At 54.2% G+C, this 69,646-nt stretch overlaps 2 protein-coding genes across 2 annotated transcripts; one reads left to right on the top strand and one right to left on the bottom strand.

The window, feature by feature from the left end:
* Window positions 1–20,796: 20,796 nt before the first annotated feature.
* Window positions 20,797–24,398, bottom strand: LOC131399923 (uncharacterized). Its single transcript, XM_058534562.1, has 2 exons — window positions 23,953–24,398; window positions 20,797–21,098 (listed from the first exon to the last, which is right to left on the bottom strand). Exons 1-2 carry the CDS (start codon window positions 24,382–24,384, stop codon window positions 20,799–20,801), a joined length of 732 nt encoding a protein of 243 aa, XP_058390545.1. The 5' UTR covers window positions 24,385–24,398; the 3' UTR covers window positions 20,797–20,798.
* On the top strand, window positions 23,032–39,099 carry PROM2 (prominin 2). Its single transcript, XM_058534561.1, is given in 27 exon segments — window positions 23,032–23,104; window positions 23,107–23,209; window positions 23,211–23,254; window positions 23,257–23,514; window positions 24,150–24,199; window positions 24,589–24,791; window positions 24,887–25,007; window positions 25,294–25,357; window positions 25,646–25,735; window positions 26,061–26,260; window positions 26,646–26,720; window positions 27,510–27,573; window positions 27,819–27,978; window positions 28,329–28,481; window positions 29,477–29,600; window positions 30,143–30,234; window positions 30,362–30,446; window positions 32,611–32,757; window positions 33,242–33,313; window positions 34,117–34,209; window positions 34,349–34,402; window positions 34,729–34,809; window positions 35,035–35,103; window positions 35,903–35,992; window positions 36,236–36,342; window positions 36,689–36,763; window positions 36,958–39,099. Coding segments are annotated over 26 exon segments (2,736 nt in total). The 3' UTR covers window positions 36,753–36,763; window positions 36,958–39,099.
* The last annotated feature ends 30,547 nt before the right edge of the window (window positions 39,100–69,646 follow it).

Here is a 69,646-nt window from a genome sequence, read left to right as displayed (position 1 = left end):
AAGACCTCATAGATAAGATAGTCCATTTTCTGATAGCCTCTTATCTCTGTTAGCCTAAGCAGGTTCCATCCCTTTCCTCTTCCCCTTCTATGTTTTTGTTGTCACAAATTATTATTTTTTGTGTTGTAAGGTTGTGACTAAATTGTTTATAGTTATTTTTTATGCTTTCTTTCCCTTTATCTTTTATGTTATAATTAAGTGTTTGCTATTCTGATATTCTGATATAGACCTGCAATTCTCTGATATTGTTTGTCTATTTATCTCTTTGCTCAGAGTTTTGTAAACTTTTGCCTTTTTGTTTGAGGTAGGATGGCTCCCTTCATTATTTCTTGTAAGGCAGGTCTAGTGGCAGTGAACTCCCTCAGCTTTTTATTATCTGGGAAAGCTTTTATTTCTCCATCATATCTGAAGGATATTTTCTGGATAGAGTATTCCTGGCTGATAGTTTTTGTCTTTCAATATTTTGAATATATCATTCCATTCTCTCCTAACCTGGAAGATTTCTGCTGAGAAATCTGCTGAAAGCCTGAGTGGGGGGGTTAACCTCTGTAGGTTATTTTCTTCTCTCTTTCTGCCCTTAATATTTTCTGTGTCATTGACTTTTCACAGTTTTAATATTATATGCTTTGGAGAAGGTCTTTTTGCATTGATGTAATTAGGAGTCCTATTGGCTTCATACATTTGTATGTCCAGTTCCTTCCCCAGGTTTGGGAAGTTCTCAGCTATTATTTCTTTGAACAAGCTCTCTGGTCCTTTCTTCCTCTCTTCTCCCTCTGGGATACCTATAATCCTTATGTTACTTTTCCTAATTGAATCAGATGTTTCTTGAAGAATTTCTTCATTTTTTAAAAATCTTAATTGTCTCTCCTGCTCCACCTGAAGCATTTCTAGGTTTCTATCTTCGAGGTCACTAATTCTGTCCTCTATAAGGTCTGCTCTATTTTTCATGCTTCCTACATTATTTTTTAACTCATTAATTGTGTTCTTCATATCCAGAATTTCTGTCTGGTTTTTTTAGAGCTTCAATCACTTTGGTGAAGTAGTCCTTCTGTTCATTAATTTTATCCCTAAACTCATTGAACTGTCTTTCTGAGTTTTCTCGTAACTCCTTGAGTTTCTTTATGATGGCTATTTTGAATTCTCTGTCAGTTAGATTGTAATCTTCTGTGTTTTCAGTTTTGGTTTCTGGAGAGTTGTCATTTTCCTTCTGCTCTGCAGTGTTACTGTAGTTCTTCATGGTGTTTGATGAATTGATCCTCTGTCAGCACATTTGTGGTCATAACCTCCTTTTCTTATTTGGGTACAGCTTTGGTTACTTTTGTTATGGTCACCTGGGTCTTGTGTTCCTCCACTGGCTCTCCCTGAGCTCAGATGCTGCTATCCTGTGTGTTGCTGTGTTGCTGTTTCCAGGTTCTCCTGGGGTGCTGGTTGCACTGCTGCCAGGGGTTCTGGGTTCACAGATGTCATTGTTGCTGACAGGGGGCTGGTGACCCACAGACTTGTATACAGCCCCCGCTGCTGGTGGAGCTGGTATTACGGTTGCCACCACTGGGAGCTTGGTCACTGGTTCTGCTGTGGTTCCTGTTGTTTTTGGTTGCAGATTCCACCTGCCACTGCTGGGTAGGGCGTAGGGGCTGTTTTTTCTGTTTCAACCCTGTCTGCTCATAGTTATGTCAATTGGGCTTCTCTGTATTCACACAGGCTGGGCTGCAACCACTCAGCAGGGAGCATTTGCACACACAAGTCTGCCACAGTACGGTGGGCACTTCTGCAGGCCAGGCTACTGCTGCTGCACAAGCATTAGCATGTGGGCCAGGCTGCCCCCACCTCCACTCGCAGTCACGCTGGCCACTGTGTGAGGACCTGTGACCTGGGTTACTGCTGCCGTGGAGGGGAAAACGGCCACTCTCCTAGTTCTACTGCTTCCCGGAGGTCCTGTCCACCCACCTTCAGATGTATAGCTGCATGGATCTCTTAGGCATCCTGTTGTGCTGTATAAGGAATCTTCTGTTGGTTAATGGAAGTCCGTTTAGCTGTAACTTAGAGGGCAAAGACAAAGGGAACAACTCACTCTGCCATGATGCTGACGTCATTCACAATAATGATATTTATTATCAGGAATTGGTTCATGCATTTATGGAGGCTGAGAAGTCCCATGACCTGTTGTCTGCAAGCTGGGGAACCAGGAAAGCTGGTAGTGTAAATTCCAGTCCAAGTTTAAAGGCCTGAGAACCAAGAGTGCTGAGGGCAGGAGAAGATCAATGTCTCGGGGCAGGGAGAGCTAATTCAACCTTCCTCTGCCTTTTTGTTCTATTCAGGCCCTCAATGGTTTGGATGATGCCAACATACACTGTGGAAGGCCATCTGCTTTACTCAGTCCACCAATTCAAATGCTAATCTCTTCTGGAAGCACAGACACACCCAGAGTCAGATATCTGGGCATCTCCTGGCCCTGCAAAATTGATACATAAAATTAACCATCACACTAACACATTTTTACCATTTAGTCTTGCACTTTTTATTTGCCTTTTTCCCCTTCTTTCTTGTTTCCTTTTGGATTGATTAATAAATTATATTAAATTTCTTTTTTTACTTTATGAGTTTGCAATATATGTACTCTATTTCTATTCTTTTGTGTTTGTGTGTGAGGAAGATCAGCCCTGAGCTAACATCCATGTGAATCCTCCTCTTTTTGCTGAGGAAGACTGGCCCTGGTCTAACATCTGTGCCCACCTTCTTCCACTTTATATGAGATGGCGCCACAGCATGGCCTGACAACTGGTACAACGGTGCATGCCCGGGATCCAAACCAGGGCCGCCAGCATAGAGTGTGTGCACTTAACCACTATGCCACAGGGTCGGCCCCTATTTCTATTCTTTTTAATGGTTATTGTTAAGTTAACTTAAAGCATGTTTAACTGAAACTCTAAAGTTAATCAATTTCATTATCATTCCTAGAAAGAAATTAAGGACCTTGGAATTCTTTAACTTCAATCACTCCTGTATCAGTTAGCTATTGCTGCATAGCAAACCATTCTAAAATGTAGTGATTTAAAACTATAACTATGTATTAGTCCTCATGAATCTATGGGTCAACTGGATGGTGCTGCTGATCTGATCTCAGCTGGGCTTAGTCATGCGTCTACAGTCAGGTGATGGATCAGCTGTCACTGGCTGGCTGAGGATGGCCTTGGATGGGATGGCTCTGCTCTCCTCCATCCTCTTCCAGCAGACTAGCTCGGGTATGCTCTTTTGGTGGCAGGGATCCAAGAAAGCGGAAGCATGCAGGGCTGTTTGAAGCCTCAGCTCAAAACTAGCGCACTATAACTTTCATCACATTCCATTGGCCAAAGCAAGTCACAAGGGCAGCCTGGATTCAAGAGGTGGGGAAATAGACTCCACCTCTGCATAAAAGGAGCTGCCAAATCACTTTACAAAGAGTGTAGACACAGGGAGGGGTGAAGAATTGGGTGAGTCTTTGCTATTACTATATCACACTCATCCTCCATCTTAAGTATTGGTTTTATAAGTATTGACACTGTCATTGTTTTATATAGTCAATGTTTGTTTAGATTTGCCCACATGTCTAACTCTATTCCTTCTTGCATTCCAGAAGAGCTTCCTTCTGGACTCATTTCCTTTCTTCCATTTTTCAGAGGTTACACTGGTGAGGATCTGTTGAAGGTAAATTGTCAGTTTTTATTGACCAATGTCTTTGTTTTTGCCCCAGTTCTTGATGTATATTTTCACTGGGTAAAGAGTTCTAGGCTGACTGTTATCTTTCTCTCAGCACTTTAAAGATACTGTCTACTTTAATCTGTCTTAGTTTCTCATGGTTTCATAATCACGAGGTGCGAGCTTAAATTTTGCTGATCTTAATATGTGGGAATTCTGAAAAGCCTATGTTGTAGGGTGTATCTCCAGAGAAGAATTGAATAAATTCAATTTTTGGACTGAGATTTCCTGGATCACGTAGGAAATATTACCTCAAATGCCAAACTCTCTTGAGGACAGGTCTGTGATGGTGATTTACTAGGGCAAAAACACACTATCCCCAACTTTCATCACCAAGTATAGGGTGGGTACTTACACAGGTAAGTGTTCCTGTGGACTCCCATTTTCAGTGGTTAGATTTATTTTCTACCTCTTTTTCACTAAGGGTCTCAATCATATGTGGTGTCCTAGATCTAACTCACCACCCTGCTCTGGCCCAAGTCCTGGTCTCCTGGCCTCGAGTGGCTCTCAAATCCCAAAGTTCCAGGTTGTTAAAATTGGCATGCAAGGCAGGAAGGTAGTATTTATTATTTGTAAAATTTATGACATTTATTAAAAGTAGTATTTTATTAACCTAATTGATTTTACAATGAAACTACTGCTGCCCCAGTAATTGATATAGCAGGAAGGGAGCTGAGGGTCCTCCTTCCCTTTCCCACCATCCCCCTTCCTTCCTCCCTCTCCCTTCCTTTCCTCTTTCCCTTCCTCCCTCCCTTCCTCGCTTCTTTCTCCTTCTTTTTCTTTTCCTTCTACAACATTTGCTTTATCTTTGTCTATGTATGTTTTTCCTTTGCTGAACTATTTGAAACTAATTGCTGATATCATGGCATTTCACCCCTAATGTCATATATTATAAAAATATGTATCATCATGTATCTTTTATGAGCAAGTATATTCTCCAGCATAACCACAACACCATTATTAAACCCAAGAAATCTAACCTTTATACAAAATATTATCTAACATATAGTCAGTTTTAATTTATCCACAGTTATCCCAAAATGTCATTTACAGTGCTGCTGTCCAATTTCCAATCGATGATGACACATTGCATTTTTTTGTCCTGCCTCTTTAGTCGCCTTCAGTCTAGAATGGTCATTCCACCTCCGTTTGCCTCTCATGACATTAACATTTTGAGGAGTCCAGGCTAGTTGTTTTTTAGAATGTCCCACAATATGTATTTTCTGATTATTTTCTCATGTTTAGGTTCTGATTAAGCAGTTTTAGCAAGAAATCTACATAGATGTTGTGTAATTCTCAAGTCACATCAAGAGACTCAAATGCCAATTTGTTCTATTATTCCTGATACTGTTTGATTAGTTTGTTCACATGTTGTCCAATTCCCCTCAATGCAATTAATAATCCCTCCTTTTGAACTTAATAAGTAATCTATGAATATCTTGTTTCTCAACAACATTTTACCTAGTGTTTTTGGACTCCATTGATGATTCTTGCCTCAATCAATCATTACATTAGTGCTTACAAAGCACTGTTTTTCTAAATCTGTTATTTCTTCTACCCTTAGTAGCTGGCATGCTTAAAAAAGAAGAGCTGTCTGTCTCCTCCTTTCACCTGGTTTTTTCAGTATCACCTTGGGTTCATGGATTTCTTTTTTTAATTTTATTTTAATTGAGGTTTAACATCTTCCTAACATGTATAAATCTTCAGTAAACAGCTTGATGATTTTTTACATATGCGTGAACACATGTAACCACCAACCAGCTTTAGGTCAAGATACAGAATATTTCCATTATTCCTGAAGGCTCCTCAATGCCCCCTCCCTGTCAATTTGCCCCCTCCACCTCATCTTCCAACATCTCACCTCCCTGCCCTCCTAGGTAATCATGTTTTGGTTTCTATTATCCTCGACTAGTTTTATCTGTTCTTGATCATCATTTAAATAAAATCATATAGTAAGTACTCTTTTGTATCTGGCTTCCTCTCTCCACACTTTGTGTGATTCAACCATCTTGCGTGTATCAGTAATTTGTTCTTTTTCACTGATGGTATGGTTTTCCACTATATGAATATACTACAGTTCGCTTATCCGTTTTACTGTTGATAGATATTCGAGTTGTTTCCAGTTTTTGACTATTATGAATATAACTGCTATGAACATTCCTGGTAGGCGTATGCTTTTCTCTTGGGTATATGTACCTAGGAGTAGAATTCCTGGGTCATGGAGCACGCATATATTCAGCTTTAGAAGATAATGTCAAAAGATTTTCCAAATGATTTTACCAATTTACAACACCTCTATCAGCAAAGCGTGAGAGTTTCAGTTTTTCAACACTTTGTAATTTTAGTCTTTTAAATTTTAACCATCTTGTTCACGTGTAGTGGTCTCTTATGTGGTTTTAATTTTCATTTTTCTTTTTGTTTTAAATAGATTGTCTTACATTTACTTTTTTTTTTTTTGAGGAAGAGTGGCCCTGCGCTAACATCTGTTGCCAATCTTCCTCTTTTTCGTTTTTTCTCCCCAAAGTCCCAGTACATAGTTGTGTATCACAGTTGCAGAGCTGTAGCTCTTCTATATGGGACACCGCCTCAGCACGGCTTGATGAGCGGTAAGTCCACACCCAGGATCTGAACTGGCGAACCCCGGGCCGCCAAAGCAGAATGGCGAACTTAACCGCTATGCCAGTGGGCCAGCCCTCATTTTTCTAATAACTAACGATATCGATCACTTTTCAAATGTTAATCGAACATTTGGATATCCATTTTTTAAAAAGTAACTATGCAAGTCTTTTGTCCATTTAAAAAAATTCTGTCTTTTCTGTTCATTGTGGAAGTTCTTTATATATTCTTGACACAAGTCCTTTGTTAGATACCTGTATTGGGAATTTTATCTCCCATCATTTGTTATGATGAAATGTGGGAAGTGGGAGCCCTTCCCGCTGGCTCCCCCATCCTTTCCTTTGAGCACGTCCTTGTCTTCTGACACGGCTGGAGGTTCCAGGCTCACTTTGTTCTTTCCTTGCAGCAAATCTGGAGTCAGCCATCCTCCAAGGATCCTTGGTTCCTTTCAGCAAGGAAGGATTTTTTTTTTCTTTTTTTTTTGGTTTTCACGTCTGGAGGCAGTTCTTATGTTTTTATGAGCAGATTTATTAAGTTTTAATCCAGCATTTCCATTTTAAAGTGTGGGGAGTTTTGTAGAACATCTGCCTCACCTAATGCTGACGTCATAGTTTACATGAAGGTTTCTTCTGCTCGTTTTGTTGCTCGTGTAGAATTGGACTCTTCCCAATCTTAGAAATAAAAGGAAACTCATACGCTGCTGGTGGGAAGGCAAAAATGCTACTGCCACTTTTGAAAATGGTTTGGCAGTTTCTTATAAAGATAAACATGTACCTACCCATTGACTCAGAAATCTGACTCCTGAATATTTACCCAAGAGATATGAAAACAGTTGTTCACAAACACTTATACAAGAATGTCCCTGGTAATGCAATTCTTAGTATCCAAAACTGGAAACAGCCCAAATGTCCATCAACAGTATAGTAGAAAAACAAATTATGACATGTTCACACAATGGACTACTACCCAACACGAAAAAGAATGAGCTACTGATGCGTGGATGAATTTCAAAAACATCATGCGGAGTGAGAGAAGTCAGAACACTACAGTATGTGCTGTATGATTCCATTAAACGAAACTCTAGAAAAGACAAAACTGATCTATAGTGACAGAAGTAGAGTCATTGCTTCTGAGAGGACTGCCTGGGTAGGGGTACAAGGGAACTTTCTAGGGTCATGAAAATGTTCCTTGTCTTGATTGGGGCATGGATTACACAAGCGTATGTCTGTTTGTCAAAACTGTGCAGTTAAGATTTATGCATACAGTATATAAATGTGTATAAATGTAAGTGAGTGTGTGTATATGATTTATGTCTTTGAGTTTAAAAGGAAATAAAAAGAGGAAGGAAATATTAACTGCCAGGCCAAAGCTCAGAGTTAGCTGAGTAGATCGCATTAATTTAACTTCAGGGGAACACTTTGCCGAAAGGGAAAAACACGAGATCTCTCTGGGGTTGCTGGACTCCAGGACGCCGCTGTACCCCAGCTCACCTTTGGTTTTGCATTTTTAAGGATTTCTTGGCCTTTTAAGAACTGCCCTGTAGTTCCTGTAGGCTTCACCAGGTGGCAGTGTTGTACCAGTCAGCAGGGGCCTAGGAGGGGTCAGACCACAGGACACGCCCGTGCTCTCTGGAGCCACTCAAGAGAACTGGTTTCCTTGTGTCATCATCATAATCCACTTTTGAGCAGACAATATTACTTATCTCGATTACCTATTTAATTCACCAGCCTTAGCTGAAAACGACTTATCTTTTTCCAAAAATTATATCTAGGGTGCAAATGTGTCACCATTGCAGGTACTCAAAAGAATGTGCTTAAGGCCTGTTGAAAGGTGGGCCAAAGACAACTTCCCAAAATACCGAAATGTAATCTCCCAGAATGGCTGACTTGTGGCACGGTCCCCAGTGGAGGGGTTTGGAAAAGTCTAAATGATTTACCTTCCACGCTTCCTCCTTCACGGAGCCACGCCCTCATGATTTTCAGTTTATTAAAGAGCCCCAGGCTTTATTGATTGTTAGTACCATTTGCTGAGCCCTTGCCACGTGGCAGGAACAGTTTTAAGTGCTCAACATATATAATATCATTTCTGCTTTAGGAGGGAGGGACTATCAATAAACCAAATTCTCAGGTGAAGAAAGAGATAAAAAGGGGCTCTGTGATGTGCCAGGGCTAGGAAGAGGGGACCCGGGCCTGACCCTGGCAGTCAGGCTCCAGGGCCACGGTCAAGGCAAGTGGACCAAGGACTCGCCCAGTCCAGAGGCTGAGCAAAGCGATAGGAGACACGTTTCGGCTGACATTTCCATTACAGCATTTTGCTTTTTATCCCTTCAAAACTCTGGGGTAGCTTCACCAGTTCAGCGTTTGTCATTCTGAGCACAACCCATGTGCTTGCTGACATCTGATCCAGGCCTTTGGGTCTGTCTGCTTCAAAAGAGGGTAAGGCAGGTGGTCTCTTTAGAAGCCTCGTCTAGGGAGAAACAAGAACAAGAAAGTGATTCCATTTTCTTGTCATTACTTAGCACACCGTTGTACCCGATCCCTTCAATGGCTCCTTCTAATTCAGGCTGCTCCTTTTTGATTTCTAAGGGGATAGAGTTGCAGAAATATTCCTCCACTCGCCCGTGCTTCCAGCGTGTGGTGGATACACGATGGGTGCTCACTGAAGCTTCGTGGACTGAATGGCCTTCCGAATTCTTGGCAAAATGCACCTGAAATTATTTTTAGCTAATTCTAGTTTGCCTCGTTATGAGGGATGTTCTGTTCTCTGTTGGACTTACTGTTTTTGTAAGATGTACTTTCTCCAGGGATGACTTCAAGTCACGTTCAGGCCCTTTGGTTTTAGGTTTTGGAAGCAAACCTTTGCTCATGGTTTCTTATAAAGACTCCAAATTATGGCCCTCTGTTTTAGCTTTAAACACACACACACACGTTTTAAATATTTCTCTTTCTTCCTTTTCTTTTTTTTTTTTAGGGCCCCAATTTTTTCATTTCACTATTTTAATTGAGATATAATTGACATATAACATTACATTAGTTTCAAGAGTACAACATGAGTCAATATTTGTATATATTCCAAAATGATCACCACAATGAGTCTAGTTAACATCCATCCCCTCACATAGTTACAAATTTCTTTTTCTTCTGATGAGAAATTTTAAGATCTACTCTCTTAGCAACTCTCAAATATACAGTTCGGTATTGTGAACTCTAGTCACCATGCTGTACATTAGATCCCCAGGACTTATTTATTTTATAACTGGAAGTTTGTACATTGTAACCCCTTCACCCATTTCATCCACCCCTCACCACCCCCCCGCCTCTGGCAACCACCAGTCTGTTCTCTGTATCTATGAGTTCAGGTTTTTGTTTGTTTGCTTGTTTTTTAAATTCCATGTGTAAGTGAGATCATATGGTATCTGTCTTTCTCTGTCTGAGTTATTGCACTTAGGATCATGCCCTCAAGGTCCATCCATGTTGTCACAAATGGCAAGATTTCCTTCTTTTTAATGACTGAATAATATTCTACTGTATGTACATATATACCACAATTTCTTTATCCATTCATTCATCGAGGGACACTTAGGTTGCTTCCATATCTTGGCTATTGTAAATAATGCTGCAATGAACATAGGGGTGCGTAGATCTTTTCTAGTTAACGTTTTCATTTTCTTCAGATAAATACCCTGAAATGGAATTGCTAGATCATATGGTAGTTCTATTTTTTTTTTTTTCTGAGGAAGATTCGCCCTCAGCTAACATCTGTTGCCAATCTTCCTCTATTTTTCATGCGGGACGCCACCACAGCATGGCCGCTGATGAGTGGTATAGGTCCACGCCCAGGAACTGAACCCAGACCACTGAAGTGGAACATACTGAACTTAACCACTAGGCCACCGGGCCGGCCTCTGGTAGTTCTATTTTTAATTTTTCAAGGAACTTCCATACTGTTTTCCAAATTACATTCCCACCAAAAGTGCACAAGGGTTACCTTTTCTCCACATCCTCACCAACACTTATTTCTTGTTTTTTGATAATAACCAGTCTAACAGGTGTATTATCAGATAATAGCCAATCTAACAGCAATATCTCATGGTAGTTTTGGTTTGCATTTCCCTGATGATCGGTGATGTTGGGCAGCTTTTTCCCTTCCTTTGCAACACACACAATTGCTCAGCTTGGGGCAGGCTGCTCCTAGCTGGCGCCTGCTGCTGCCTTGTGCCCCTTGCAGCCTGCACAGGACCAGCAGCCAGCACCTGGCTTGTCACCCAGTTTCCCATGGAGTCAGGGCTGTAAAGTTGTTGCCATAGAAACAACCAGAATGGGGGGAGCAGGTCATGACCTGTGGTGGAGGGGTAGCTCTGACCCTGGCTTCTCAGATGGGAAGGAGAGCCTCAAGGAAGGTGCCCTTGGGAAGGGGCTGAGAGAATCAATTGGACTCCCAAAAGGAGAGGCTTTGAATTGAGGATCCTTCTGGCTGCACGTGGAGGTGAGACCTCAGAACTCATGCCTAGAAATGTGCCCTCCGGGTGGTTCTGTCTTAAGCAAGGCCATCACACAGAAAACCTGTTCTGAGCCAAGTCCTGCCCTGAGTTCTTCCGGGGACGTAGACACATTTCTCAGAAGCTCACAGCCAGGTGGTGAGATGAACAGAAACATAGTTACTCAATCAGAGGAGAGGGGTGGCCATGGAGCCAGGTACTGGGAACTCAGACCCCGGGCCCAGCCCAGGGTGCTGGGGAAGACCTCCCTGGGTGATGCAGTTGGAGGCTTAGCTGTGGAGAACTACCGGAGGCACTTGGGTCAGGACACAGCAAGGTCAACGGCAGAGAGATAGAGGCATGAAAGCCTGGCACGTTGGGGGCAGAGACAACTTCAGTGTGGCTGTGTCATGGAGACAGAGGAGCGTGGCAGGTGTCGCTGGAGATGACAGTTGATTGTGAGAGGTTTGACAGCATGGTCCTGACAGTGCCTAGTCCACACAGTGGCTATATTTAGTTAGGATAGTGTAGTTTATGCTTCAGTAACAGATTAACTGCAGATTGCAGTGCCTAATCCAACAAGGATTTCTTTTCCACTCTGGTCAATGTCTGATGCTGGCCGGCGTTGGTGTGTGTGTCCGGGGGGTGGGAGGTGGGGAGCGTCGGATTTGGCAGCTCTGCCAAGGCTCAGGAATCCAGGCTGTTGGAGGTGCCACCATCCTGTAACATCGCCATCTCTACCTGCGGCTTCAGGGGCCCCACGGCAGAGAGAAGAGTGTGGGACCTCACACCTGCTTTGCTGTGCTTTAGCCAAGAAAGAAGTCACTTTACTTCTACTTATGGCCTGTTCCCCAGAAGCAGTCACATAGCCCAACCCAACTATGAGGGAGGCTGGGAAACACAATCTTCCTCAGCATCCGGAGAAGGAGCTGAAACAGGGCTTGGTGAACGTGGAGCAGTCTTTGCCCATAGTGGTCAACAAACGCTGGGGACAGAACTCTATTAGGGGACACGAGTAGCCCTGAAGTATTTTAAGTAGGGGAGTGTTATGATCAGCTGGGGTCACCAGGGGGCCGTTCTTCGTGATGGCATGGCTCCGGGCCAGGCAGTGCGCTGTCTTCAGCCAACTTGGAGGGGCGGAGGCCCAGGGCTGCTCCGCAGAGCGGCAGGTGCTGCTGAATCTCAAAGATTTTCTACCAGAGAGAGACAGAAGGGAGGGATTCCAGCTGTGCCCCCACTCTGACCCAAAGCAAAGGCCATCTCTCTCTGAAGGTTTCCGGGACACTCCTGGTTGCCCGACATCCACCCAGGAGGAGCTACGTTTCACCCTGAGGCTTCATGTCAGAGCTTCGCTTCGGTGGAACCCGGAGGCCCTGAGCTCACTCTGGAGCTTCTGCCTCCAGGGTTCATGCCCAGACCTGCTGCTTTGGGCTCCCGGCGGGCTGCAGAGCCGAGGCCTCCTTCTTCCTGCTGCCCCGCGTCTGCGTCCCTGCCCTTGGCTGCCTGCTGAGACTTGCCTTCGGCCCGCCGTCTGCTGTCGTCTCTGCCCTCCCCTGGGTCTCACCTGAGGATCTGGTTCCTGCTGTGCTCACCCTGCTGCCAGCCTTTGACGCCAAACTTCCATCCACCTGCCGTTTTGCCACTTGATGCTTCACCTGACGTTGAAATAAGTATGCATCTGGCCTCCCTATTTCCTGCCTGGTCCCTGACTTAGCTCAGATCCTTGGTTCCAGCTTATTCCCTTAGCTCTCCCCTCCTGGCTCCATCCTGCTGACACCCATAACCCCCATTTTGTCACTCCCTGCTTTGAAGGGCCCAATCTTCATTTGGGCCCGCTGCCTCCCTCACTATAGTGTACTCTTGGCCTGGCCATCCCCGAGCAGAATGCTTCCCCAGATTGCAGTAGTTTATCCCGTGGGTCACCCCACTGGGGCATCAGCATTCATCCCCGTTGCCCCTCCATCAAAGCCTTGCTAGTCTCAGAATCTTAGGTTTTCATCCTCTCTCCCTCTGGGACCAGGGAGACCCTGGCTGCAAGAGGAAAGAGCCCAACTGGATCTCCTTCAGTCCTGGAACCTGGTGCCTTTGCCTCCGTCCTCCCAGGCCCTGCCTCATCCTTGAGATGGATGCTCTCTGGGCCAGAACTTCTCCTCCTGGCAATCAGCAGTCAATTTGTGGGGGTGAGGGGTCAATCTCAGAGGTCAGCAAAGCCAAACCCCCATTTTGCACTTGAGGAGATGGACATCCTTAAAGGTTAATGAGTCTGAAGTGTGAGGCCGGCCTGGAACCCGGAGTGGTTCTCTGAGCGTAATGTGTCCTCCAAGCATGGCCTGCAAAGGCTGTGCTGCGGGGGGTGCTCACACCCCGCCCAAACGGAACCCCACACGACAGCACCGTCAGCTTACAAGTCTGGGTGTTCAGTACCAGGATCTGAGACAGGAGGACGATGTAAGATAACACGGAGGAGGGAGTCCTGCAGACAGACGGAGCCCAGGAGAAATTCCCGGTGGCCAGAACTGTGAGATGGCTGTTAGTTACATGATGAGCGACATTCAGTTTGAAGGTTTTCCTTCCTCTGTGCAATTACCTTCCGTTACCCGCTAACCGTAACAAAGATCCTTACATAAATCTCTCAGTGGTGACGCAAGGACAAAGAAATAGGGTTCAGCTCCCCAGATTCTGGGTTGTGACCAGCAGCCAGGTGAGCAGGGGGACAGAAGAGTATCTGCCTTTGGCCCAAGGTCTCTGACAGAGGAAGTGACCTGGAAAGGAAGTGACCTTGAGAGGGATGATGTCAGGTGGGAGCTGACCACTTGGTTTGGACATGAGGGGAGAGGAGGACCTGGGGACCTCCAGGCAGAAGTCCCTGGGGTTATTCATTTGTGCCTGCTCGTGCGCCCAGCCCCAGGGTACAGCTGGTGGGAACGGGCCCCAGGGCAGGGCCTCACAGCTCCCCTGCTCCCTGAGAGCTACAGGGAGCCGTAACATGCGTGCCATACCACGTCCGGGTACAGCAGAGTGAAATATGAGTGAAAGGCAAAAGGAAGACATGAATTATGTAGTTTAGGTTTGACAAGCACAGGATTCTGTTTTGATACAATTTATGGATGAATGTTTATATTTTCCTCAGTACTATATAACTTAGCCTTAAAATACTTTCACTGCTTGGGGACTAGGAGAGTAGAACATACATGTATTGGGCAGCTAGAACGTTATACATTATTCCACAGATTAGAGGAAAACAGATACACTTTCTGAACTGTGCTCTGAGAACAAAGGCATCTGCAGTCAGATATGCCTGGGACACCCAGGTTGGCAGTGAAGGCTGGATCTACCCAATGTCCACACTCACCTTTTCCTGAGCCACAGAACCCTGGCTTTGTTCCAGGCAGCAGAGCACCCAGCCCATGTTTTCCAGCCTCCTTGTAGCTACGTGTGGTCTCACGCTCAAGCTCTGGCCAATGAAATGTAAATTCAAGGTCTGGGAAGGCTGCTTAAAGAAAGTTGCCTCAGCCAGGAGGACTAACAGTCCCTCCCAGCAATCCCCCAGCTTGGAATGTGAACGTGATGACTGGACCTCCAGCCCCTATCTTGTTCTGTGAAGCAATCACGAGGTTAGAAACTGCTTTAGCATGACGGAGTAAACAAAAGAGAGAAGGAGCCTTGGTCATTGTCGCTTCATGACAATGCCAGGTTAGCCATGGATGGCCAACCTCCAGTCTCATTTTATGTGAAAGGAAATACATTTCTGTTTTGGTTTACCCACTGTTATTTTGGGTATTCTGACATGGTCAACCCAATCTAATCCTAACAGATACACCTGACACGGAAATCTCCCTTCGAGGAGAGTCAGGGTTCATATGAGCAAAAAGACAGCGAGAAGCTCTACAAATAAAGAAACCTGTCACAGGCAGAATTCTAAAGATGTCCCTTGAGGATTCTTGTCCCTTGGCCACTATTCAATCAAATACTATTTTGGTACTACTGTGATGGGACTTTGCAGATGTAATTAAGGTTACTAATCAGCTGACTTTAAGATAGGGAGCCAATCATGGAACATCCATGTGGCCCAGTGTGAGTCCCTAATCACAGACGAGCAAGCAGAAGTCATCCAGAGAGACGGGGTGGAACAGGCAAGAGAAACACCACAGCTGGGGAAGTCAGGGATTCCAAGTGCGAAAAGGAGTCGATGCACCACTGCTGGCTGTGGGCTATCAGGGTGCACGTGCAGGGAGCAGAGAGCAGCTTCTGGAAGCTGAGGGTGGCCCACGGCTGACAGCCAGCAAGGAAACGGAGACCCCAGTCATGTGACCACAAGGAACTGGATACTTTCAACAACCTGAAGGAACCTGGAAGTTGACTCTCTACCCTGAGTGTCCAGATCAGAGCCCAGATAATCAACCCGCACCTTGATTTCAGCCTTGAGAGACCTGGAGCCGAGGAAGAGCAGAGCCCGCCCAGACTTCTGACCTACTGACCTGGGAGATAATAGGTTTGTGCTGTTTTAAGCCACTAAGCTTGTGGTAACTTGTTTCAGCAACAACAGAAAACAAATATAGGGACCTGATTACCTTTATTTAAAATATTAAACTTTTGGCAAAATAACACATGCACATGGTTAAAAAATAAACAGTGTAAAAAGTGATCATATTGAAAATCAGCAAAACCCTACCTACCCTTCTAGGCCATCCTTCTGCCACTTAAAGGATAGTTTGGCTAGTTATAGAATTCGGGTGGTATGTCATGTGCCCTCTGCATTTGCAAGTCATTGACCCACTGCCCCATGTATTAGCAAGGCACTGCTCTGCTGTCCTCTGAATTTGAAAAGCACTGCCCCCCTGCCCAGTGCACTGGGACCTCACCGCTCACCGTAATCTTCATCTGGAGACACTGCTCCAGCATCCTCTGCATTTGGAAGGAAGAGTTGCAATGTTCTCTGTGCTTGGAAGACGCTGATCCATTATTCGGGGGGCCTGGGAGGCACTGCTCTGCTGGCCTGTGTATTTGGAAGGCACCACTCCACCCTCCTCTTCATTCACAGGCCCTGACCCCCCCGTCTTCTGCTGTGGAATCACTGCTGCCCTGGCCTTTGCAGTTTGAGGCCCTGCTCCGCTACCCTCCCAATTTGGAAGTCCATGCTCCCCTGTCGTCTACACTGAGACAGCCCCGCTCTACAGTCTGTTGAAGGCCCTGCTCCACTGCCAACTGTTTTGCACGTCACTGCTCCAACATCCTGTGCATTTGGAGGCAGCATTCCTCTTTCCCCTGCATGGGAAGACTGTTGCCTCTGGAGGCAGTGCTCCACTATCTGCTGTGTTTGGACACCACTGCTGCTCCCATAGCTTCATTGGGAGTTCCCGCTCCACTGTCCAGTGCATTCCGAAGGCACAGCTGCAATGCCTTCTGCATTTGGAGGCACTGCTCCACTACCTTTGCATTTCGATGGCACCGCCCCACTGTGCTCTGCTTGTGGGAGGCACGGCTCTGCCTGTGGGAGGCACGGCTCTGCATGTGGGAGGCACGGCTCTGCTGTCCACTGCACTGCATTGCTCTGCAATCTTCTGCATTTGGAAGGCGCAGCTCCGCTCACTTCTGTGGCAGGGGTGCTGCCCTGCCACCCTCCACATCAAGAGGCGCTAGAGCATTTTACTCTGCATGTGGAGGCCCTGCTCCTCTCACCTCTGCATTTGGAGTCACTGCTCCAGTGTCCTCTGCTTTGGGAGTCACTGCTCCACAGTGCAATGCTTTTGAAAGGAATTGCTCCAATGTTCTCTGTATTTCGAGCTCACTGTTCCGCTCTCCTCTACCTCTAGAAGGGACTCCTTCACGCCCCTCTGCATTCAGAGGAACTCTTCTGCTCTCCTTGGCATTTCAGAGGCGCTGCCCCTGTCTTCTGCATTTGGAAATCACTGTTCTATTGTCCACTGCACATGGATGTCACTGTCCCAGCGTCATCTTGATTTCAAAGTCCTTCCCCCACTGTCCTCTGCATTTGGAAGGACCAGCTGGAGCGAGGTGGAGACCCTCCCTGTGGCAGAACTGCTCTGGTCACTGATCTCATCTGTTTCCCTGCCTGCACATTAGTCCATCCCTAAGAGCACCATTGTGGCCTTGCTGGCCCCCAGCAGTCCCCCAGGGCACTCCACGGGCTGCACAGACCTTGGCAGGGAGTTCTCTGCAGCTCCAAACATTCGGGGAGAGTGTTACTCCCCAAATCCCAGCTGGTCCACAACTAACTGAAGGGTTCCCCAAAGGTGCTTCTGGGGCCCCTCTGCAGCCTGGGCTCCTCCCTGTCACCTGGCTGCTTCCTGCCCCCCACCCTGAGAGCAGCTGAAGGACCCAGCCCTCTCCCCACACCCCTTCTCACGTACACTCCCCAGATCTGTATTGATCTGGTCCCCAAAGCCTGGTGCAGTGGCGCCTCCCTACCATAGATAGGGAAGGTGGGGATGCAGATGGCCGCAGTCAGGTGTGGAATCCTGACAGCTCCTCCCTGTGCCCCCACAAGAACCTTTAGGAGTGTGTGAGGTGGGGGGCGCCCCTGCCCTCCAGAATAAGGGCTGCTCTCCTGTGAAGGGGGCCGGGACTGCCCATGGCAGTCTACCTGGCCCATCAGAACCCCTACGGAGCTCACAAAACCCTGTGAGGGGTTGAGCAGGAGACAGGCAGGCGACACGCTGAATCTTCCCTGTAGACTCTGGGTATCGTTTTTTCAACCCTCTGTGGCATCACCCATCTCAGTCTTCTGGTTATGGTTGGGTGGGCTCATCTTTCAGGTCTAAGCCCTCTCTTCCAGGCCTCTACTCACAAGGATCCTCTGCTCCCACATCCTTTGTCCTCCTAGAGCTATCTCAAGGGGACAGAAGGTGGAACCACTTTTTCCTAGCTGCAATAGAAGATCCATCTATTGAAGACTTCTGGCATGGAGCTCCTGGGCATCTGGGTAGGACATGCCCACGAGGAGACTCAGGGGTCAGCCAGAACTCCTGAGAGTCTGATCCGTGGTGCTGCCATGAGCCCCCAAGAGGAAGAAATGGACACATGGCACCTCCAAAGAGGGAACATCAACAATCTTCCCTCGCACTTAGTGTGATGGAAAGAGACTGGACTGAAGATGTTACACTAGGGCCAGTGGCTCATCTCCAGCGTGTGGCTGTTTCCCTTCTAAGTCAGGCTCTAGAGGGGGCATAGCCTGCTCCCGTGATGCTCCTGGACAACATGAGGCCCCACACTGCCCTAAGGTTCATCAAACCAGACTTCCGTCTGTCTTCTCCCTCAGGAACCACGACTACAAGTGCCACGGGGTGAGGAGGCATGCGGAGGCATGAGCTGACATCATGTCAGATGTGGCCTGAGCCCTGACCTTGAGACAAGCTCTTGCCCCTGATTAGGAGAGAGAGGGCAGCTGAGGAGGCAGTGGGAAACAAGGAAGAGGATGCTGGGTAGCTGTGAGGAGGTCTGGCTCAGGCCAGAAGCTGCTGTCCTCTCAGTTGACACAGAGACCAACAAGTCTTGAGGACATGGTGACCTTCTGGTCTCAAAGGGATTCACCTGGTCGTGCGGGAGGTGCAGAGCCTACCCAGGGGGCTCGGGTAGCTTGCAAATACTGGAGTCTTTGGCTGACCTGAAGCCTTCCTACAGTAAGTCTCTCTGGAGGATCTATTCACTACTGGGCTGCTTCTTCTAGAAGCTCAACCTGCCACAGCAAACCAGAGCACAGCCATCTCTGTCTGTCTGGGCCCCTGCCCTCCTGACTCTGACCACTTCTGACAAAGCTGCCTGCTTGAGGTCCTGACGCACCTGCTGCCTTCCAGGCTGTGCCCAGGCGGCCATGTAGAAAGCCGCACCTGTCCTGCACTGGCTGTCACCGGGATTCTGGAGCACTTTGCTGAAACCCACACGCACTTCCTGTGGCCTCTCTGGGCTGCGCCCGTCCTTATTGCTTGGCAAGGCTCATCAAGATGGTCCCAGGGACATGTCCCTCACCAAAGAGCCTCCTCCCTTTCCCGTCCCATCCCACCCCACCCTTGCCTCTCCAGCTTCACTCGCCACCACCTGCCACAGGCACAGAATTTCCGTTCGGGGACTCTCTCATCTATTCTTGAATTACATTCACTTTCAGACTCTATGGCTGCAAGAAAATGTCTTACCTTTAAATGTTTTGAAATCCGCTTTCCTCAAGTCTACAGAAACATTTTCCGAGAATACTCTGTTTGCTGGGTTCTGTGCTTGAGGCTGAGGAGGGTGTGAGGATGAATAAAATACAACCTGTTTATGTGGGGTAGACAGACTCTTGAACAGGTAATATGGAAGCAGCCTGAAGGTTCCTCCAACTCAGCCTGGGGGAGGAGAAGATGACCACCAAGCCATGTCGGAAAAGATGAACAGAAATGGGTGAAAGAGGGGGATGCAGGTAGTGAAGGGTGATCAGACAGAAGGGAGTGTAGCAGTGAGAGGGGAGCACCACAGGAAATTGCCAGGGGCACTGAGAGGGCTCCAGTGGCCAAGGGCCTGGTGAGACAAATTAAGGCATTCACTTTTATCCCGAGGCTGGTGCAGGAGCCATTGGAGAGTTTGAAGCCAAGGAGTCACATGGTCTGATCTGCATTTTCAATGGTCCATTCTGGAGAAACACTCAGGAGGTGGCACCGGAAGGACACAGTTGAGTGGCTGATGCAGGAATGAGGGATGGAAGAAGTCAGGGATGGTTTAGTGGTCTGGGGTGTGGTGGTGGAAATTCTCCAAAATACTCCCACTAAGTTACCCCGTCTTCCTCTCTTATTGAATTCTCACCCAAAAGCTTTTCAGAATGGTATACACTGGGTGGCCTTCATGTCTGGTGCTTCTTTGGAACAAGAGTTCTACTCCCATGACTGGGACCAACATCTTTCGGATGTTACCTCCTGCTCAGAGGACTGTCCCCACACACCCACGACCCACCATGGTGGGCCCAGCAGCCATGACTGTACCTCGTAACGCTGTCACCAAGGGCTGGACTGTGGTGGCCTGAGGGATGCTGCCTCAGGTTGGCACTTTCAGTCCCTTCCTGCTAGGATTCAGGTGCTGTGGGCTCTGGTGACAGTAGACCTGGGAGAACAGGATGATTCAGATTGGCAGGATGGCCTTCTCTACCCTGTCGGACACACAGAGGCCAGTCTACAGAGGATCCTGGCCAACATGCAGTGCAGAAAGGAGACCTCAGCCCAGAGAGATCGTCTGAGACAGAGCAGTGGCACTCGATGGGTTTCCTGTTCTGGGCTCCGAGCTCTCCTGAGGCCCAGCTCCACCTCCCATGCTTGGACTCCTCAAATGCCCCATAGCCCTACTATAAATTCTCACTTTTCAAATCCTTCATCGGCCTAAGTGGGTCTTTGATTCTTGCCATCAAGAGAGTGTTGACAGACAATGCTGTGCTCTCACCTCGGGGAGGGGAGCTGTCTCCTTGGGTTGGTTTACAACCCGTTCCCAGGACCCAGCGTGGATGCCTGAGGCCAGAAAGAAGAGGAACCAGCCCTCCCCCCATGTTTTCTTGAGAACTGCTGGGTCTCTCCTCCTCTCTGTTCCCAGTGGGGTGGCCCACGAGGCAGTCAGAGGGCGACAGCTGCTGCCCTCGGCCCGACTGCTTTCTGAAGGTCAGAGTTCCCCTCTTGCCCAGGTCTCCACCTCCACACTTCCTTCCCCAACCTCAGGGCTGTGGGGTTTGGGGACCATCAAACTTCCGAGGATGTGTGAGACAGGGGTGGGAAAGTGGCCCCAAGAAGTGTTCCCAAGGTACCAGAGGCAGATTATCCCAGGTCAACCAAAGAATTTCAATGGAGGACAGAGGGTCCCAGAGGGTTGCAGGAGGAAGGGACGTGCAGTGTGCCCAGAAAGGTGTGAACACAAGGAGAGGGCAGGACAGGACCACCCTTGGACCCCCTTCCCCACTTCCAGAAGCCCTCCAGGCCTGCTGCCTGCCAGCCCCACACCCTTAGAGGCTGCTGCAAGAGCCTCTCTGCTGCTGAGCAGGCCCAGCCCCCACACAGCCCGCTTGGTCTGCCCCTCCAAGAATCCAATTATAGCAGCAGTTTCTTCTCCTCCTCTGCCCAGCGCCCAGGGCTGGCTCCTGAGCCCCGCCTGCTCTCCAGGTGGGGCTGGGGAGGGGAGGAGGCTGGGGCTGACTGGCCAGTCTGAAGATAGATTGTTCCGTCAGGATCCTGCTTGGGAAGGAGACTCCTGGCTTGGCCACTGACTCTGGAAAGTCCCTTCTTCCGTGCCTCACTTCGTCCACCTGTCAAATAGGCAGTTTCAGTGTCCTCATCCACCCTCCCACCTCCAGGCTAAGAAAGAGGCTTGGTATGTTTTGTTTTTTTTTCTTGTGGAAATGTTACCTTCAAAGTACAGTGTTTTTATCATAGACACTTATGCAAACAACGGCAGTAGCAACTGATTGGCTTAGTTACAATAGTTGAAAAGAGAGAAAGAGTGGGAGACAGGACCTAGGGGCCTGGGCTGCTTATTTCCCAAAGTCCCAGGGATTTCTAGTCCTCCCTGGGAAGCTGGGACCTAAACCCCCCTTGCCAGCCGTGCACCCGAGTCAGAAAGCACAAAAAAGCCTAAATGGCAATTACTAATTGCACCACATGTGGATCATATCAAGCCGGGAAAGGGCTATTTCCATCCCGCTCATGGCAGGACTACAGTGTGACAGTGACAGATCGCCAGGTGAGAAATTCTTTCTAACAGTGCACAGTGGTGGAAGAGAGACAGAGGAGGAGCAGGCCCCTGGGGAGACCTGCCTTCCTGATGCCAGCCTCCAGGGAGCCAAGGTGCCCCCAGCACAGGGGCCGGGCTCGGTGAGTCAGATGGGAAGGGTGAAAGGTGGACACAGTCACAGAGCAGAATGGTCAGGGGCCTCCCTCCACATACCACACACCCCCAGCCCATTCCTCTCTACAGCCCTGATCCTCATCTCTGAGTCACCCTTTGATGAGGTTCTGTTTCCTGTCTGCACCCCGTTATTAACTGGACTCTTCCTTCTACGACTGTGTACTCTTGTGCCCTGGCTCTGCACAGGGCACAGACAACTGCAGGGGCAGCGATGGGAAGGGTAAGGACTCTGCCAAAGGCCCAGCCCTAACTCAAACTAACATGACTTCTTTACTGCTGACCCCCCCCCCCCCCGCGACCCCATCCATGAGCAGCCCCAAATCCCTGTGCCCCTCACCCACCCTGCAAACCACAGCTGAGCCTGGGGGTCACAGGGGCCACAGACCCAGTCCCTCCTTCCAGGGCTCCCACTAAGGGGGGACTGCTGTGAAAACTCACCAACTTCTATTCTTTGAACACAAGTAACACGTGTTTACTGCACAGAAATTAGGAAGTGCAGATGAGCAGAAGAGAATTAAAAATTGCCTTTGAGTCCACCCAGAGGTGATCACTGTTTCATGCCTTCACTCCATGTACTGTTTCACAACTAGCTATTTGCACTTGTTAATGCACTGTGAGTATCTTGCAGGTCAAAAGAGCCATTTCCACATCATTTTCTTTAATGACTGCCCAGTGTGTCGTCTGAGTTGCTCATTTTACCAACTCCTTCGTGGTGGTGGCCGTCGGGACTGTTTCTGGTATCATGAATAATGCTGCCAGGAACGTGCCCCACCCATTTACCAATTCTCCCCACCACCTGCTCAGCTACCCTTTGGGCACTGGGCACGCAGCCATTTACAAAACAGCGGCCTGTGCAGACACATCTGCGTGTCCATCTTTGATTCGTTCTTTCAGCTGAAGACTGGACAGGTCATTGCTGGGCCAGAGGGCAGTCCTCTGCTAGGATTCACCGTCTCAAAGGACTGTGCTTAAGTGGCCCCTCTGAGAGCCACTCTGGACAAAGCCTGGCGGCTTCTCTGCTCCAGATTGGGCTGGCAGCTGGCACCAGCGTGACCAGAGAGGCCAGAGCAGGCCCCAAAGGAAGCTGGGAGAGGAGCCTGGTTCTGGGGCCTGTGTGCGGGTCTTGCCACCCCTTCGGCCAGGGCTTCACTGGGTGGCTGTTTTCCCAGCCTCCAGATTGGGCGGCTGAGTCTGGGCAAACAAAGAGAATATTTGGAATTGGGCCACCTTAGAGAATCCAGAGCGACTGAGGTGCCACCCCTCCCCAGCCCGGAGGTAGCCCTCCCAGGAGGATCTGGGGAGGGGAGAGGGCGGCCAGGCTCCCACCCCAGGCCATGAGGGCGGGTCCGGACCAGGCCCTGCCCCCCTACCCCAGGCCTCCGCCCCTGCCCTTCCAGCGCTCCGGGCGGGCGGCGCCCAGGTAGATCGGGAGTCCAAACCTGTCGGGCCGGTTTTGAGCGCTGCAGGTCGAAGGCTGGCGAAGGATGCACGGCCTGCCCTGTGCTCCGCCCGCTCTCGGCCGTCTGAGTCCGGCTCCTGCCTGCCCTGCAGCCCACCGGCCGACCCCATGACGCGCGCGCCCGGCCTCCTGGCGCCCCTGCTGGGCCTGGGCCTGGGCCTGGGGCTGGCCCTGACCCTGCCGGGGCCGGGGGCGGCAGACTGCGGGACCCTAGGTCCGGTGGAGCGCCTGGCATTCGCGCCGGCGGCCAGGGCGCGGTGGCTGGCCCCGCGCGTCCGCGCGCCGGGGCCCCTGGACCCCCTCTACGGTACCGTGCGCAGCTTCCTCTCCGTGGTGCAGCTCAACCCCTTCCCCGCCGGTGAGTGCGCCTCCTCCGCCCTGGCAGACCTTGGGAGGTACTGGGTCCCCAGCCAACAACCTCAGCCCCCTCCACCGTGCGGCGCGCCCACCCTGTCGGCAGGCACTTGGAGGTTAGGGTCCCCATCATTCCCCACTCCCATCTTTTTTCCCAGAAGCCCCAGGGGCCCAGGGGCATCCCCAGGAGTTGCTTCCGGACCTCGCTGTGTCATCTCGGGCAAGCCCCTTTTCCTCTCTGAACCTCAGTTTGTGTTCGTAAAGTAGAGGAAATTACGTTAGAAGTTCCCGAAGACCTGGTTATTTTTCTCTGGGTCTAGTGGTGCCAGCGGTTGGAAGAATCAGGAGGCGCTGCAGGACCCTTCCCAGCCTGCCTCGTGCCTCTTGAGGGGACGAGTGCCAGGTCAGGCCCCTTCTCTGCTTTCCCTGCTGCAGGGCCTACCTGTAGGGTCCAGGAGGAGGGGTCGGCCGGGTGTCTCAGCCACTCCCTCTTGTAGCAGCACTGAGACACTGCCTCCTCGGAGGTGCTCTGATGGGGCGGAGCCCCTCTGGAGAGCCCACCTTTGCCTGGCAGTGGGGGTGGACACAGGGGCAGGGCAGTCGCTGCCCCCAAACCCCCAGCGTGACTCTTTCCCCTAGAGCTGGTAAAGGCCCTGCTGAATGAGCCGGCCTCGGTGAAGGTGGATGAGGTGAGCCCTGGGGGAGGTGCGGCGGGAGGGGGTTGGGGGGTGAGCAGGAGGGGCAGAAGTAGAAAGGCCTTGCTCAGCTCAGCCCACCTTGCGGGGTGTCCCCAGGGTGGGGTCTCGGGCATCCCTTCCCCCCTTGCATGAGCGCTGCAGTCGGCAGACCTCGGTTCAAACCACAGCTCTGCCATTAACTGGCTGTGGGGTTTGCAGTGAGCCCCAACCTCCCTGACATTTTGTCAGACGGTAAATAACAATAAGGACACCCCGCGCCTCGTCTGGGTTCAACAAGACACGTGCACAGTGCCCGCCCCTTCGGTTTCCCTCGAGTCAGGCAGGGGCGGGCTGGGAGGTGGGGGTCAGGGCAGCCCCTCATGCCCAGCCTCCCTGTCCAGGTGGTGCGGTACGAGGCGGGCTACCTGGTGTGCGCTGTGGTCGCGGGCCTCTACCTCCTGGTGCTGCCCACCGCAGGCCTCTGTTTCTGTTGCTGCCGCTGCCGCCGGCGCTGTGGGGGCCGCGTGAAGACGGAGCACAAGGCGATGGCCTGTGAGCGCGGCACCCTTGTGGCCTTCCTGCTGCTGACCACCGTCGTGCTGCTGTGAGGGGCGCCCGGGTCCGGCGGGAGGCGTGGGCCGAGGCCCGAGGCGCCCACGGGCACCCAGCAAGCCCCCTCCGCCTCCCCTGTCCCCTCAGGATTGGTGTGGTCTCCGCCTTTGTCACCAACCAGCTCATGCATGAGCAGATGGGCCCCAGTGCCGCGGCTGTGCCTGAGACTCTGCTCAGCCTCCGGGGCCTGGTCTCTGATGTCCCCCAGGTGAGGACCGAGTAACGCCTCACCCCCGCACGGCCCCCATGAGCACCAGGCACAGGCAGGACAGAGCAGAGTGGGTCCCGCAAATTAGCCCATAGCCTGCAAATTAGAAAGGGTGCCCCTTCCAACACGCACCTGACTGCCCCCTGCTGGAGAGTTGCTGTAATACACAAATGCACCCAGTACGTCCTCAGATTGGACGCCCAGCTGCATGGGGGCGGAAAGGGACCAGAGCGGGGCCTGTCGGGTGACAGGGGAAGAGCAGCCTCATGGCCCTGTGTTTGCCTAGGAGCTGCAGGCCGTGGCACAGCAGTTCTCCCTTCCCCAGGAGCGAGTCTTGGAGGAGCTGGATGGTGAGGGTTACAGCCGCCTGGCAGGCTGGCCAGCCCCAGGGGCCCCCTGCTCAGGCCTGCCTTGGGGGTCCCTCTCATCCCCTCATCCCAGGCTCCACCTGGGATCACCCTCGCAGAGGAGGGGATCGGGCCCAGCTGGACAGCACAGCAGCCATTCTGCTGCAGGACCAAGAAGCCAGCACCCACCCTGCGGAACCCAGTGATGGGGCCTGGGGAGGCTGGATGAATGGGTGGAGAGGGCCGCTAGGCTCCTGGGGGCCAGCCCTGCAGATGGCCCTTGCTCTCCAGGTGTCGGCGTGAGCATCGGAAGCACGATCCACACCCAGCTCAGTAGCACCGTGTACCAGGCACTGGCCTCAGTGCACAGCCTGGGCCAGGGTGAGTGGGACCAGCTCCTGGGTGGGGGTGGGGCTCAGCACGTGTCCTCCTGGGGGCAGGCCCCACCCTCATTGGGCATTGGATTTCTCATGCCGCCTCAGCAAGCCCCACCCATGACTTTCCCCCGGCTTTATCCCAGGATCCCCTCTGGCATCCCTGTCCATATGCTGGTCTAACGGGCCCTGGGGCAGTTCCATTATAACTACAGAGGTTAATGACCGCAAGTCCCTTTGTTTGGGGGACAGGAAGATGTTCTGCCTCTTGCAAGTCCTCTGAGGATGCCAGTAGCAGTGGAGACTTCTCAGTCCAGATGTGGGTCTCTCAGCCCTGCAGGTCTCCGTGGACCATCTCCGAGCCCTAAACGCCACCTCGGTGGAGCTGCTGGAGAGGCAGCAGGACCTGGAGCCGGCTGTCCGGGCGCGCCGGGAGCACCTCCTCGCCCTGCTGCAGGAACCCGGCTGCCGGGGCTGTGCAGAGGCCCTGAGCCAGGCCCGCACCCTGCAGCTGGGGGCAGACTTCAGCCAGGTGCAGTCCCAGGATGGAGGCCTCTTGGAGCGAAGGGGGGCTGCGCTGCCTGCTGCCCCAGGGATCCTTGGGCAGCCTGTGTTCTGGGTGTTTCCTGAGGCAGACTCCTGATCCCTCTCCTCGGGCTGCTCCTCTCTTATCTCCACACAGCCAGCTTGATGAGGGTCACCCTGGTCATGGGATGAGCTTTCCTGGACACTGTGCAAGCGCTTCACGTGTATTAGCCCCTTGAGTTCTCGCTGCCGCCCTGGGCAGGAGGGGCTGTGGTGATCCCCATTTTGCACACGAGGACACTGAGGGTTCAGAGGGCTCTGCTCCCCACCCTCCCCCGGGGATCCCTCTCGGGCCTCTCCATGGTCTTTGTCATGTCTCTCCCCCTTTTCAGGTGCCCCCCGTGGACGATGTCCTGCATCGGCTGAAGGATGTCCCAAAGGCCAACTTCTCCAGCATGGTCCAGGAGGTGAGTGCATGCTTTAGTCTACCTGACCCTTCCCGTACCTGGGAACTCCGTGAGGGGCCTCAGTTTCCCCCTTTTGGGTGGGAACCTAAGACTTGGTTCAGATCAGGGCCTCACCTACCACAGGGCGCCCTGGGCTGGAGGTTCATGGTGCCCATTCTCGAGTGCACATTGTCTGGAGCGGGGGCAGGTGGGGGACAGCAGAAAGAAGAGCCAGGACCCTCAAGGGGTGGGGGCTGGGTGGCAAGGGAGCGAGCACACAAGCTGAGCCCAGAGGACAGGCAGGCTGTCCCGGGCAGAGACGGGCTGTGGGGGAGGGTGCAGCGTGAGTCAGCCCTGTGACCCTGGGCCTGGAAAGTGCCAGAGTTGGGGAAATGGTGAGTCAGCTGCACTGGGTGGCTGGAGCGGAAGGTTCCAGGAGGAAGGAAGTGGGAGCAGAGGCTGGAAGAGTAGGCTGGAGCTGGACTTTAGGGAAATAGACCTGGCGGGATGTGCAGGATGGGTGGGAGAGATGAGTGGTTGGCTGCGAGTCTACTGCAATAGTCTAGGCAAGAGGGGTGGGCTAGAAAGGAGGGGTCTTCGAGGAGCAATGTTTTGGGGAGTTGAGTCAGGCAGGGCTGAGGGAGGGGAGAAGAAGGCATCGACCAAGAGAGCAAAAGGAAGCCTGTTTCCTGATTTCCTGAGCTGGGAGCATGGAGCGGGGTGCCCTCCCCAGCCTGGTGACTTCGGGGTCCCCCAAGCTGGGACACCCGGACGGAGAGCAGGAGGCACAGCCGCATTTGGTTCTGGCAGGAGAACAACACCTTCAACTCCCTCCCGCTCCTGGCTGCCTTGCAGATGGCCGACGTGGTCAGAGGTGAGGCCCTGCCCAGGGGCCAGGCTGGCTGTCCAGCATGCCACCCCACCCCACCCCTGCCAAAGAGGCTTGTTGAGAGAGGAGTGGGGCAGTGGGAGTGGGGAGAGTGAAGGCTGTCCTCTTGGCTGGGCCTGGACAGAGAGTGGGCCCTCTCTGTGGGGCCCAGATGTTCTCCCTGCCCACCTGTCACCTCCCCGGGCGCCTGGGTGCCTTCCCCATCCCGTACGTCCCTGTTGCTTGGGCAGAGCTGAAGAAGGCCGTGGCCCAGCAGCCTGCAGGGCTGACCACACTGGCTGAAGGGTTCCCAGCCTGGGAGGCGGCCTCTCGCTGGAGCCGGGCACTGGAGGAGGTGGAACAGAGCAGCCGCCCCTACCTGAAGGAGGTGCAGAGATATGAGAAATACAGGTGCCCAGGAACCCGTGGGGGTGGGGTGGGATGGGCAGCCCAGCCTCTCAACCACCCTGGGCCTGATTTCCAGCCCTCATCAACCCCTGGGTATACTCAGCCTCTGCCTCCATTTAAGCCAAGACCCCCTTCTCCTTGGGCCTCCATGTCCCTGCCTTTGCTGTGTGCCCTTGGGATCTGAGCCTCGGAACCCCATTAGGGCAGAGAGGCCTCAGGAAGTGTCCACATCTACACTTCAAAAGCCTCAGCCTTGGGGTTCGTGGCCTCACCCAGCCACCAGGTCCTACGCTAGCCCTTCCTGGTGCCCAGCTGCCCCCGTCTCAGTGACACCCGTCCCTTCTCTGTGGCAGGTGGATTATGAGCTGTGTGCTGTGCTCCATGGTCCTGCTTGTGGTGGTCTGTAACCTGCTGGGCCTCAACCTGGGCATCTGGGGGCTGTCCGCCAGGGAAGATCCCAGCCACTCAGAAGCCAAGGGCGAGGCTGGAGCCCGCTTCCTCATGGCGTAAGAAGCGCTGGGGAGAGGAAGGCTGGGCGGTCTCTCCCCATTGGTCTGGCCACTCCCATGCCCTCTCGCCCGTGGACAGTGTGGCTACAGGAGCAGGTCCTGAGAATCAAGAGACTGAGCTCTATTTCTAGCTCTGGCACTGACTTGCTGGGTGGCCCTGGGCAAATTGCTAACCCATCTGGGTCTCAGTGTCCTTATCTGTGTAAAGGGTTGGAATAAAGCAGGAATAGCAGATAAGAAGCACTTCCCTCTCCCACACCAGTGGCAACTATAGTAATCAATGGGCACTCTTTCCCACTGAGCCCAGACACAGCCTCAGAATCCTTCTTAACCCAGCATCCAGGCAGCACCACCGATAGGAGGTGGCACCAGAGGTAGAGTCTGTTTGCCATCCCTGGACTAGATGGTCTCTAAGGCCAGGGCTACCACATTCAGTTGTGCAGGCTGGTCACTGCATAAGAGTGCCTGGCCAAAGGGGCAAATGGGGGCTGAAATCCAGCCCACGTTTCACTCCCCAAGCCTCAAGCCCTGGCATTGTGCTTATCTCACAAAGAAGCCCTACGGGTCAGCAGCACTGGTCCTACTCAGACCCTCTAGGTTGTTGGCCCTGCTCTGGGGGATCATGGCTGGCCATGCCAGGTGGCCCTGTTGAGGACTGAGCTCCGGCACTGGTCACCTCCACGTGCCCTAGGCCCAGAGGCAGGCAGTCCTGTCTCTTCGAACACAGCAGCTACCCTCTCCTCTAGGCTGCTAGGGCCAGCCAGGGCACCGGCGATAGGGTGGGGATGGGGGAAGGATGAGGTGGGGATGCAGTTCTGAGTTCTCCCTCCTGCCCAGGAGCCTGAGTCCTTGAGTTCTTCTCCCCAAAGGGCTCTGCCCTGGGGCCAGCTTGCTGACCATGCTGGCGCTGGGATGTGGGTGGGGACAGAGGGTGTGGTCCAGGGCAGCCAGCCTCCTCTCCCACCTCAACCATGTCCCTCTGCCTTCCCCAGGGGTGTGGGCCTCAGCATCCTCTTCGCTGCCCCCCTCATCCTCCTCGTCTTCGCCACCTTCCTGGTGGGTGGCAATGTGCAGACACTGGTGTGCCAGAGCTGGGAGAGTGGGGAGCTCTACGAGGTGAGTCTTCGCCGCTCCGGGGCCCTGAGGGAGGTGGAGAAAGGTGTAGGCAGAGCAAGAAGGTAGAAGGAAGCGGGAGCCGGAGAGGGCAAGAGGGAGAGAGGGACAGGAGGAATGATGGAGATAGGCAAGGAAAGACAGAAAACCACAATGGATAAGGAGAGAGAGAGCCCATGAGTCCCTGGGATAGTGCTCAGGCCCAGGGCAGGGACCCCCAGGGATCCCCCAGGCCTGAGCCCTTCTATTCTAACACTGAGTCCGAACTGGGAATCCTGGTTCCCCAGCACTTGGAGCAGGTGAGCCAAGACACCGGCCCAGAGTCTCTGCTGAAGACCAGGCTGGCCACCCCTCCCAGAGATTCATGGGAAGAGTCCCTGCCAGGAGTTAGGGCCCAGGGCTGATTTGAGTTCGAGGCAGGTTTGGGCTGGAGTCTCAGGGTGCGGTCTCCGCTGTGCCAGGGCAGCATGGGACTAGGCCCTGGGGACCTGGGACGACCTTGCCCCCACCTGCTCCAGGCCTTTCTCCCTTTCTCCCACCTCCAGTTTGCAGACACCCCGGGGAACTTGCCCTCATCCATGAACTTGTCTCAGCTTCTTGGCCTAAAGAAGGACATCAGCGTCCTCCTGGCCTATCAGTGAGTGGAAAGCCGGGGCTGGGGGACCGGGTGTGAGAAGGAGCCAAGGTGGCTGTCCCGTTAGGGTGACATCACCCCCACTTGCCATCCCTTTCTCTCATCTTTGATGCCCGCTGTTGCTCCCCAGGCAGTGCAGGGAAGGGGCCGCTCTCTGGAGGGTCCTGCGGCTCAATGATTCTTTCGATCTGGAGAAGCACCTGGATATCAGCCAGGTGAGGGAAGCTTCGGAAGGCTGTGGGGACCCCTCCTGCAGATCCCCCCTCCTGTGGTCTTGCCTCTGTGGTGGGACCATCTCCTTGAACCCTAGAAGTCTGCAGGAGCGATTGAGGTGCCTCGGGGCAGAGTTCCCAGGTGCCAGCTCAGGGCCTGGCCCAGGGCTAGAGCCCAGCAGATCTGTAGGGTGTGTGGGTGGAAGGCAGTGTGCCTGGAGGCTACAGCCAGCCCTGAGCACTGTGCTCTGGGAAAAACTGAACGTAGCTGAGGTTGTAGCAGGAAAGGATGGTGACTGGCTGTGTGTGTCCTGACCAAGGACAGGCATTGCTTGAGATACCACAGCCAGAAGTGGGGTGGTGGGGGCGGGGTGTGTGACAGTGAAAACAATGGGGATGAAGTTGGGTATCACTGAGGGAGGGCTCACCGCAGGCCCCTTGCTGAGCTCTCACAGCCAGTAGGTGGTGGCAGGATTCGACCCCCCAGCCCATTCCCTTAACCGCTGGACTTTGCCAGAACTTGGTATGTAGGACTGGAGAGACTTATCTAGCTGGCAGGAGCCAGTTCTGGGACAAAGAAAAGAAAGAGCTACTTCACGTGAGGGGACATACTTTGAGAATGTGGTTCTCCTAAGGGTGCACAGAAGCTGGAAAAGATTCCCTCCTTTCCTCTCTCCAGGCCTAAGTGAGGTGGGAGGAGAGCTGCCTTGACTCCCAGGGTCTCCGGGGAGCCTTTCCCAAGCCTATCCTGGGAAAACCCACATTTCTCCCACCTGCCTCTCCGCCCATCCCCGACTCCTAGCATGCCAACTTCTGATTCTGCATCCTCTCCAGAAACTCTTCCAAGGCCTCTTGACTCCACCACCCACTCTCAGCCTATGGAGTAGCATAGTCACACGCTCCAGATTTCAGTCCCAACTCCACGCCTTGCGCTGTATAACCTGGGACTATTTCCATAATGCCTTAGCTGCCTCGTCCTTCAGCGTCTCTAACCAGACGAGAGGTCCAAGAGCAGGCAATATCCCAGTGCTTGGCCACAAACACTGCCCCATGGGTGGAGGCTGGCCAGGGAGGGCGGCAGCAGGGGGCCCGGGCAGAGGGGACCCCTTGTTCTGCTGACTGGGAGTCATGGATCTCAGGGGGGAGGGGTCTCAGCCCTGGTCCTGGGAAGAGAGGGGTCCAGCTCACAGAAGAGTCTGAACAGATAGAGCTTCCAATTCAGAGGGACTGAGCATTCCTTGGGGGCCATCTGGCAACATACCAAATGTGACCTTAAGAGTACTTGTCCTCCAAGGCGATAGTAACGAGCTCACGATGCAGAGATGAATAAGACAAGGTGTTCTTTCCAGGGTGCCAGGAGGGCTCTGCCTGTGCCTGTTAGTTACTGATGCCTGAAACGCTGCCATAAAACCCCATCTTTGAGAGGATTAGGCCTTTTCTTCCCCTGGGGAAGGCAGCGTGGTGGGAGGGGGAGAGGGGAGCAGCACTGGGCTCCATTCTCTACTTACTGCGAACCCTCGGGCAAGTGAACGCTCCTCTCTGGCCTCAGTTTCTCATCTGTTAAACACTGAGGCTGACTTCCATGCCCTTTAAATCTCCTGCAGTGATGGTTGGAAAATGCCGAGTCCTTTTTTAAACCGTGGTCTGTCTTGGAAATGTGCTTGTGTCCGTTCATTCATTCATTTTTACATATTCAGCAAACTTGTACTGCACCCACTACATGTGAGCCTCTACTCTGGACACTGAGGGTTGGTTACGGAGTGGGCAGATGAGGTACCGCTCTCATGGAGCTGATGGCAATAAACAGATACACAAATAAGTAATATTAGAGCGACAGGTGCTGTGAAGGCCTTAACGCAAGGAGATGTGATCAAGCCGGGCTGGGGAAGCTGTTTTCAGTTGAGTGGCAGGGAAGGTCTGTGTTGTGTTCAGCAGCCAGATAGGTGCTGAAGGAGAGCTGGGTCTTAGTGGGGTGGGTTGGAGTGGGGGTGGCGTGGGAAGCAGAGGCCTGCTGAGAGCTGTCTGGGACTGGTGTGTCCAGGGCTGCGGGCCCTAGTTATTCAAAAGGAGGGCCCTGAGAGCCTGGTGACCCCTCACCTATGATAGCAGCTCTGGGGGCCTGGCTCAGTGACTGGGCATGCCCCTCACCCTGTCACCTCCCTCCCAGTACACTGCCAAGCTACAGCAGGAGTTACAGAGCCTCAAACTGGAAGTGAAGAATCTGGACTTGCTGAGCTCAGCTGCCCGCCAGGACCTGAAGGCCCTGCAGAGCAGTGGGCTGGAGAACATCCACTATGCTGGCTTCCTTGTTCAGGTCAGCAGTGGGCACCTCAGGCCAGTCAGCGGGAGAGCAGAGGGGCCCGCAGAGGAGTTGGATGGGAGATGTCTCCCCTTGTCCTGGCCCTCCACCTTCCCTGGACTCCTCCACATGTCCCTGGGCCTCTTCCTGTTGAGGGTGTCCCCAGGCAGGTGCCACCACCTGGGCTGAGCAGGAATGAATGCGCCCCCACTCAGCAGCGTGTGTCGCTGTTCATGGTCCTGAACCCACTGCTGTGGCGAGTGCTGGTGGGAAGCCGCCTCTTTGTTGGGTTACACCAGAGGGTACCTCGTTTTTGTTTTTGTTTTTTCCTGTCCTAATGGGAAGTGTCTGATATATTTCACAGTTTCAGCTCAAACCCACCGTGACTGATGTGTCACAATAGACTTAGCTGGTGTGGAGTACTTTTGAAAAGACTGGGAATTCGGAGGCTGGGGGAGCCAGGGTCCATCCCCTCTTGGCCCTTCCTGTCTGTCTCCAGATCCAGAAGCCCGTGATGAACACGGACATGGAGAAGCTGGCCCAGGAGCTGCAAGGACTGGCCCAGACCCAAGTGAGAAGGGAACAGATACCCTGGTGGGCAGGCAGGAGTCCCAGAGAGGCCTGGGAGGTGGGAGAGGGTGGGAGTGCTCGGACTGGGGACGGGGCAAGGGCAAAGGCAGGGGATTGAGGGCTCAGCCTCTGGATCCCCTGCTTGGGCTTAAGGGTGTTGCAGAGTCAGTTCTGACGCAAGCTCTGCCACCAATCGGCTGTGTGGCCTTGGGCAAGTCATTCAAAATCTCTGAGCCTCGGTTTCTTCACTTGTAAAGTGGATTATCCTCCACCTCAGATCAGAAGAAGTAACTGGTCTGACATCACATAGTTGGAGAACCATTTCTAAGTGCACACTGCTTGTGGAATCTGCAGCAACAGGTGTGAGGACAGCACCATGGAGCAGATATCATGACAGCTGCCCTCTAGGAGCTAAAACTCCACTGGAAAAAGTAGCATTTTGTATTTATAAATACTTAGAGTTTAAAAAGTTCTCTTCGAGGCATCCCTTAGACCCCACACCAACTCTGCATGACGGGTAGAGCAAGGAGCTTTCCTCAGTTTCAGCAGATGCCATTGCAGCTCAGACAGGTTCTGTGGCTGACTTTGGGGCACCGAGCAAGCTGGGAGTGGACCTAGAACTTGGGTTTAGGCCCCCAAACCCAGGTCAGGCCCAGGAGCTGAAGGAGGCCTCAGTTTTCTGCCTCTGAGCCCGGCACTCCCCACCCCTACTCGGTATGTCTGGTTCAACAGCTCAATAAATAGTATGCTAGCAAAGCCTGTTCTGTCCTGGGCAGAGTGCCATTCTGGTCTGTCTCCCCTCAGGGCAGTTCTGTGCTGGGACAGCAGTTGCAGGAGGAGGCCCAAGGGCTCAGAAGCCTCTATCAGAGGAAGGTCCTCCCCCAGCAGAGCCTCATGGTAAGTTTGGAGGCCCAGGGAGCCTGGGGCCTGGAGAGAGGGGAGGCAGGGTGGGAGAAGGAAAGAGGAGGGAAGCGCCGGGAACTGCTCCCTCCTTGCACATCCCTTCCCCTAACCAGCCTTGATCTCTTCTCCACAGGCCACACTCAACCTCAGTGTCAGGGCCCTGGCATCCTCTGCCCCAAGTCTCCAGGTGGCTGCTGGGGACCGGGAGGGGGGGGTGGAGCAGGTGGGCAGCACAGGGAGGAAGGAGGTGAGGGCCCAGCTGGCTTAGGGCCTTGCCTGCTCTACCAGTCCCACTGGATGTTGAGTGTCGGGGTGGGAAGAAATGGGGGTGGGAGAGCAGATCATCGAGGACCACCGTCTTCAGCCTGTGTCCTTAGGGTCTCACACCCCCCCACCCCGCCCCAAGGTGAGTATGTTGTATGTTCTATGATGAATGAAGGAATGGATGGGTGAATGAGTGGCTGTGCCCTGACTGAGCAGGGCACCGAGTTGAGCCCCTCCATTCTCCCCCAGCTGGAGACCTCAGATGTCCTGGACAAAGTCACTTACCTAAAAGGAGAGCTGCCGATCTGGGCTACCCATATCCTGAAGAATGTGAGCGAAGGGATGGGACGGGGCTGGGGGCTGCCTCAGAGCCAGAGGTGGGTTGCAGGGCTAAGGCACATGGGGCTCCCAGCCCAGGCTTCTCCTCCAGCCCTGTCCGCTCACCCTGGCTCCCAGGAAAGCCAGCTTGGCCTGTCCTGATGGTGCCAGGCGTGGGGGGTGGAGGTGCTGGGTCCTGGGACTCCTGCCAGCCCAGGGCTCCTCTCCTTTCTGCAGGAAAGCGAGTGTTTCCTGACCCGGGAGATGGGCTACTTCTCCCAATATGTGGCCTGGGTGAGAGAGGAGGTGAGTCAGGGCTCAGACCCCTCCTGGCCTCAAGCAAGCTCCCAGCGGTACCAGCTCATCACTCCTCTCCCCTCCTCTGCCCCCTGGACCCGCTTGAGGGTGCGCTAGGCCTTCAGGATTAAGCCCAAACTCCCAAGCCTGGCATCTGTGCCCCTGCTCTGCCCGGGCTCTGCCCACCCAACCTCTGCTCCAGCCCTTCTCTGAGGCCTGAGTGTGAGCCAGGCTGGCTGTGGCCTTCTAGAACGTGCTGTCCACATGTTGCCCCCATGCCCTCCCTCATGCTGGCCCCCTCGCCCAGCTTGTCTGAGGCCAGTCCAGTCCTCGAAGTCCACCTCCTCCTGCGGGCCTTGCTGACCACAGCAAGCTCTCTGGCTCCTACACTAGACCAGCAGGGGTCTTGCTTAACCCTGACTGTGTCTGCGTGTGTGTGTGTGTGTGTGTGTGTGTGTGTATGCACAACTATGTGAGCATATGTGTGTGTGCATGCACATGTGTGTGCAGTATGTATGTATGTGCATGCACACATACATGTGTTGCCTCTCCGGTGAGAGTGTGACTTAAAGCACAGCACTGGGCACACAACAGGGCTTAATACAGACTAGTGAATAGGATGGAAAGGCAGGAGCTGAGCAATGCACCTAGGTCAGTGTGTCCTCCTCTCTGTGCTCCTGCATCTGTGTCTGTGTACAGCTGCACTGGCTCCCAACTGTGTCCCTGTTAACGTCTCTCACTGAATGTGGGGTATATACCTGTGGGTCTGGGTGTCTCTGCGTGTACCTGCCTCATGTCGACACTGCAGGTTACTCAGCGCATCGCCACCTGCCAGCCCTTCTCTGGAGCCCTGGACAATGGCCGTGTGATCCTGTGTGACATGGTAGCTGACCCCTGGGTGAGAGCCCCCAGCTCATCAGGGCTCATGGACATTGAGGCCCCCATGGGAGGGGCAGCGTGAGCAGGACATGAGGAAGGCAGGGCCCTTGCCCCCAGGCCGGCACCCCAGCCCTTCCCCTCAGCTCTGAGAATACTTCCCCATGCCCCTCGTTGAGTCAGTGGGGGGACTGGGGGTGTAGAGCACGGTGGGAAGAAGTCGCTGCCCAGCCAAGGTGAGCTGACCTCACATCTTCTGTTCCAGAACGCCTTCTGGTTCTGCCTGGCATGGTGCACCTTCTTCCTGATCCCCAGCATCATCTTTGCTGTCAAGACCTCCAAATACTTCCGTCCCATCCGGAAACGCCTCAAGTGAGGAGGCTGCCAGAGCCATGGGGGGCAGCAGGGACCCAGGAAGGAGACTTCCAGCGCCAGGCCCCAGCCCCTTGCCACATCCCCTCCTGAGACCTCAGGGGAGGCTCATGCCCAGCCCTGAAGAGTCACACACTCTGAGGAGCTCCAGGGCCAGAAAGTTCTTCCATATGTCTGCCCAATAGCCTTCTTGCTGCAGCACATCCACCCGGGCATAGCTTCTTGGAACTGTTTCTATCCTGGAGAGCTTCTGAAGCGGGAAACTCTGGGCTCTGGGTTTGTCCCTGTGTCGGAGCTGAGGCTCTGCGCCTGGGGGCTCACTCGCTCTCTTTCTGCGATGCCATAGCTCCACCAGCTCTGAGGAGACTCAACTCTTTCACATCCCCCGGGTCACCTCCCTGAAGCTGTAGGACCCCAGTGGGTGAGTTTCCCCACGCCCTTAATTCCTTGGTGCCAGGGACAAGGGAGGGAAGGACCTGGAAGGGGTTGGGATGTGGGCAGGAAGGTTCTGGACTTGCGGTCTGGGTGTTGGTCCCGTCCAGCAGGGGACTGACAGGCCCGAACCCTGCTCTCCCCTCCCTCTCCCTCACCTGTTTGGTTCTTACTCCATAACAGGGATGTTTGCTGACTGCACAGTGATGCCCGGGGTGCTGCCTGCCCCCTTGACTTGGCCTGGACCAGAGGACTCCTGTCAGTCTTTGCCCAGAGCCCAGACCGCATGCAGGCCTGGATTGCCCCCCATTCCAGTTACCTCACCCCATCTTACCTGTTCCCTTTCCACCCTCTTTCTGCTCATGACCCTTCACTCATCCGCAAAAATGCACTTAACTTCTGTTGAGCTACAGAGCCAACAGGTCCTTCCAGGTGTCTATCCCTTATCCTCCTTGCTGCAATGTAGCAGCACCAGGAGAAGCCTGTCTCCACCTGTTAGAAGCCCTTCCTCAGCCCCTTGGGTGGGACAGAGGCCCTGTCCAGCCCCACTCTGTCACCACGGCCCCTCCCTCTGCCCATGCCTCCTCCTGCTGCTCTCCAGCTCCTTGCCGCTTCCTCATCTGCCCTCCCCACTTGCCCCAACTTCACTCTGTCCCCTCCCCAACCCTTGCGTCCTCCCCCCAGGGAAGCCCTTTTCCCTTTTGTTCCCTCTTTACCTTATCTTTATCCCACTACCTTGCCGGCCCCCGGGGACCCCTCCTCCCCAACCAAACTTATCAGTAAAGCCACAAGCAGGCCAGGACCCCCCGAGCCCTCCACAGACCCTGGCCTGGATTTCTGGCCCCACCAGGGAGTGAGAGAGGCCTGTCTCAAGGCTGAGCCCCCTGCCTGCACCCCAGGTTAGAAATAGTGCTGCTGTCCCTCAGCTCCTCTCTGAGCACTGGCTCCCTAGGAAGGGACCTGGGACCTGGGCCAGAGCAGGGGCTTCCCCTGAGCTCCCCAGAGGGTGGCATCTTCCACAGCCCCCACCCAGCTTTCCCAGGAGGGATCTGGTGGACATAAAAGGATTTTCCACTGTGGCCGTTACTCCTCCCGTCCTATGCATGTGATATAGGGACATCCCTAGTCCATCCCTGAGCCCTTCCTGCATGCTGGACCCTGCATTCCAGAAACAGGGAAGAGGAAGAGGAGAGAGAAGAAGAGATGGACAGGACCTTTGAACCACTGAAGTGTTCTCACTATCCTGAGCCTTGGCCTTGATACCAGGTTTCCCAGGCTAGGGCCCTGTGTGCGGTTGGTGTTTAGTAAGTGTTTGTGGAGAGGAGACTCCAGGGCCTCCTCTGACTGCAGGCGTCCAGGGATTACTCCAGCAATCAGCAGATGGGGAGAGAGCCCAGTCTGGGAGCAGGCAGACCTCTGTTCACATCCTCGCTCTGATGCTTATTGGGTGGGGCCCCTTGAACATGTTCTGTGGGTCCCCAGGACCTCAGTTTCTCCATTTATAAAATGAGGAGAATAGTCAGAGCCTCCTCATAGGGCTGTGAAAAGCCTGATAATGCACAGAAAGCCCTTGGCAGGGTCCTGGCACAAACAAATGCTTGAATGCTGCTATTTTTTTGCCATGACTGCTCTGGGCTGGGGGCGGAGCTGGGTCTGGGCAGGTACAGGGAAGAGGGAGATGGGTCCCTGTTCAAAGGCGCTTTAAGATTGTAGTCTGCTGCGTTTCAGGAGATGTCTATGTTTAATTGCATCTCATAAACTAGCAACAAATTTGCTATTAGAAATTAGGATGGTGCATACACAATGTATTGTCACTATTACAAGCACACTCTCAAACGAGCATCCTTGGATGTAGCACAATCGCCTCTTTTTGGCTTTTCCCAGAGGTTTTTTTTGCTTGTTTCTTATCTGTTGCCCTGTGCAGGGGAACTGTGGTACCCTGCATCTGAAGAATGAAATTGATAGAATAAAAAAAGAAATAGAAATGATTAAAAAATTATTTCCAGTTCTCTATCAAAATTGCCTACCTTATCTTTTATATGTTTGAGTACATTAAACATAGTTTTTTTAAAATTCAATAACTCACTAATGTGGAGCCTCCATGAGTCTATTTCTAGTGTCTGTTGTTTCTCTTGGTTTTTGTTACTTTCGTCTTGTCTCCTCACATACTTGGTAATTTTTGATTGAGTACCACACATTATATCTGTAAACCTGTATAAATAAATCAAGGAGTAGGATGAAGTTATCTTCCTCCATGAAGATTATGTTTATATCGGACAGATGGGATCTACCAAACCAAGATCACTTTAATCTACTTTCAGGGACTGAGATGATTTGTAGTCCCTCGGAGGGCTGATTTGCTTCCAGTTCATTTGTATTCTGGGATCCCAACCCAAAGCATGAAAGATTTTCCAAACACCCTTCTCCTCTTGGTGCACCTAGTTTTTACCTCCTTAGCTCCAGAGGCTGTTAACAGCTCTGCTCAGCATCTCTGCAGTATCTTCCAGGATCAGTGGATCCCCTAGGGAGAAAGTAGCCCCAGATGCTGGCGCATGTCTCTGGTTTTCCTTCTTTTCCCAGATCTTGGCCCTGTGATTCTTCACTGGCTTGTTTGCTCCCTGATACCCCCAATCAGACTTTATATATATATATATATTTTTTTTGAGCAGCTTTTAAGTTATCCTCAGTTGGGAATTTAGTCCAAATGACCTAGTCCACCATGATCTGAAGTATTAGTCCTAAAAAATTAACTGTGATTTTCCCCACTAATTGGGAAAAGTCTGCCACTCTTTGAATTTAGTATCCAGAAACCTTGGCCCAGCCAATTGAACACTGACTTTTCAAAGGAGCTGAGTTTGGAGAGGATGCGTGTTAGCTTTCATTACTTGTGAATGGACATGGCACTTGGCGGGTGACAGAGAGACAGAAATAGCCACAGAGAAAAATAGATTACATATTTCCCTGATTTCAAAATGCTGGGATCTTAAAAAGCTAATCCTACTTTATGTGTGAAACAAAGGTCCTTCGTGCTCATATTCTCACCTGTCATGGCGTCCCTGAAGGGGATGGCGTTATCGTCTTTGATTCACAGTTGAGTAATTGAAGCTCTGAGAAGCCACATGGGTGATTCAAGTTCTCATAAGCTGAATCCATCCAGGCTTTGGATTCAGGTCCCCTGGTCCTGGTGGCCTTGGAGGTTTCCTCCCGGGCGCAATGCCAGTCCCTGTTCCCTGTGGGCATGTGGGAAGGAGGCCCTGTCTCCAAGGAGATTTGATCCAAATGTCCTTGCCTTCCCTGTGGCAGGAGAAATGACAGATGGGAGGCCCTGGGAGTTCTGCCAGGTGCTCTAGCCTGGCCATCCCAGAACAAAGGCCCCGTGAGCCAAGAGTGGCAGATTCTGTCAAAGAAATGCCACATGGGCCAGGGCATCTGAGGTCCCAGGTGGCTGGCCAAGGCAGTTCTGGCTGGCTCCAGGTGTGAAAAGGAAGGGCCACATGGCTAGCAGCCTGCTCGGGCTACCTGAGGGGATGAAGAGAATTAACATTTATTGAGCTCTGAGTATAAACCAGGAAGTGTGCTAAGCACCTCACATGAATTAACTAAGAGGTAGGCACTGTTATTCACATATTTACCGCCGAGAAAACTAAGGCACAGAGACTGGATGTGGCTGAGTAGAAAGGGCACAACCTACCCAAAGGAATCAACTGCTAACAGTGACATTTCAGGCGATACCTGAATTCTCTGGGGTTGGCCTGAGGCCCTGTTCTGGGTGGTCATGGACAATGTCCTTCTCCACCCTCCCAGAGCCGGGGGCCTCCCTGCTCTGAGCTCCTAGTGCCCGGTCTCTCCAGGCCAGAATGCCAGGGACTGAACCAGGGGGCTGGTGGCCAGCCTGGTGCACACACCACATGCCGCTGGAATGAAGCCCCTTCCCCGTGGTCCCCAGTCCTGCCTTGCACTTCCTGGAGCAGTTAGCATTCAGCCAGCTTGCAAACACTGACTGAGCCTGCAGCACCGGGTGAGGAGAGGGCGGGGGTGCACAGAGATGACCCCACCCCAGCCCCGGACCTCTGCCCACGAGTGAGGCAGAATTTAGGCTGCCTGAAGCCTCACCACACTGAGGGTGCCCAGGAGTCAGGTGTTGAGGTTAGAGGAGGGAGATTTGGGGGAGGTGAGCTGAGCCCAGGGGTAGGGATGGGATGCCTTCCCTTCACTTTAAGCCAGAAGGAAGGAGGTTTTAAAGAGAGCCTTCAGGGGGCTTCACAGTGTCCCCTGCAGGTTGAGAAATCCAGTGGACTGATGTCCCACCCCGACCTGCAAAGTCAGAGAGCAAGAGACAAGCTGGGTGTTTTGCTGGTGGAGCCAGGGAGAGGGCTGCTGGCCCAGATGGGGCCTCGTGTGAGGGAGAGTCAGCGTGGGCCCTCAGGACGTCCCAGGAGGCTGCCTGGAGGATGAACAGACCTCAGTCGAGAGAAGATGGAACTGAGGGGGGGTGTTGGGGCTCCTTGGCCCCTCCTGAGGCCCGTGTGAAATACCTAGTCAGGGGGACAGCAGGGTGGTGCCCAGTGATGGCCAGACTCCGAGGACCCGTGGAGGCACCCACAGGAGGGACCCCTGCCAAACCCAGAGCGCAGTTCCAGGTCAGCTCCAGCTGGAGGGGAGGCCGACCACAGCCCCTGCTGGCTGCAGGCCCCTACCTGAGCTGCGCTGGCGTGGGGTTGCACAGCTGGAGGGCTGGCCATGACAGGGGCCTGGACCTGAATGAGACTGAGTTGTGTGATGTGAAGAGGTGCAGAACCGCTGCCTACCGAGCAGCATCCCAGGTGTCTGTGCAGCCACGGGAGGGCGGGCAGCAGGAGAGGTTTTGAGGGTCAGTGGGAGACCCAAATAAGGCTGCATTAGGTGGCTTTCCAGTTCCACAGCTGTGCCGGCTTGTGGTGATACCCCACGTGCTGCGGCATCCAGGGGAGGCTGTTTTGGGGTAACAGACATTTCTTGAGTTCCTGTGAGGAGGGGCTGAACTTGCGTGGTGAGACCCACCTCCACCCAGAGGGGCCTTCCTCGCAGACACTCTTGGAGGGACAAGGACCCAAACCCTGAAACTGTACTGAGTATCTCTCTCTCTCCCTCTCTCTCTCTCTCTGTGCTCCTTGGCGAGGAGTGGTCAGAGCCAGGGCTCAAAGAAGAGCCTGGGAAAAAGACACAGACTGGGGGCTCCGTGGAGCCAGGTTTGGGGTGCCTGAGGAGGAGGGATTTAAACTTGGGTCTGGAATGAAGAGGACTGTGAGCAACAACTGTGGAAGTTCCAGAAGACCCAAGACTTGTGATTGGGGGCAGTGTGAGCCCCTCACCAAGGTGGCATTCGAGTAGGGCCCCTAGCCAGCTAAAAGGGCTCACCACTGCCTCCGCTCCAGTGCGGCCTACTCAGTGTTGTCACGTGAGGAAAACTCACCTTCCTCAGGCTTGGGACCTTCCTCCCTTTCTCCCTTCCAAACTCCTCCACCCTCAGGCTCCCCCCCCCCCCCAGTGTGAAGAGAACCACTCAGCGGAAACCCTCAGGCTGAAGTGTTCATTGCCCTCAAGGTGAGGTCCTCTTGGAGTTTTCCTCAACCTTTTTTGGGTCTGATACACTGCCAAAGAATCTTCGGGAACTCCCAGACTCTCTTTTGGGGAAAGTTTGCCCACGCCCACGGGCCCACACCACTGTCGGGGGACACCTCTCAGCCCCGCTGAGCCCCTCATGAGGAGCCCTGCTCCGGGGCGTCGTCCTCCACCTCCATTCTCTCGGGCCCTTTCTCATTCCTCCTTTCGCTCTGGGCCTAGCTGGCAGGCAGTGCCTGGCTCTGGAAAAGCCTCTGAGGGCTCCAGGGGAGGAAGGGGTAGGGGGTGGGGTAAGGATCATGGCAGGGACACACACACCCCAAATCTGTGTTTATGAGGGACACTCCCTTGGTGGCAGCTACAGTGGGAGGTTCCCAAGGCCTGAGGGCATGGGGGCCCAGCAAGGGAGGGCAGTTGCCCTGTTTTGTCACAGCTTGAAGCTCGTTGACACAGAAGAAAGCATCCTGGAGCAGCGGAAGTTCAGTGAGCACGCCTCGGAGGGTGGCTGACTCTCCAGAGGGCAGCACTGGTCTGGGGAGTGGGTTTCTCTGGTCCTCCATGAGGACCATGAGACCATGCCATGAGCAAGGCCAGGCCTGTCTGAGACGGTGTGATTGGTCAGTTTCAAAGCTGATGTATGGAACATGGGAAGTGGGGTGGGATCTTATCCTTGTGCTCACTTTGGGATGAAAGGAACAGGCTTTTTGTACCAGCTTTGTCACTTTCTAGCCTATGACCCTGGCTGGGCAAATCCTTTAACTTTTCTGAGTCTCACTTTTGTCATCTGCAGAGTGAGATGACAACACTTTCCTCCCAAGGCCACTGTGAAGACTCAATATGCGCAGTGGGTCCCTGCCGGTGGGAGCTTGCTTAGAGCCGAAGGTCGCCAGGGGGAAGGCCCTGGGCTCCAGGGAGCTCTGCCTCTGACCCGACAGCTGCAGGAGGGGCTTGCCCTCCCCTCTCCCCAGGGCGCAGCGGTGGGCTGAGAGCCCAGCGTGAGGCCCGGTCTGTACTGGAAGTCCAACTGGGCTAGACACCTGGTCCACTTCCCGCTGGAAAGAGTCCTCTTTACCTCGGTGGATCAACAGCTCGTGACTATTTTCTTCCCTTGAGGATCTGAAAGTTGGAGCTAATTGGCTGGCTCAAAAAAAAAAAAAAAGGAGAAGGTCGTGCAAGTGCTCTCGTGCACGCTGCAAAGGAGGGGGTGTCTCAGGGCTCTGTTTCCATGGGAACCACTGGCACAGGCTGGCTCCTCGGGGTGCAAAAAAGGGAAACTTGGCGGAGGTTTTGGGCGCCTGACTCCCGGGTGGTTTCCCTGGGAGCTGAGCGAATTCCCAGGAGTCTGTCCTCCTGAGGGGCAGGAAAGACCCCCCTCCCGAGGATGCCCAGGGGCCCTCCCCCATTTCTTCCTCCTTCCCTCCCCACCCCCACCAGAGATCTGGCGAGGTCCCTCAGCCACCTTGATGTGGTCCCAACCTCAGACCCGGGTGGGGATAGATGACAGGCCCTGGAGAGTCAGGCTACATCAGGGGTATAAGGAGCTCAGGCTTGGGGAGGGCTCCCACACTGCAAGGCCCCATGGGGCATAAAAGGGAGGTAGTTAAGGGTGCAGGGACACATGAGAGAGGAGGAAGGACCCCCGCACGTGACCCACGTGATGCGGTCCTGGTAGCTGTCACCGTCTCTGGGTGGCGAGCCCGCATCTGTGAGGCCATTGCGGACCCAGGGCCCCAGAGTGATGTCCCCATCAGGAGGACGCTCTGGACACTGGGGGTGGCCGGAGGACATCTGCAGGGCGGCTGGAGGGACACAGGGAGACCTCTCGCTGCAGCCCATCTTAATGGCAGCGGCCAAGGTCCTCTGCGGGTCACTCCACCTGGTGTCCATGAGGAGGGCCCAGCAGGAGGAGGGAGGGGGCAGTAAGGAAGGGAGGGACTGGCCTGTTCTGAAAAATGCCTCCGGGAGGCTCTCCAGCTCCGCTGCTGCCCCTCCTCCTATTAGGGCAGGAACTTGTGCCAGAGCTGCCCTCCCGCCCAGCCTGAGCTCTCCGCACCCTCCATCCCTCCCCGTGGCCAAGGTAGGGGAGCAGAGAGTGTGTGTGTTAGAGAAAGAGACAGACAGCTGGGGGAGGTACAGAGAGAGGCTGGTGACGGGGGCAGCAGGGAGACCCAGAGAGCCAGCCACAGGACTCAACGGGCTGAGAGGACAGGATTAGGAACCATTTATACAGAGAGAGTGGGGCAGAGAGCTTGGGAGAGGGGCCAGAAATGTACAAGACAGACACGGAGAGAGAGAGTGAGAGGGAGGACGGAGGCAGAGCAGGAGGGGTGGAGCGGGCAGAAGCAGCCAGGGAAGGAGGGGTGGGCAGGGGGCGGGAGAGGAGCCGCCGGTAACAATTACGTCTGGGTCCAAGCAAACATGAAGCAGCTGCCAGCCTGGCCCGCAGTCCTGTTCTCCTCGCTGGGCTGCGAAGAGGGGAGGCGGGCAACGGTTTCCTTCAGCGCCCAGGATGCAGCGAGCCAAGGTAGGCACTGGTGGGCTGGGGGCTCGCTGCGGGTGGGAAACGGGACTCCTGGGGGTTATCCTGGACCAGGGAGCCTTACTGTGCCTCCTCCTTTGACTCCATCCCCTTCTGTCCCCTGTTGCTTTTGGGAAAGTAAGTGTTGGGGTATCCTGGCTGGGAGGCTGGACTCCTGGGGCTCCCTTTGGACTGGAGAGGATTTAAGTGTTAGTGGGACAGAAGCTGACAGGAGGAGCCTGGGGTCAGCCACATGGCTGGTCCTGCTCAGTTAGGTCGCTGGGGCAGGGGCCAGGGCAGCTGACCCGGAGCCTGGGCCCTCTGCCCTTGGAGTTGTAGGAAGGCTGGGTGCTGGGAGGGGTGTCTTACGCTTGAAGGTTGGTCAATGAATGCATCTTTTAATTATTCAAGTAATTAATGAATGCCCACTTCCTAACGGGCTATGAGACCCCTAACAAGGACACGTGCTGATAGTTCCCTCTCTGTGGGGCTGTTGGGAGGTTGGAGAGAGAAAATGCAAGGAAAACGCCTGGGGTAGAGTTCAAGAAATAGTGATGAGGTGTTGGGAAGGATGAAGAGTAACTAAATGAAGAAGAATGAGGGAAAGGAAAATAAGCCGACCCTCAGAATACGAGAACACTCAGAAAATTTGTCCTGATGCCTTGCCAGCTCCTCACGTGTTTGGGACAGTCGTGCTTTGGAAGGAGCACCAGGATTAGGTCTGGCTACTCGTAAGAGGACACCCCAAATAACAGTGGTTTCAACAAGGTTGGTTGCATTTCTCTCTTGTGCAGAAGTCCAGAGGGAGGAAATAGAGGGCTGGCACGGAGGCCTCGTGGTCAGCAGAGACCCAGGCTCCATCTGTCTCCCTGGCTTCATTCTTGAGGTTACCTTAGGGTCCAGTATGGCTGCTGGAACTCCAGCTAGCACATGCAGGCAGCAGGAAGGAGAAGGAAGGAAGGGCAAAAGACCCAAATAAAATCAGGGTCCTGTGAGTAAGGAAGAATGGATACCAGGCTGGCATCTCGAAGTCTCCTCCCCCACCCCTGAGATGGATTCCTGCCTCTCTTTCATCCACGAGGACAAGCAGCCCAGAGCAGGCTTGTGGCTGCTTCAGGCCACACTGCTCCAGAGTCCAGGCCACCCCTGCCCTGTCTGATCCATCTCCCAGGGGTGCCAGGAGGATGGACAGAGGTGATCACATGAAACCCTTTGAGCATGACGACAGGGTATGTTGAAAAGGTGCTTTCTCTTATGTCACAAGTCTCACCAGCAACCTCCAGGCCAGCAGGGCAGAAGGAGAGAAATTTAGCCCCTTGTCGCAAGCTCAGTGCACACACATGCCACAGCCAGCACAGGCCACGTGCATCCCCGGGTGTCCGTATGACTGTGCCCTCAGCTGACCTGTGCCAGGCGACCTGTATGCATACAGAGGTGGGTATTTCTACAGTCAGGCTGCATACAGATGTGCACACAGCCCGCTCTGTCTGCCAGACAGGGGACACTCCTCTTCTCTTGCCTGTCCTCTGCTGGCTCTAACTGCCAGGAAGTCACCGTAGGAGCCTGGCCACCCCTGCCCCTGCCAGGTGGATGGAGTGAGTGGCTTGAGTCCTTCAGGAACATCTGGCCCTTCCCTTGGCCATTGTGATCCCACACTGCCCTCTGCCCTCCCCCACAACCAGCTCCTGGGCCCCAGTGGATCTCACGGTGCCTTATGCCTGTCCGCAGCCTTCCTGTGGCTGGCCTGGCCAGAGACTGGAGTGGGTCCCACCCCTTCTGGTCCTGGGCCAGGCAGGGACAGTGGTCCTAGGGAAGCCACCACTGAGTCCCTCACCAAGGTCAGCAGAGGGATTAATCATGAAAAATAACCTTCCTCTCTAGTGGCAGCAGGGACTGCAATTCAGAGCACAGGCTGGGAGTTGGCCTGTCTCATCTGCTCTCAGCAGCCTGTCACTGTCATGGTCAGTTGCTGCCCCCAGTAACTCACCACGAGTGTCTAGCCCCTCAGCCTTCTCCACACACTCCCCAGTCATTTGTGGATCCTCACAACATCCCAGGAGGGCAGGCACTGCCACTTCCCCTCTGCAGACCCCCAGGCTCAGAGACGGTTGCGGCTTCTCCAGCTCAGCACCAGCTCCACGAGCTCTTAGGAAAAAGGAGCAGACAGAACCGCAGGCTCTGCTGCAGTGGGCACGGGCTGCTGTCCTGGGTCTTCAGGGAGTGAGGTCTTCACGGCCTGGCACATGCACCAGGAATCTCTACCTGCCCAGCATCCAGCCTTCTTGCAGGGCGCTTGTGGGAGGTGGGCCCTAATTTGCTCCCCTGTTTCCAGAGATAGTAATCAAAGCCCAGATTGAGATGGGGACTGAAGTGGCTCTGACTGTTCTCTAGGTGGGGTCTGGGAGAAGGTCAGTGCTGAGGGCAGGAGCCCTGAGGTGGCCAATCCTCCCTCCCTGGACTTCCCAACAGGCCCTGCACCTGCGTTATCTCCCCGGACCCCAGGGAGCCCACGAGATAGCTCTTGGTAGTGTACCCACTTTAACAGATGAGGAAACTGAGGCCTGCACTAGATTGTAAGCCAGAAAGTGTTGTAGCTGAGATTTGAACCCTGCTCTGTCTTACTGCAAATCTCAGTTCCCCAAGGCATGGAGGGGGCACAGTTGTGGGAGGAGACTTCGGAGGAGAGGGGATGCCTGGAACCAGGCAGCTGAGGAGGTGCCCCGTCCCAGTTGGGGGCTGGTTCCGCGGACATGGGGCCCAACGCACCCTCTGAACCCTTTAGTGAGTGCACACAAGCCAGACCCCACCTCCAGCCACGTCCCCCGGACTAGCCGTGTGACCTTGAGCCAGCCACAGCCCCTTTCTGGGCTGCGGATGAGAATTGAAGGACTCCGGTGTTTTGAATTCAGGATCTCTTTTCTTATCAAAATCTTCCACAAGAGTGGGAGCTGTTTTGCTGACTCGGGCTGGCTTGGGGCTCATCTGCCCTCCCCACCCCACCCATCTCTGGTGACGCCCAGGAGCAGCTGCAGAGCCCTGAATGTGGCCTCTGTGAGGGAGAAGGGCAACGTTGGTTTCCAAGGCAAAGAAAGAAGAGAGGAGAGAACTTGGCGAGTCTTCCTTGCCGGCCCTCCAGGCCCAGGGCAGGAAGGCGATGGAGCAGGAAGGAGGTGCCGTGTGGAGTGAGTCACTGTGCTGCATGCCCCACTGAGCTTCCCATCCCCAGCTGACTGATGTCTCCCTCGAACAGGTGCATCTGTCAGCTGTGATCAGCCCGCGTCCTAGAACGCCACAGAGCGGCCTTGTGACAGGGAGAGAACCAAAGGGACCTGCAGGCGCCAGAGTTGGAGAGCGGGGAGCTGAGCTGAGCTGGGGTGGGACAGCCAAGAGGGGGCCTGAGCCACCTCTCAGGTGACCCAGCCTGCCCACTCTGATCCCCCTCCATCAGGCTGGCCCGTGCCCATGCCGTGCCCAGCTGGGGAAAGCAGCTGCTGGTCTTTGCAGCTTTGTCTCCAGCTCTCCACCCACCTCCTACCTTCCCCCATCTCCAGCAGACGGGCACTTCCAGGGCAGGCAGGAGGCAAACCCGAGTCCCCCTGCTGCTCGTGCCTCCCCCTGTGCCCAGCCTGTTTTAAGATCCTCTCTCAAGATGGGCACCCCGGGCAGTGACCCCAGAGCCATGTTCTAGCCCCAACTCTGCCCCATTGACTCTGTGAGCTTGGGCAGGGCCCATCCTCTTTCTGGGCCTCAGTCTCCCCATCTGGGCCTGATACACTCATAAGCCTCTGTCGGTCCCCCTCTTGAGCTTGGGGCCCTGTGCCGGTCAATGGGGCTGGGACTCGAGGTCGGGGCCACCACCAAAAGTGCCACCATGCAGATTCCCTGCCCTGCCCCACAGGCACGAACGTGCCCAGGGCCTATCACAGCACCGCATCCCCGCCATGTGGGGCCCCTCAATAGGGAGAGGCTGGGACAGGAAGGGGCCCGGGGAGGTAACACGGCTGCACTTTGTCATCTGTTAACCTGGCTCTGCATCAGGCAGATCTGGGCTCAGTCCCAGCCCCTTCACATGTTAGCTGTGTGTCCTCGGACAAGTTATTTAGCTTCTCTATGCGGTGGTCTCCTTATTTTCCTGGGGGAATATCATAGACCTCCTAGACAAATGAGATCCCACACCAACCCGCCTAGCCAAGCCCCTGGCACATAGTGAGAGCTCCATAAACGGCGGGATGTCAGTGTTATTGTTTTCTGATTACTGAGTAGAGCCTGGGAAGGGCATCCCCACAGGAGAAGGCTGTCAATGAGCAGCTCAGGCCCACCCCTGGGTTAATGAGATGCCCTCGTTGCCTGGGCAGCAAGGGGCAGGTGGGGATCTTGTGTCCTGGCCGAGGTGGCAGCCATCAGATGCAGAGCAGGGACAGCCCAGTCTCCCCTCTCCTGCTCCAGTGCTGTGTGTGTTTTTGTGTGTGTGTGTGTGAGCATGCGAGTGTCTGCAGGGACTCGTGACAGTCTCAGCTCCCCCCTCACAAGGCAAGCTGCCTGGCCCGCATCTGTGGGTGTCCAGGGGTGGTTGGAGAATCAAAACTCACAAGAGCCTCTCCATCCCATATCCTCAGGCCTGCACGACATGACGCCCACCGCCACTTCCTGCCATCTGTCCCAAGTGATGGAAATAGAGCAAGTGACAACGAGTGGGTGGTCAGTGAGCCAGCCTGCGCTGCAGCAGTGCCTGTGGATTGGGGGTGTGGGGGGCCAGACAGGCAGCCCCACATCTGAGCAGGCCTGCATGTCCCCGGTTGGCTCAGGCTCTGGCCTCGTGGCCGCGCTCCTAGGAGGGGAGGTTGGCCCTGGAGACCCCTTCTTCCCACAGACAAGGCCCAGAATCTCCTATCTGGTGGGATAAGCTCTCTAAACCTTAGCTGCACTTTCAAATCTACTGAGGAGCTTTAGAAAAATAGAGCAGCGCAGGCCCCACTGAATCAGATAATGCAGCCCCCCCCGGCAGACAGATGCAGGGAATTCTGCCAGGTGATTCTGATGTGCAGCCAGCTGAGCAGAGCAAGCTGGATCTCCCCTCCGGACATCACTGGGCCGTGGGCTGGGCCCTGCCCCTTGCACTGGACGCCAGACCCTCCCTCAGCACCAGAAGGGCAAAGAATAGTGATAATCGCTCCTGCTGGGGGTTCTGTGTATGTCACATCGTTTAACCTTCCCCATAGGCTTGGGAAGGCATATTATTATCCCCATTTTACAGATGATGAAACTGAGGCTCAGAGTGGTCAAGTACTTTGTGCAGGGTCGCCCAGCCGGGAGGTGAGGGCCCAGGATTCAAGTCCCTGTCTGGCTGACCACAGACCTCTTCCCACGATACTCAGCTGCGTGAAATAACATTAACCTGCCTGAAATCCCCCCTCCCCAGCTGTGTGTCCTCTGAACCAGCATCCAGTGGGTCCTGGTGGCCCTTATGAAGCCCTTCATGCTGTGTCTCACCCCTAAATGTCTGCAAACATTTGGGAGAAGGTAGCTATGTCTTTTGCATGTGCCTTTACTCGTGTGACATTGCCTCTGGGGAAGGGAGCTTGGATGCTTTAACTCAGGTTTGCCAGGACCCTCCATGGCCTCCAGCCATGCACCCTCACCCCAACAGCCTGATGTGCCCACAGGTCACCTCTGCCAAGCCTTCTCTGGGCTGCTCTTTGGGGTTCTCCGGAGCCCAGCTGACGAGAACCAGCAAGAATGAACAAGCTGCCCCAAGGCCTCACCACGGAGCGCCCCTAACGGCCTGACCAGATGGGCCCCCACAGGACAAAGCTGTGCCCACTGGGCATGGGGCAGTGAGCAGGGGCAGCTGCTCTGCGGGGGGGGTGTGGTGAGGAGCAATGAGGCGGGAGGTCCCAGTCCAGGACCTGGTGGTTTGTCTAGAACGATCTGGCCTCTCTCTATGGTGAGGTGAAAACTCTCAGATGATGGTGTTGCTAGTGGAGAGTCTGGACCGTATTCCGGGGGAGCTAAAAGGCATGAGGGGTTGTTCTGCCTCCTACATCTTCCTGCCAACAGGTGTCACAGTTACTGAGGAGTCACCTCAACCCCTCTGTCACTATCCACGTCTACAGCAGATCCTAAATACTCGTCACACTATTATCTCCACCGCTATTCCACTGCCTCGGCCTGGCTCAGCCCCACTTCCTTCCCTGGAGTTAGACAGCCCCCCAAATTGGCCTCCTGCATCATTGTCCCCCAACTCTCCCCCATACTCCACCAGCCTACCTTTCTGAAACAACTCTGACGGAGCCTAGCTGGGACTTGGGTGGGAGAGGAGCTGGGATCAGGGTGTGCCCTGGCAGGAGGAGGCTGCCCCAAACCATCAACCAACAGGTCTGAGAACCGTCCGGAACGATGCTGGACAATAGAAACGTAATGCACTCCACAGGGGTCATTTTAAATGTTCAGGTGGGCACACTTAAGAAAGTAAAAAAAAATTAATAATAATACATTTTATTTAATAATACATTCTATTTAACCCAATGTAAATATTATCATTTCAATGTATAATCAATATAAAAAATTATTGATGAGCTATTTTACGTTCTAGTAAGTGAGGATTTGAAATTCAGTGTGTCTTTGCACTGATGGCTCGTCCCCATTTGGACAGCCACATTTCAAGTGTTCAGGAGCCACATGTGGTGGATGGCTGCTGCCTGGGACAGCTCGGGCCCCAAGTGTCCCTTGGCTTTCAAGTTTTCCAGCTGTTTGTACTCCATTTTCACCGATTTTGCCTTATCTACTGCAACTTGTGCTATTGTTTTTTATTTTTTCTTTAAATTCACTCATGTTTTAAAACTTTAATAAGTTCAAGAGGGAATCTTTAGGTCGTTATTGTAAATGGAAAGCCGGTAGCAGTCGCTGAGGTAGGTCACCATAACAAAGCCATGACAACAGAACAGCAGCGTTGGTTCCTACCCTCCCCCCACACACTGTGCTGCCTCTGAGGCTCTGCGCTGAGGCCACACCCGTCTTTGTAAGAGAGGAGGGTTCTGAGAGTTAGAGGGGCGCTATGGGCACCCGGAGTCTAAGTCCTCTCCTGTAAGGACCCAGGCGCCCAGGGGCACAGCCCCTCTCCCTGGAGCCAATGACCTCCAACCAAAGCCCACCAGGACACACCTGAAGTTGAGCAAGTTGGGTTGACTCTTCACTGACCTTGAGCTAGTGAGAACACATGCCACAGGGCCCTGGGCAAGCTTGGCAAGAGGGCGTGAGAAAGAACCTATTACAGGATTTGGGTTTCAGTTGGGTCATTTGGAGGAGGGTCTAAGGAACCTCAAAAGGCTAGTGTGAGCATTAAATAGGACAACCTCTCCAAACACCTAACTCTGGCACATAGTAGGTGCGTCACCAGCGTGGTGCCCTTTCTGTCCCTCCCCTGCTCTCCACAGACCCGGGGCCTTGGAAGGAAGCTGAGACCCGCCCCTGGCCCGCCTGGCTGGGCAGGAGCTGCAAGGCTCGGCTCTGGGGTGAGTGGCAGGGAATGGTTCTGCCCGCCTGCAGCCTCTGCCCTTGAGGGAACTTCGTGAACCTCAGAGGAGGCTGCAGGTCCCCGGCGCCAGCCTAGGGCCATTTCTGGGACCTCGCCCAGAACACCCACACTGCCAGATGTGCCACTGAGGACTCTGTAAACCCAGGGCCCAGATCTTCTGCCTTCATTGGTCTCTACCACCCAATGCTGGCCACCCTGAGGCTCGCGGAGGACAGAGGGATCGCCCCACCTCCTGTTAAAGTGACGCCAGCAGCCAGCAGGAGAAGGAGCAGAGAAATTCTCAGCTGAATTAGGAAGAGCATCAGGGGACTTTCTCCCAGTTGTTTGTGAATATTTATTGAGAGCTTTGTGTGTGTGTATTTTTTAAATACTCTTTTTTGTGCATATGAGGGTATTTTTCAATTGAAACTTGATTGCGATCATTGTAGATTCACATAGACTTGTAAGAAATAACAGAGAGAAATCCTGCGTACGCCTTGCCCAGTCTCCCTCATCGCAGCATCTTGCACAACTATCGTACAAGGTCACACCTGGAGTGTCGACAGTGCTACAGTCCACGATCTTGTTCAGATTTCTCCGGTTTTACATGCATTCGTGTGTGCGTGTGTGTGTCCGTCTGTCTATCTAGTGCTGTATAATTTTATCACATGTGTGGATCTGTGTATCCACCACCACAGCCAAGATACAGAACACAAGGATCCTTCAGATTGCCCTTTTATAGCCACACCTTTCTCTCCTCCTCCCCACCCCCATCTTTAACCCTTGGCCCACTAATCTGTTCCATTTCTAAAATTTTGTGATTTTGAAATGTTATATATATAGAATCACAGAGTATGTGACTTTTTGAGGTTGGCTTCTTTCATTCAGTCAGCATCATTCTCTGGAGATTCACTCAGTTTGTTGTGTGTGTCAATAGCTCCTTCTTTTTGACTGCTGTGTAGTATTCCGTGGTGTGGCTATATCAGTTTCCTTAACCAGTCACCCACTATTGGACATCTGGGGTGTTTCCAGTTTGGTGCCATCACAAATAACGCTGCTGTGAGCATTCGTGCACAGGTGTTTGTTGGTTGGGATAAATGCTCCAGAGTGGGATCACCAGGGGTGGCTGGTGGCTGCATGTTTAGTTTTTTAAGCAGCTGCCAAACCGGTCTCCAGAGTGGCCAAAGTATTTTGTGTTCCCACCAGCGATGTATGAGTGACGTGGGTTCTCTGTGACACTGCCAGCATTTGGTGCTGTCACTCTCTTCTATTGTAGCTGCTCAGATAGGCATGCAGTGACAGCTCATTATGGTTTGAATTTGCATTTTCCTGATGGCTAATGATGTCGAACATCTTTTCCTGTGCCTGTTTGCCATCTGTAGAGCCTCTTCAGTGAAACGTCCGTGCACGTCTTTTGCCCATTTTCTAACTGGATCTTTGTTCTTTTACGGCTGAGTTTTGGAAGTGAAGGCCCCTCAGGTGCAGGCGCTGTGATGGGCAAGAGCAGTTCACACCACACGCCGCGGCCAGCTCTTAGAGCTGACGTTCTGGGCGGAAGAGATGGAAAATGCACCAGAAAACAAATCAGTAAGATAAGCTCAAAAGCAGTAGCGCTCTGAGGCACAGCAGGTGCTGAGACGGATGAAGGAGGGCAGCGAGACAGAGTCGGGGCAGGGGTCTCTCCCAGCATCTGACCTGAATGAGGCCTTGAACATCCAGGGAGGAAGTGTGCAGGAGGAGGGAGGGGAAGTGTGCAGAAGGGGGGAGGGGGAAGTGTGCAGGAGGAGGGAGGGGAAGTGTGCAGGAGGAGGAGGGGTAAGTGTGCAGGGGGAGGAAAGGGAAGTGTGCAGGACGGGGTAAGGGCAAGTGTGAAGGAGGAGGAAGTGTGCAGGAGGAGGGAGGGACAAGTGTGCAGAAGAGAGGAGGGGGAAGTGTGTAGGGGGGGAGGGGGAAGTGTGTAGAAGGGGGAGGGGGAAGTGTGCAGGAGGAGGATAGGGAAGTGTGCAGGAGAAGGGGGAAGTGTGCAGGGGGAGGGAGGCGGAAGTGTGTAGGAGGAGGAAGGGGAAGTGTGCAGGCAGAGGGAGGGGGACGTGTGCAGGGGGAGGAGGGGGAAGTGCGCAGGAGGAGGATGGGGAAGTGTGCAGGAGAAGAAGGGGGAAGTGTGCAGGGGGAGGGAGGGGTAAGTGTGCAGGAGGAGGAGGAGGAAGTGTGCAGCTGGAGGGGGAAGTGTGCAGGAGTGGTGAGGGGGAAGTGTGCAGGAGGAGGATGGGGGAGTGTGCAGGAGGACGAAGGGGAAGTGTGCGGGAGAGCGGAGGGGGAAGAATGCAGAAGGGGCAGAAGGGGGGAGGGGGAAGAATGCAGAAGGGGGAGGGGGGAGAATGCAGGAGGGGGGAGGGGGAGTGTGCAGGAGGAGGGAGCAGCGGATGTGAAGGTGGTGCTGTGGGAACAAGCGGGCAGGGGAGTGTGACGAGCCATGAGGGGCGGTGGGCAGAGGAGACAGGCTGACCAGGGCTGCACTGGGCTTCACTGAATGGGGCTTTGCAGGCCGGCCCAAGACCTGGGATTTTATAGGAAATGCAGCAGGAAGCCACCAGGAATTCAAAGCAGAGGTGGGAGGAGATTTATTTTGTGCTAGAGTCTCCTCACTGACCCAGCTCCCCTCCACTCTGTCACCTCCTAGCACAGAGGGCTGTGGCACTGTGGCGTGAGAGGTTGATGTATCATGTCTCAGGGCTCCCTCCCTTCAGCGCCCAGGAGCCTCCCAAGTCAGGAGGAGGGTGCCTGGAGTCAGTATTAACACTCCCTGACAGCCCTGTCAGATCCTCTCCCAGACAGACAAGTGTCAAATATTCATGACCCTAACCCTCCCCCACCGTCTGCTGGGCCCAGTCCATAGGCCTCGGCTGCCGCCTGGTGGTTGTGTGCCCCTGCCCCGTCTCAGCCACCCGGGGCCACTCCTCTCCTCCCTGTAAGGACCCCCCACCCACTCTACAGAGTGAGGCCATCACAGACCCTGCCTGTGGGGCTCACAGGTGGGGTCCTGGCCCTCAGCCAGGTGGAGGACCTCCCTCCCCCCCGACTCTCTCCACCAGGGAGAACACACATACTTGGGCTCCTTAGCCCAGGAGGGCATCAGGACGTTTGTAAACTGTTACTCTGAAATTGTTAGGGGGCTTGGCAACCCCCTGCAACTTCCGAATCCTCTCCAGAGGCCTGGCCCAGGAAAACCAAGCAGCACCGCCCGTAGCCAAGACCTTTGGAACCAGGAGACCACTAGTGCAGTGTGGCCCTGGCCTGCCCCGGAACTTCTCCAGGACTTAGTTTCCTCATTTTTAAAATAGGGGTGGTGTTGCCGACCTCGTGGGGTTGTCATGACGATGAGATGACATTAAAGCCCAGAATAGAATGCACGAAGGAGCTCTCAGCCCCACCCTGTGGGCCCTCCCGGCCTTCCCGGGAGAACAGAACCCAGGCCCACCGGCTGGGTCTCTCCCACATCAGCCCAGCCTGGGCTACAAGACAGAATCCCCCTGACCAGCCACCGGTCCCGGGAGGGCAGCCCCTGCCGGCCAGCACCAGCACTGTCCTGAGATGGAGGGGTCCCAGCAGAGAGCTCCTGCCATGGGCTCTGAGCCCGCCTCGGTGTCTCCTTCTGACCTCTCCACTAGGCCCACGTGCAGAAGCCTGCAGCAAAGAATTCATGAAATAATGGAGCACCAGCTGCCTGTCTACCCTCTAACCCCATCCTGGACCAAAATACAGACTTTATTCATCGAGGCCAATTCTCTCCTGAATAAGATCATTAGTAATGGAGAAGGTGCCTCTAGAACACAGCCTGGGCAGGACTTGTGTGTGCGTGTGCGTGTGTCTGTATGTGTATGCATGTGTGTATATGCGTGTATATGTGTGGGCATGTGTGTGTAGGGGCCTCCCTCAGCATCCCTGGGACCCCTGGCCACCCCATCCCGCTTGCCCCCTCTTTCAGCCCATCGTGATGGTGAGTGCCTGCCCTTGCTGCAGGTCTGAGCATCACTGAGCCCCCTCATTGCCAGGGCAAGCATTGGAGAAGGGGAGGAATGTGGGGGTGTTGCTGAGGGTGTGTGTTGGGGAGGTGACTGGGAGGGTGTTGACTACAAGAGGGGGTACTGGCACTGTGACCTGGCTGGTGAAGACCCCGAAAGTCAGGATAAGGGGTTTGGACTTCACCCTATCTGGGCGGCCGTTTCACCACAAGCTGACCAGGAGGCCAACTGCCCCACCCTAAACATGAACGGGCCTCATGGGGCCGTGAGCCAACTCAGCACCTGGAGGGGTCTCCCCGCTAACTGGAGCCTGCAGGATGCAACAGACCAGCCTCCCCTCACCCAGGCGTTTGTACAACCTCCACAATTTAGGAGACATTTGTAGGGTTTTTCTTACTCCGCGTGTTCAGGAAGGCCCCCACCAAAGGCATGAAAGAGCCTAAAAGGCCAGACACTTGCTTTCCCGGCTTCCCTTGCAGCCAGAGATTAGGCATAAGACCTGGGCTGGGACAATCCGACCCCGCCACTCTTGATCCTGAACCTGGAGCTGGTGACTCAACTCAGGCAGTCCCCACAGCAGCCTCCAGGTTCCAGGGGCAGTGGGGCCAGTGGGGGGCCCAGGCCCAGTGCCCGGGTGACAGCAGCGCAGGCAGCGGGGGCCGGTGTCATTCAGCAGCAGCAGAGGTGCTCTCGCAGGCCTCTTCGGGGGGGTGACCGTGGCTGAGGTCTGGCTGTCCGGCCCCCTGCTCTTTGCTCTGGTCTGTCTTCCAAGCCCGGCTCTCTGGCCTTCCCGGGCGGGCTGTGACTGGCCTGAGCTTACCACGGCTGATTCCTTTTCAGTTCACATCAGCCTGGTCAGTCTCTGCCCCTTGCACCTGAGAACCTGACAGATGCAGGGGCTGCGTTTGGGGCTCTGATCGGCAGAACTCGCCCGATTGCACATCTGTTTGTCATTTACTTCGGGCAATCAGATACTTTTCAGGACCGTGCAAATATAGCACATGCGAAACCCACCCACTCGCCACCCCAGTGACCATTGTCCTGGCCAACCAACCCAACCCCTCAGAGCCAGTGGCCACGCGGGGGCGCTGCTTCCTCCCACAGCTGGAACTCTAGTCCCAAGTCCGGGATAGAATGAACCTGGGGCTGCCTGTGGCAGTGACGCCTATGGCACAGCCATCCCGAGCAAGAGGGGATGGCACAAGGGCAGCAAACTAGACTCAGCAGATGCCCTGAGGGGCCACGCTGCCAGCAGCATGGGCACTGAGGACGGTGAGCAGTTTGGGAGCTAGGATGGGGAGGTCCTCAAAATATTGTTGTAGGAAAACAAATCTCGCTGCTCTGGGGCCTCTACTGTGACCCAGGCTGCCCTTTCCCGATCCACACTGACAGGAGCTCACGGCGCAGCGTATCTTAATAACCCGCCCACGGCTCCCTCCTCCCAGAGTCCTCCAGTCAGTAGTTGGAGTTGTTTCTTTCCATCATTGCCCAGCTTAGAGTGGTGGGTTCCAACAATGTATCCCTTTCTGGGGAGGTTGCCCGGCCTTTCTTGCAGCCTCGGTGCCTCGAGGTGAAAAAAGATCAAGGGCGCTGAGTGAAGTGAGGAAGCCCAGCATCGCTGAGTGACCCTAGGTGGATCCGCTCCCCTCTCTGGGCTGCAGTCAAGTGCGGAGTTTGGACTGTGATCTCTAATGGACCATCCAGCTCTGACAACCAGGCCTGTGCCAGGGTGCGGGGTTTGATGAGCAAGTCTGGACCTTCACCTCCCTCCTTCCAGGGGCCCCATCGTGTGCCAGACCAGGCTGCAGACCGGGGAAACCCATAGGTCCTGCCCTCAGTCAGGAGCTCCTTCAATGAGTTATCACTGCACGGTCCATGCTGTTATGGAACTACAGACACAAGGACAGACCTAACTTCCTCAGCCATGGAAGCCGAAAGGCTTCATGAGAGAGGTGACTTGCTGGCTGGATCCAAAAGCACGAGTAGGGCTCACTGGGCCGTGCAGGGGGTGCTTTCCCAGCCTGGGGAAGAGCACAGACGTGGGAGAAAGGCGTGTTCACAGAGGAGATGGTGCAGCTGGAGGGGACTATGTGCGGGAGGCATGGGGTGCATGGAGCCCTGGAGTGGCCTTGAATGTTATTGTCAACCCACTCCTCCGTCTTGGAACACTGGGGCTGCTTTTCTTTTTTCTTTCTTTTTTTTTCTTGGTGAGGAAGATCGGCCCTGAGCTAACATCCTTTGCCAGTCTTCCTCTTCTTGCTGAGGAAGATTAGCCCTGAGCTAACATCCATGCCCATCTTCCTCTATTTTGTATACGGGATGCAACCACAGCATGGCCCAATGAGCGATGCACAGGGCCCAGCACTCAAACCTGCAAACCGCGGGCCACCAAAGCGGAGTGTGCGAACTTAACCACTACGCCACCGGGCCAATGGGGCTGCTTTTCTAGTGGACACCGTGCCTGCAAGGTGGCCCTTGCCATGCAGTGACCAAGGGCTCTTGGAGAGAGAGTGGGGCTGCTGAGAGACTGAGCAGGAGATGACCGTTGCAAGAGGCAACAGAGCCCTGGGAATTCTCCAGCTGGAACTGGGGGCTCCTGGCGTGCACTCCTGGAAGGCAAGACCCCGGGTGGAGTTAAGGACGCCTTGCCCGGGAGAGTAGGGGCAGCCTGGGGACAGTCTGGAGGTCTGCAAGGGCTCAGGGCTGCTCTGCTTGTTCCTGCTGCAGGAGGTGATGAAGGTGTCGGACGGCAGTCTCCTGGGGGACCCCGGGCACACACCGCTAAGCAAGAAGGAGGGCGTCAAGTGGCAGAGGCCACGGCTCACCCGCCAAGCCCTGCTGCGGTGCTGTCTGGTCAAGTGGATCCTGTCCAGCGCAGCCCCGCAGGGCTCAGGTAGGGGCGGGGCAGGCTGGGGTGGCAGGGAGACCTGTTCTGAGCTCTGTCCTTTCTGAGGGTCATGGACCACACTGGGAACCCAGCCTGGACCACATTGCCACTGCCTCTGTTGGCAGATGTGTTTCCATTCATTCACGCCCTTGCCCAGTCACCGAGAACCTGCTCCCCGCAAGGCACTGTGCTCAAGGCAGGACCCGTGGAGGGTGGGGACAGAGGTTTGGGACCACACTGGGGGTTTTCCCAGCTGGGAGGCTGGAGCCAGGCTTCAGAGCCTGACGGGCCGGGCTCGCTCCACTGCCTCACTGGCTGAGTAACCTCAGGTAGCTAACCCATCCTTTCTAAGTCCTCTGTAGAAAGGGCAGCTTACACCCACCTGCAGGGCACATTTGAAGATGGGGATAATGTGCACAGCGGCCAGGTGAGGAGGAGGCCCCGGCCGCAGCCCTTCCTTGGTCCTGCCCAGTGCTCCCCAGGGGCTGGTGCTGGCTCTCAACCTCGGGCGGGATTCTGCATATTCTTGAGGAACTGGCAGAAACGGCTGCCCTCCACTCCCTGTGGACGATGTTTAGTGTTTGCTGAGTGTGATGCAGCAGGAGATGCAGAGGCGACCTCGTCTCACACACACATACACACCACACACTCATACCTGTGCACACCCACCACACACAAATATGCACACCCATGCACAAGTGAGTACACACACCCATCACATCACACACAGGTGTACATGCGACATGCAGGCATGCACACCACGCACACTTGTGTGCTCAGACACACTCGCGTGCTCACACTCACACTCATGTGATCACACACACAAGGTGTGCACCAGAGTCTGTCTCTTTGACTTTAAGGAAAAGGTGCAGGCTTGGGCCCTCAGACACTCCCTGTGTGATTTCCAGGGAGCCTCAGTCCTCTCACCTGGAGAAGAGCACAATCATGGCCCCTCCCAGGCTTGATGGGGGTGTGGCACAGAGGGGATGGCCTGAGGGACCCAGGCCACAGCAGACACAGTGGCTGGCAGCCATCTCCAGCGGGCGAGCCTGTGTGAGCAAGGAGCAGCGGCTGCTGCAGGCCAGGTCCTTGTCTTTTACCCACAAGCCCGGGGACTCCCAGCAGGATTCCAGCCCCCTCCCTTCTGCTTCCCCCAGAGCCCCTGCCGTCTGTGCTGCTCCGTCACCCTGGCTGACATTTGTCCCGACCCTTCCCTTTCAGCGGCCTCCCACAGAAGCGCTAGTGCATGCGAATACATATGTGGATCCACATGCACTCCCCAACTTCGTGGGGCAGGTGGGGGTGGGACAGGTTTTGCAGGTGGCAGCAAGCTTATAAAGTCACTAAAGTGCGTGCAAACAGCTTAACAGAAGTGTGCATCTTCCCGGTGCTGTTTGTTCTGCCTCAGGGTAAAGACATTCAATTCTCCATCAAGATAGAAACCGAGAGCAGAGGTGGGCTCTGGCGCTCTGGTGTGGCAGGCCGGGCGCCCGATGGGCTCGGGTCTGCTCTGGCTGACGGCTTCACCTCAGTTGAGGCTCAAATTTCCTACCGTCTAGTCTCCCATGGCTTTCTTGGCAGCAGCGCACAATCCTCCTCTCCCTTCCATAGATCTCACAGCCCCTCAGCCTGACCTCAGTGCCTCTCTCTGTCTCTCCCTCCGTGACCCTCTCCATCCCCACCCCCGGCCTCTTTCCTGCTGGGCCTCAGCTCCAACTTCCAACTTTTAGGCAAGGGTGGTGCTTCAGGATGGGGCTGGGTATGGTGTGCCACTCCCTCGCTGAGGATTTTGCACACCTGAGTGTCGGTGGACATGGAGAAAAGCGAGCTGGGGGCAGGCTGTGTTCAAGGTCACAAGGAGAGGGAGCCCAGGGGACCACACCCACGTGTGCCACCTTGAACTCAGGCTGGGTTCCCAGAGGGCGGGCCTTTTCACATTCAGCTCCTACTGAGGCGTCAGGATGCATTTGCTGAAGACTTGTCACGGCCACGCAGTCGTGGGGGCGGGAGAAGACAGGAGTGGGACCCAGGACATCTTCCATGGCTCCGGCCCAGCCTGGTGCATTCCCCTGGGTGCACAGGCCCCCAGAGGATACGTCAAGCAGAGGAGAGCGAGGTCCTGTCTAGTTGGGTGAGAGCAGACCACTCTGTTTTACTGAAGAGCTGACTGAAGCTCAGGGAGGTGCATGACTCAGCAGGTCACACAGGTGTCAGGGGCCAAGCGAGGGCTCTGACCTGGAGCTTCCTCCATGACGTCTGTCTTCTATGTCTTATCTCTCGGGGAGTTGAGGGAAGACGGAGCCCAGGGACCTGGCCTCTGTGGAGGCAGCAGCCACCCTCACAGATCGAGGTGCCGAGACCCCAGTGCACCCCTTGTCTCCACGGGCACAGCTCCCAGGCCTCATTTCCTCAGTCCAAACACGTCCCATGTGTGTCCCTCCAGGATGGCACTGCTGGCATGGTCACACTAAGGGCTTTGTGTGCACGTGAAATGCTAAACTGCGCAGACAAGGTGCCTCTGCTCCTTCAGGAGCCTCCATGGGCTCTGGGTGCAGAAAACAATTGGTGCCATTCAGAGCACCTCTGTCCCCGCGCTCAGTGAGGCCCAGCCACGTGTCCTGAGCAGCGGGTGCCTGCGGACGGCAGGCGGGAGGCCAAGACACTGTACCCTTGTTGTTGGGGTTTTTTCCATTCAGCAGAATCGGGCCAGAGAGACAGATTTCTGGGACAACCGGGAGCAGAAGCCAAGGCCCACGTGCAGTAAAATGCACAGGTGTCCCCGAGGTTCAGGCAAGCTCATCGAGAAGTGGGTGAAATTTAGGGGCTGGGAGTTACAAGGGCAAGGGCTGTCCAGCTGCCGCTGTGCCCTAGTGCTCCCTCCTGGGTTGTAAGGGCTCCAATACGGAGTCAGGAGCTGGTCAGCAGCAGTGGCCTCTAAGACAGCTGGGCCCAGGAGTGGGGGAGCACAGAGCAGGTGGCATGGCCCCACCCCACCCAGGAAAAGGCATCCTCAGCCGAGAAATGCATTCCTCCCCAACACGGGGGGGGTCCATCCTCAGTGACCCAGAGGCTGGACTCTGACCTACTCTGCATGTCTCCCCAGCATCTAAAAGTCTTTCCTGTCAGGAAGCCAGGACACCTCTCCAGGGGCATGGCTGAGCCACCAACCACACAGACCTGCATCTCAAGTCTGGCTCCCCACGAGGGCTGTGGGACTGGGTTTCTTCAACTGTAAAACCGGGATAATAATGTCACCCACAGAATAACCTGGGGTCTTGGTGGCAGACAACTAAATCCAGGCTGGCTGGTTTAAGCAGAGAGGCATTTACTCCAGGCTGTTGGGAAATTCACAGAAACTCTGGAGGACCAGAGAAGAAGGCCTGGAGGTGACAAGCCAGGGCCTTGCCTGTCGCTATGGGCAACGCCCCACATCCCAGGCTGTTCCAGTAGGAACACTGGAGCAGCAGCCACACTCCCACCTCCTCCCCCAAATTCCCATCAGCTGCTGCATCCATCTCTGGGTACTCACTTCTCCTGGGGTTCTGTCAACCCATGTGAAATCATAAATCACCACCACCACCAGCACCCTGATAAAAAGGGGTAGTAGAAAGACCTGAGGACAAAAAGGTAAGTTAACTTGTCTATAATATACAGGGACATATGAATGTATGCTAACAGAATTTTAATATGTTTGAAGCATCAAGATGCACTCGACATCTTATTTCAAAGTGAGATGCCAGATCACATGCCAATTTTCGGGGATTTATCTGAACACTGGTCCCACGGTCCTTGAAGCTTTCACCCTCATCAAAAGTATAGAAAGTTGAATGGTTGGAGTCTGGGGGAGGTGATTTGCGAAGGCGATTTCTCTGGAGAGAGCGTGTTGAGTCCAACCCCCCAAGTTGGGAGAGGGATGCTTCGGTTACCTTTTGTTACCTAACAAAATACCCCCAACTGTAGTGGCTTCAAACAACCGCCATTTTATTTTCTCACAATGCTCTGGGTCAGGCATTTGGCCAGGTCTCCCCTGGACGGTTATTCTATTCCACGTGGCATCAGTTGTGATTATTCGTGTGCCTTTGTTTAGCTGGGGGCTGGGGTGGAAGGTCCAAGAAGGTTCCGCTCACATGTCTGGAGCCTTAGTGCCGGTCTCTCTCCAGGGGCTGCTTGGGCTTCCTTGCAGCATGGTGGTCTCAGGGTACAAGATGGCTGACTGCCAAGAGGGGGCTTCCAATAAGTAAAGGTAGGAAGCTCTTGAGGCCTCTGCTGCACACTCACACAGCATCACTTCCAGTGCACGCTGTTGGTCAGAACAAGTCATAGGCTCAGCCCAGATTCAAGGGGAAGGGAAATAGGCTCTACCTTTTACGGTGTTGTGGTATGAAATCTGTGGCCATGTTTAATCCATGGCAGGGGCCTCAGCTAAGAGTCCGTGGTGGAGTGATCCAGACTCTCAGTTCTGAAGGATCTGAACCCTCAGTCACCCTGCCTATAACCCCTCACTCACTTTTATCACTGTATTTGGCAATATTGATAGGTTCCCTGGAGAATTCACTAGATTTGAGACACGGTACCCCCCCTCCCCAGCCCCGTGTATCTGCAACACCTCCTTCCCTGGATAATCAGGATCATTCACCGAGGCCAACGCCCTTTTACGTCTGCTGGTCTAAGCGGTCTGAGGAGCCCAGAATGGCCAGCTGCAGTCTCAGATTCCAGGTCAGCAGACCCCCCGGTGTCTCCCCTTTAGGGAAGCATTCTTCTTTTGGGATCTAAAACCTCTAATCTGGAGCCCAAAGTATTGGAGATGAGAAGCAAAAATGCCCTGAGGGGGTGGTGGGGGCTGGTGTGAGGACCCACTGCCACCACTTTCCTTGGTTCCTGGACCCGTTATTCTGGCTGGACAAGGAGCAGCATACTCAGTGGCACATCCAGCGGCTGACAGGACAGCCTCTAAATCTTGGGGCTGCTGCTGGAGTCAGTCTGCTGCAGGCTCTTCCGTTGTTCTGTAAGGCCAGCTGCTTCTGCATGGGGAACGGGGTGAGGCCAGTGGGTCTTAGAAGCATTGGCCTTTGGCCACACTTCTTTGTTGTTACATGAGCCTCTTGGCCAGTAACAGCGATGTGTGGGACACTGTGATGGATGGAGGTGTTGGCAGAAGCAGGGCAAGCAGGGAGGAAGGTCCATATCCAGAATGAGTGTCCAGTCCAGAGAGACGGAAGAAATACAACGTAGCAGACCTGCCACCTGGTGGCGGGCTGGTCACTGCTGGCAGGCTGCGTACTCAGCAACAGCTGTAGCCAGATCAGCCCAGTGAGGGGAAATTCTTTTGTTGGACCCCTAAGTCATCTCAGGCCACTGCTGCACTGTGTTGACGGACAGTGCCGAGGGGACAGGAATACCGCTGACTGACGTGCACAGACAGGCTGTCTTGTCCACCCGACTACTGGCCACCTCCTCGCACTGGTGCCCTTTGGAGAACACCCCCAAAGGGCAGTGACACTCTCACACCTCCTAGTCATCACTCCTCCAGTCTTGTTCCCTCCACCTCCCCGACCCCTGAACAAATGGTTAGCCACCACCCATGAGTCCGTGTAAATCTGGACCTCAGGCCATCTCTCTTTCCAGGCAACATGGGCAAGCAGACATTCTCAACGTGCTGCGTGCTGCCCACCAGGAAGGTTTCCCTTCCCCACCACCCTTCCCCCTGGGTGGGCTGCCGTGTTAGCTCACAGTTGGTGCCAAGATTTCTTGCAGCTCTGTCTGTAAATTACATATGAACGCTTCTCCTCCTCAAGGAGGAGGTCTTGGGGACGCACCACAGGGCCACAGGTGTGGCTTGAGGGGAAGGTGGCAAAGCAACTTATCATGGGGGCCTGAGCCACCAGCTTGTAGACCTACCTGAGCCTTCTAGTCCCCTGACCCTGAGCTCATACACAGCACCTGTACGTGGTAATGAAGTGCTGCACACACATGCCTTTAGAGCCGAGGGGGAGAGGTTGATACTCAGTCCTGAGGGACAGCTCAGGTCTAGGGCCACCTGGCATCCTACAGTCAGGCATTCCATCTCCGCGAGAGCCCAGTATGTCGAAAGAAGTGATCTTTGCCAAAGAAAGCGTGGCTTTGCTCAAAACCCGAGGAGACCATGGAATGCTCCTACTGGGGCCTGTCCTGGGCAGAGCATCCGAACTTGCCTTAGACACACTGGGGGCCACTGAATGTGCTGGGTCATCAGGAAGAGCTGCTTGTGGTCAGCCTGGACCTGCTGCACAGCCTTTGGTCAGGAATCCGTCTGGAGCAGCACGCTTACCTGTGCTACACGGGAAGGCCCCTCAGACACTGTACTTTCTTTTACTGGTCAGGGTTGCAAGGTGCAACAGTTCTCTCACTTCGGGGAGAATATTTTGACTTGGCTGCACTTGCATATAACAGAAACTGCAAATAACAGTGGCTTAATTTAGACAGGTATGTATCTCCTCTATGAGAAAACTGGGCTAGGCAGTAACTGGCACTAGTTTAGCAACTTGGGAATGTCAGAGTCAAGGTCTCTGGGTTTTTTGCCCTTTCCCTCACAGTTGCAAGGTGGTTGCTTTGGCTCCAGCCATCGTGGTTTTGTTCCAGGCAAGAGGAAGGAGAAATCAGGAGAAAAGAGAAAGTGCTAGTGCCTGTATCTCCCACAGAAATCTCTGGAAGATTTACGCCTACCTTTCATTGTCGAGAACTGAGGCACCCTGACTGCAAGGAAGGCAGGGCAATGGCAGTTTTTTAAGCTAAGCACATTTCCATTTCCAACAAAATCTGAATTCTGTAGGTGAAAAAGCAGAGGAGAACAAATACTGACGTGGCATTCTCTGCCGCACGTACCTCGTAGGTTGTTTTGGTGACTGAATGCACTGGTGCCCAGAAGGACCTCAGCGAGCTGCCTGGCACACACTAGCGTGTGGTATAAACGTGGGGGCAGGGGAGAGATCAGCAGTCCTTGCTCCAGGCGTGTACTTGGCTTTCCATTATCCTCTTCATCAGAGAGACCCCTCCCTCACTCCCCGCTCTCCACTCTATAGAGGCAAAACAGGGCTGGGGGACGGGGTCAGTGAGCAGAGGCCAGGGGTCAAGAGATAGCCAAAGGTCAGGGCCCCACCCACCCTCCAGCTCTGCCCAGGACACCTGGCCCCTGAGCCTCCTAGGCAGGGGGCTGGGTGGGAGCAGGGCTGCTCCCTTTCTGGCTGCAGAGAAGCCCCGGGACACAGATGAGGCCCCTTTGCAGCGAGATCACACCCTCAGCAGAAAATCACACCAGTGGCACCTCCTCCGTTGGTGCTGGGAGCTCAGGAGCAATGCCCACCCCCACCCTCCCAGCCCAGGAAGCTGCAGGAAGCCTTCTGCCTCCAGGAAGAGTGAGCTCCGGGGTCCTGAGGAACCAGAGCCAGGTGCTGGAGGAAGGGGCCGGCCTTGGAGCAGGAGCAGGGGCTGCTCCAGGAGGCCCAGCCCTGGCAGTGCGGCTGGCAGGGCACTGGCCAGCCCCTGGGGGCTCTAGGCTGAGGGCTGAGGGGCAGGCGGTCCTAGGAAAGGCCGAGAGAACAGGAGACAGGGACAGAGAACAGGGAAAGGAAGGACAGGCCAAAGGCCGAGACACTGAGGGACAGGAGAGAGGCTGAGATTGAGAGACGAGACACAGCCCAGAAGTGAAAGAGAGAGAGAGAAAGAAAGTTCTTGTAGAAAGGCTCTGAGCGTCAGCTTGGGGAGAGGCAGGCAGAGGAGGGACAGAGCAGGTGGGCGGTGGCCTGCGCTGGAGCTGGTCGGGCAGAACCGAGGGCAGGAGCCGGAGCCCCTGGGATCACTCCAGGCCCACGGATGGCAGGGCGCGGCGAGGCCCCTCGCCGGGCCCGGGGACCTGTGCTGAGGCTGCAGGAGTGCCAGCATGGCTGCAAGAAACACCTGGGTGACATCATCAGCTTCTTCTTCCGTTTCATCTCTGGAAACCTGGCTCAAGGTGAGGATTGCTTCAGCAGGACCGGGCACAGGAAGGGGCAGGTTTGGGGCTCGGAACAGCGCCCATCTTGAATTGGGTAGGGATGACCAGGGGGGCATTGGCCCTGAAAGCAGGACTGGAAGGGACCCCCATTCTTGGAACCCTACACTGTGACCTGCGGGCAGTGAATGCCAAGCCAGGGCTCCCCCACTCATGGGCCTGGGGAGGGAAAGGAGGTGAGGGGGGCTTTCCTTCTCCAGGGTGCATGGACTCAGGCCCAGCCGAGGCTAGGGGGCAGCAGGAGGCTCTCGGGCCTGCCCACCAGCCTTGTGCACATTGACTCCACTGCCCTGGCCCTCTCCCCTCCTCCCTCCCTCACTGGGGACCACTCTCCTCCTCCATCAAAGACAGATGTGAATCTGCAGAGAGGATTAAACGAAAGGAGCAAGTGTCGGGAAAGACGGGTGTAGGGGCCGGCCCGTGGCGTAGCGGTTAAGTGTGCACGCTCCGCTATTGGCGGCCCGGGTTTGGATCCCAGGCGCGCACCGAGGCACCGCTTGTCAGGAAAGACTGGTGTATACAAAGTGCTCGGTCAGTGACAGCCATCTTTCAAAATCTATAGAAACCAACCAACTGGAATTTCCGTCAGGGACACAAGGGGGCTCGGCTGGAGCCTGTGCTCTGTCGGGGGAAGAGGGAGGATCTCCCTCTGCCCTTTTCCTTAAGGTTCTTATGGCTGGCCAAATAATTAACAAGACAGGTTAGCAGGAGAAAATAATACCAAGTTTAATAACATGTATACATGGGAGAAAGCAGGGACACTGCGTTTCTCAACACAATAGCAGAAATTCTCGTCTTAAATACCATGTTCAGCTAACGACAAAGGAGGATTTTGGGGGTGGGGGAGTCAGTTACAGGAGATTACCACTAAAGCACAGTAAACAAGAGTAAGGTTATTATGCAGATTTAAGGCCTCACCTTCCACATTGATAAGCCTCTAGAAATGAGGCCATCCCCCCCTCTTCCCAAAACAGAGAGGGAGATACCTTTACAAATGGAGATTTCCCTTATAAATGTAAATGTCTGTCTGGCAACTCCTTGCAGGGCCTTCCAGAGAATGTGGCCAGAGAGACAGAACTTCCAATAAGATGGGCATTTGGTGCCTTTCCTATTGTAACATTTATCCTATGTTATCTTTACAGCCATCATGATAGATCTGTTCCAGGAAGGAGCCACCATGTCAAATTCTTTAGGCAGTTAGTAGGGGAGGTCAAATGTCCCTCAGAGAAAACAATCAAGTTAAAGAGATATATTTTAGGATGGCCAAATCTTGATCTCCCACAGCTCTCAGGCTTAGACCTGGGGAGGGTCCCGGTGTGGCAGTGACTGCACAGCAGGCCAGGTCCCACTTCTGCTCTGCCTCCTCTGCCTCCCGCCCTCCTGGGGAAGTTGCTGAAGAGCTGAGCAGGACCAAGATGGAGACTAGGACGTGGGGACCAGGAGGCAGGCATAGGGAGAGGGGCCCCTGCATGTTGGGACCTGGCGTTTCCTTGGCAGGATGCCCTGGGAAGAGGCGTCAGGAGCTTCAGACTCTGGAAGGAGAGACCCTCAGCAGCTTGGGGCCTCGGGGCCTGTTTGCTCTATCCTGTTGTTAGAGGCATGTGAAGGGAAGTAGGCTAAAGAAATCATGTGACTCCCTAAAGAGACATCAAATTAAATCCCTGACACATAAAGATGAGTCAGTGTAGACATGTGACATGTTGGCTTTCTAGCCAAAGCTAAAAGCCTCTTATGCTGCCCAAAGATGCTCATAGACGCTGAGGGACAATGTGCCAAGGCTGAGCAGGGCTGGGCTGGAAAAGCCTGACCTTTGTCCCCTCTCCAGAGGCAGAGGCCTTGTCCCCATCTTGTTCCCTGCCCTGTCCTGAGTGCCTAGCATGGAGCCTGGTGCATAAATACTTGTCAAATTAATGAATAACATTTAAGAAGAATAACACACAAAATTGAGCATATAATCAATAATCTCAAATCGGTCGAATAATAATGGTTTAAAATACTCAAAAGCAACAATATATCTCTAGGAATAAGAAGACAGTGCTCTGATATAATGAAGGTTTGCAGAGGGAGATCAGATGGGGCGGGAGTTGAAAGCAGGGGTGCAAACTCAGGCGCATCTAGGGGGACTCAGGCCAATGTTGCTGGGGGGCATGGTAGCCCAGGGTCACCAGCAGGCTTTTCTAAAGAAAGGGAGATCCTGGCTCTGCCCATGATGCCCTTAGCCCTGCCTACCAGCTGCTGAGACTGCCCCTCTCCAGGCGGTCATGTTGGGGAGGATGGAACTTTGAAGATGGTGGGCCCTGGGCTG

The sequence above is a fragment of the Diceros bicornis genome, chromosome 40 (assembly GCF_020826845.1).
Source record: "Diceros bicornis minor isolate mBicDic1 chromosome 40, mDicBic1.mat.cur, whole genome shotgun sequence".
NCBI lineage: Eukaryota > Metazoa > Chordata > Mammalia > Perissodactyla > Rhinocerotidae > Diceros > Diceros bicornis.
The sequence above is the reverse complement of the archived record's forward strand: the minus strand, read 5'-3'. Positions and strand labels throughout refer to the sequence as shown.

Bases quoted from the DNA above. Each gene is read 5' to 3' on its own strand.
- LOC131399923 (XM_058534562.1), bottom strand. From the start codon at position 24,384: ATGGCAGAGCTGTGGTTTGAACCGAGGTCTGCCGACTGCAGCGCTCAT. The intron at 21,099-23,952 runs GTAGGCCCTGCA...CCTATTTGACAG, and splicing joins CCTCCTCCTGGACCCTACAG to GTGGACGAAGTGAGGCACGG.